General features: G+C 45.4%; 1 protein-coding gene across 1 annotated transcript; it reads left to right on the forward strand.

Moving 5' to 3' along the window:
* The first annotated feature begins 32,161 nt into the window (after nt 1–32,161).
* Nucleotides 32,162–46,176, forward strand: LOC140132813 (vomeronasal type-2 receptor 26-like). The gene is made up of 4 exons (XM_072152106.1): nt 32,162–32,209; nt 32,401–32,524; nt 45,312–46,030; nt 46,171–46,176. The coding sequence occupies exons 1-4, from the start codon at nt 32,162–32,164 to the stop codon at nt 46,174–46,176; spliced, it is 897 nt and encodes a 298-aa protein (XP_072008207.1).
* The last annotated feature ends 25,913 nt before the right edge of the window (nt 46,177–72,089 follow it).

The following is a 72,089-nucleotide window of genomic DNA, read 5'->3' on the forward strand; positions in this document are numbered from 1 at the left end:
CTCCATTTATGACTGTGTACTGTGGCCGTAGCTCTATGTATGGCTGTGTACTATCGCTTTAGCTCCATGTATGGCTGTGTACTGTGGCTGTAGCTCCATGTATGGCTGTGTACTGTGGCTGTAGCTCCATGCATGGCTGTGTACCAGTGGCGTAACTAGTAGTGGCTGGGCCCCATAGCAGATTTCTGCATGGGGCCCCCTTCCCCTTTAAAAGATATATGCAAATTTATACAGACATATACACACATATAAAGTTCTACACTCATACATTCACTTTCCTATACTCGCATCCACATACATACATGTATACACTCATATGCATACATTTATGTACACAAATACATTTATACACATATATACAAACTCATACAGTATATAAACATCAAATTTGCACACTTACTGTATACTACATACACATTATATACATATAGTATGTATATGTATACTTATACATACAGTATAAACACAACATATACATACAGTGTTTACATACAGTACATACAGCATTTACACACATACATTTAGTATATATAGCATATACACACACGTATAGCATGTACACACATACAGCACATGCATACATTCACATACATTCACATTCGCACCATATACAAAAACACACATACAGCATTTATATATTATATATACACACACACACATACATAAGCATATATATATATATATATATATATATATATATATATACACACACACACACACAAGCATATATATATATATATATATACACACACACAAGCATATATATATATATATATATACACACACAAGCATATATATATATATATATATATACACACACAAGCATATATATATATATATATATATATATATATATATATACACACAAGCATATATATATATATATATATATATATATACACACACACACAAGCATATATATATATATATATATATATATATATATATATACACACACAAGCATATATATATATATATATATATATATATACACACACACAAGCATATATATATATATATATATATATACACACACAAGCATATATATATATACACACACACAAGCATATATATATATATATATATATATACACACACAAGCATATATATATATATATATATACACACACACACACAAGTATATATATATATATATATATATATATATATATACACACACACACACACAAGTATATATATATATATATGCATATATATACACACACACACACACATAAGCATATATATATATACACACACACGTATATATATATATATATACACACACAAAACACACACATTAGCATATATATATACAAAACACACACATTAGCATATATATACAAACACATGTAAATAATAGTACTTACTTTTTTGATGTCCAGCGTGGCGGCTGTGTAGGCCATCAGCTGGGTGGTTCGGCGTTCGGGCGGGCAGGTGGGTTCGCGTGCGGTTGGCAAGTGCGGGGGGGCGGGCGAATGGCAAGTGCGGGGGGCGGGCGGATGGCAAGTGCAGGGGGTGTGCGGTTGGCAAGTGCGCGGGGCGTGCGGTTGGCAAGTGCGGGGGGCCGGCGGATGGCAAGTGCGGGGGGTGTGCGGTTGGCAAGTGCGCGGGGCGTGCGGTTGGCAAGGGGGGGGGTGTGCGGTTGGCAAGTGCGCGGGGCGTGCGGTTGGCAAGTGCGGGGGGCGGGCAGATGGCAAGTGTGGGGGGCGGGCGGATGGCAAGTGTGGGGGGGCGCGCGCGCGCGGGGATAGTGCGGTGGGGGCGGGCAGTGTGGTCGGAGGTTTCTTGTGCCGGCGGCTGGGAGGGAAGTTCAGTATTCGGGGTGGGTGGTCGGTCCCCTTTGTCGGCCGGCGTATGGGAGGCTGTTTGGGAGGGAGTAAGCGGGTTAGGCACATGCGGCCGTGCGTCCCCGGGCCCCTTAAGTTCACGGGCCCCGTAGCAATCGCTACGGCTGCTACGGTGGTAGTTACGCCACTGCTGTGTACTGTGGCTGTAGCTTCATGAATGGCTGTGTACTGCTGCTGTAGTTGCATGTATGGCTGTGTACTGTGGCTGTAGCTCCATGTATGGCTGTGTACTGTGGCTGTAGCTCCATGTATGGCTGTGCACTGTGGCTGTAGCTCCATGTATGGCTGTGTACTGTGGCTGTAGCTCCATCTATGGCTGTGTTCTTTGGCTTTAGCTCCATGTATGGCTGTGTACTGTGGCTGTAGCTCCATGTATGGCTGTGTACTGCGGCTGTAGCTCCATATATGGCTGTGTACTGTGGCTGTAGCTCTATGTATGGCTGTGTACTGTGGCTGTAACTCCATATATGGCTGTGTACTGTGGCTGTAACTCCATATATGGCTGTGTACTGTGGCTGTAACTCCATATATGGCTGTGTACTGTGGCTGTAGCTCTATGTATGGTTGTGTACTGCGGATGTAGCTCCATGTATGAATGTGTACTACGGCTGTAGCTCCATGTATGAATGTGTACTGCTGCTGTAGCTCCATGTATGAATGTGTACTGCTGCTGTAGCTCCATGTATGGCTGTGTACTGTGGCTGTAGCTCCCTGTATGTCTATGTACTGTGGCTGTAGCTCCATTTATGACTGTGTACTGTGGCTGTAGCTCTATGTATGGCTGTGTACTATGGCTTTAGCTCCATGTATGGCTGTGTACTGTGGCTGTAGCTTCATGTATGGCTGTGTACTGTGGCTGTAGCTTCATGAATGGCTGTGTACTGCTGCTGTAGTTGCATGTATGGCTGTGTACTGTGGCTGTAGCTCCATGTATGGCTGTGTACTGTGGCTGTAGCTCCATGTATGGCTGTGCCCTGTGGCTGTAGCTCCATGTATGGCTGTGTTCTTTGGCTTTAGCTCCATGTATGGCTGTGTACTGTAGCTGTAGCTCCATGTATGGCTGTGTAATGCGGCTGTAGCTCCATATATGGCTGTATACAGTGATTGTATCTCCATGTATGCCTGTAAACTGTGACTATATCTTCATGTATGTCTGTGTACTGTGTCTGTTGATCCATTTATGGCTGTGACCTGTGGCTGTTGCTCCATGTATGGCTGTGTACTGTGGCTGTAGCTCCATGTATAGCTGTGTACTGTAGCTGTAGCTCCATGTATGGCTGTGTACTGTGGCTGTAACTCCATATATGGCTGTGTACTTTGATTGTATCTCCATGTATGGCTGTATTCTGTGGCTATATCTTCATGTATGTCTGTGTACTGTGTCTGTTGATCCATTTATGGCTGTGTACTGTGGCAGTGGCTCCATGTATGGCTGTGTACTGTGGCTGTAGCTCCATGTAGGGCTGTGTACGGTGATTGTAGCTTCATGTGTGGCGGTGCGGGAACAGTAATGCCCAGCGCTACGGTATTCGGGCCCGAAAAAAAAAAGAAAGGAAACCAGAATTTATGATTTTCTTTCCCTACGAACATTTTTTGAAAAACATCTTTATTTAGCCAAAAACTTTCAATTTCAAAATTGCACCCGATTTTGTAATAACCCCTGTAAACTATGAAAGAGTTAACAAACTTCATAAAAGTTGTTTTACATACGTTATGGGGTGTAGTTTATATAATGGAGTACTTTATGGGGTTTTACTATTATTGAGGCCTCTCAAAGTGACTTGAAATCTGATAAAATCACACCTAAAGTTCTAAGCCCCATAACATTTTACAAAAGTGAGAGGACGCATAAAAAACCATGGAGGCATAAAGTAGACATTCAGTAAATGTTACCTATCAGGTTTTTTTGCTATGTGGAAAAAATAGAACATTTAGAATTTCAAAAATTCAGAATTTTTCAAAATTTTTTACCAAATAAACGTTTTTTTTTCATAAATAAACGCAAAACAGACCACCAAAATTTTGGTCCAAAGTTATAACCACTTGTAGGGACAAAGGGAAGATTGGAAAAAAAATGGGCCGAGTCAGGAAAGTGAAAAGGGGCTTCAGCGGCCGAGGGGTTTAAACAGAAAAAACTTATAATAGCTTAACCATATAAATTATAATAATATGGGGCTGTTCAAAATTAACCCCCCCCCCCTTCCCGCAGTGATAGGTCAGTGATCATACAGTGTAAGGACACTTATGATGTATGTGATGGAGGAGCGGTGACTGCGGTCACACCATGTACAGGACACACAGGGACAGGACATCTGTATTTACTAAGCTAAAGCATTTTATTATAATTTAAACATAAAATTATATCTAATTTTTTATTTTATATTAACCCCCCCCCAAAAAAAACAAAAAAAAAACAAACAAACAACACTATTAGTCTGAAGAATGTTCCTAAATGGTAAATGATTGGATGCTGTCAGCAGAATGTCGTCACTTGAAGCTGAGTTATAGGATTTTTTCTTATTGAGACTTTTTACAATAAGTCACAAAATATGAAACAGTCTCAAAAACAAACCATAGAGAATGAGCACATCTATATGAGCAAATTTTTACATTAGACAAGTATGGTGCAAAATAGACATTTTGGGGCATATTTATAATACACTGGCGCTCGTGCCCCACCGCTGCATGTTCGCAGCCAGATACATCAAGAGGGGGATTGCAGGCTATATACTACAGGGGGCTGGCAGGCTATATACTACAGGGGGCTGGCAGGCTATAAACTACAGGCGGCTGGCAGGCTATATACTAGATGGGGCTGGCAGGCTATATACTACAGGGGGCTGGCAGGCTATCTACTACAGGGGGCTGGTAGGCTATATACTAGAGGGGGCTAATAGGCTATATACTACAGGGGGCTGGGAGGCTATACACTACAGAGAGCTGGCAGGCTATATACTACAGGGAACTAACAGGCTTTATACTACAGGGGTCTGGCAGGCTATATACTACAGGGAGCTGGCAGGCTATATACTACAGGGAGCTGGCTGGCTATATACTAGAGGGGCTGGCAGGCTATTTATTCTATAGGGAGTGGCAGGCTATATAATACAGAGGTTGGCAGGCTATATACTACAGTGGCTGGCAGGCTATATACTACAGTGGCTGGTAGGCTATATGCTACAGGGGCTGGCAGGCTATACACTAGAGGGGAATGGCTATCTATATACTAGAGGAAGCTGGCTGGCTAAACATTAGACAGGGCTATATACTACAGGCGGCTGGCAGGCTTTGTACTACAGGGGTCTGGGAGGCTATAAACTAGAGGGGTCTAGCAGGCTATCTACTACAGGGGGCTGGTAGGCTATATACTAGAGGGGGCTGGCAGGCTATATACAAGAAGGGGCTGGCAGGCTATATACTAGAGGGGGCTAACAGGCCATATACTACAGGGGGCTGGGAGGCTATATACTACAGGGAGCTGGCAGGCTATATACTACAGGTAGCTAACAGGCTATATACTACAGGGGTCAGGCAGGCTATATACTACAGGGAGCTGGCAGGCAATATACTACAGGGAGCTGGCAGGCTATATACTACAGGGAGCTGGCAAGCTATATACTACAGGGGTTGGAAGGCTATATATACTACAGTGGATGGCAGGCTATATACTACAGGGGCTGGTAGGCTATATACTACAAGGGCTGGCAGGCTATACACTAGAGGGGAATGGCTTGCTATATACTAGAGGAAGCTGGCTAGCTAAATATTAGACAGGGCTATATACTACAGGGGGCTGGCAGGCTATGTACTACAGGGGTTTGGTAGGCTACATACTAGAGGGGGCTAGCAGGCTATCTACTACAGGGGTCTGGTAGGCTATATACTAGAGGGGGCTAGCAGGCTTTCTACTACAGGGGGCTGGTAGACTATATACTAGAGGGGGCTGGCAGGCTATATACAAGAGGGGACTGGCAGGCTATATACTACAGGGAGCTAACAGGCTATATACTACAGGGGTCTGGCAGGCTATATACTACAGGGAGCTAGCAGGCTATATACTATAGGGAGCTGGCAGGCTATATACTACAGGGGCTAGCAGGCTATATATACTATAGGGACTGGCAGGCTATATACTACAAGGGCTGGCAGACTATATACTACAGTGGCTAACAGGCTATATACTAAAGGGGCTGGTAGGCTATATACTACAGGGGCTGGTAGGCTATATACTACAGGGGCTGGCAGGCTATATACTAGAGGAAGCTGGCTGGCCAAATACTTGACAGGGCTGGCAGGCAATATACTACAGGGGCTGGTAGGCTGTATACTACAGAGGGGGTGGCAGGCTATATACTACAGGGGCTGGCAGGCTAAATACTAGAGGGGGATGGCAGGCTATATACTACAGGGGGATGGCAGGCTATATACTACAGAGAGCTAACAGGCTATATACTTTAGGGGCTGGCAGACTATATACTACAGGGAGCTGGCAGGCTATATACTACAGGGGTCTGGCAGGCTATATACTACAGGGAGCTGGTAGGTTATGAACTATAGGGGGCTGGCAAGCTATATACTACAGGTGGCTGGCAGGCTATATACTACAGAGGGCTAACAGGCTATATACTACAGGGTGCAGACAGGCTATATACTACAGGGGCAGGCAAGTTATATACTACGAGGCTGGCAGTCTATATACTACAGGGGCTGGCAGGCTATATACTACAGGGGCTGGCAGGCTATATACTACAGGGGCTGGCAGGCTATCTACTACAGGGGCTGGCAGGCTATACACTAGAGGGGGCTGGCTGGATATATACTACAGGGGGCTGGCAGGCTATATAATAGACGGGGCTGGCTATATACTACAGGGGATGCAGGCTGTATACTACAGGGTCTGGCAGGCTATATACTACAGGGGTTGACAGGCTATATACTACAGAGGCTGGCAGGCTATATACTACAGGGGCTGGCAGACTATATACTACAGGGGCGGCTGGCTATATACTACAGGGGCTGGCAGGCTATATACTACAGGGGCTGGCGAGCTATATACTAGAGGGGCTGGCTATATACTACAAGGGGCTGGCAGGCTATATACTACAGGGGTCTGGCTGGCTATATACTATAGGGCAGTGATGGCGAACCTTTTAGAGGCTGAGTGCCCAAAATGCAACTCAAACCCAACTTACTTATAGCAAAGTGCCAAGACAAAATTTTTAAAAAAAAACACATAGGTGTTTAATAAGGGACTTCTAGATAGATAGATAGATACATAGATAGATAGATACATAGATAGATACATAGATAGATATGAGAGAGACAGAGAGATAGATAGATATGAGGGTGCTGGAAAGATATGAAATAGCTGCATGATGTAGTTTATATTTACAGGATAGCAGGGGAGAATGAGCTGATCTTATACTTTGTGTATGTCATTTATTACCTTTCTATACTGCAGCTGCTACATGCAGCCCGGGCTCTGGTGATTCCTCTTCCCTCCACTCCTATTGGCTGGTCGGGTCAGGTGACCAGCCCTCTATGTGAGTCCCGGCTTTAGCAGGGGGGAAGGCAGAGCAATGACTGCCTTCTTGCCGACATTACTGTGCTCAGTGGTCCCAAAAGAGCACATTGAACAGTGACAGCCGCTGGACCCCTGTATCTAAGGGCCAGATCCTTATGCCCATGCCCAATTCTATTATGTGGAAGCAGCTGTATCATGCTGCTCTCTTCTCCCCGCAGTGGTTTCTATGGGAACCACAATAACATTCAGCGCTCCGACAGAGGTGCGTGCCCACAGGAACAGCTCTGCGTTCCGCATGTGGCACGCGTGCCATAGGTTCGCCATCGCTGCTATAGGGGGATTACTGGCTATATATTACAGGGGCTTACTGGCTATACACTACAGGGGGCTTGTTGGCTATATACTACAGGGGACTGTCTGGCTATACACCATAGGGGCATGTTGGCTATATACTTGGGGGCTGGGAGGCTGTATACTACTGGGGGCTGGCTATATACTACAGGGGGCTGGCTGGCTATATATGCTGGGGGCTGTTACCAATGCATTTTCCACCCTCAGCTTACACTCGAGTCAATAGGTTTTTCCAGTTTTTTGTGTTAAAATGAGGGGTTTTGGCTCATACTCGGGCCGGCTTATACTCGGTCAGAAGTTGGCAGTATAGAACCTAACAAAACAGGAAGAGAACACACTGAGTGTATTGCCATCCAAGCTAGATTAACAGTCAGGAGACTCTCCTAGTAAGAGTGCCCAGCACCAATATTAGGCAGCACAGCACCTGGGACGTGGTATTAGGACTCTGCAATTTCATATTCTTTCCTTGCTTTCCTACTGGTGTTATATTAATATGATGCTGGGATATGTATGGGAAATCAGGAGGGGCAACAAACTTAACTGGTTAGTTTAAGGTAAAGCTAATAAGAGAATGATAGGAATATCTAAGGTCAAGGAGTAAGAGTTCCCCTGGTGGAGAGTTTGTCAATTAAGGCCACCTTGCAGACTTATAGCCATTGATGCTCCACCAGGGGAACATATGGAAATTTGTCTCTTCTGCTACCGTGTAATGCCGCCCCCTCACCATCAAGCAGGAGTTTAAAGGAAAATAACCACTTTGTTTAATAAAAAGCAAACTACACCTGCGCTCCTCTTCATTACGATCCCGATAGTCTTCTTCTTTAATGTTGACACGCCGGGATCACCTAGGAAAGAGACTTATAGTCAACAGCCCCAAGCACGGGGACAGGATGACAGGTAGGTGACATCATAGGTGATAGGTGCAAGAGCGTACATGATCAGCAGCCGGGAGCACCGAACATCTTGTCCCAACGCTCCGTGCTGCTATTTGTAAGTGTCTTTGATCCTGATGAGCCAAGATTAGAGAACACCACAGGGATCGGGATGAATAGGAGCGCAGGTGAGTATTTTTAGTTAGTTTTTTGTTAAAGTTTTTTCCTTTATGGAAGCCCAATGACATGATGTGGATTTAAAGCCAAGCCAGAATATCTATTCCAGAAGGAACATCTACTTACTATCTACTTACTATCTTACTAACTGTCTTACATAGAATGAAGAAATGGAGACCAGGGGTCAGATGTATCACTAGTTTTTTCAGTTGTTCCGCATTTTCATAGTTGCACTGTTTTTGCGCTAGTTTTGCCACTAAACACCAAAATAGCCACACAGCAAAAATAACCATGTTTCCCTCATTTATCCTACCCATCCAGATGTTCTGCTGTGCCTAATAAACATTCAACATTAGCAACTTTTTAATTTAGATGCAATTTAGGCGCAAGAACACTCCAGTCTGAAGGTGGCATAGAATGGGAAGCAACACTGAGCCCCTGTGCAGAGCAACTTATCACTAGCAGCAGAGCTCAGCAGACACTACAGACACTACTACAGCCTCTGTTTACAGTTCATGACCTTCTATTTACAAACAATCTGCAAAAGTAGCAGCTCAGAGCAGGGGAGGAGAGAGGAGAAGTGAGGAGGATTTTGCAGACTGGACAGAGAAGTGTCCCAGTTTGGCAGGATAGAAGAGAGGTGAGTGGAACTGTGGCAGGATAGAAAACCAGTAAGAGGTGGAGAGACAGGACAGAGAAGTTTTCCCAGTAGCTTCCCCGGTAGCAGGATGACTACACTGTGTGATGGGGGATGCTGGCCAGAATGACAGGGGGACAGCAGAAAATCAACACTTAAGGATCCCCTCAAGGAGAAGCCACTGCTGAGGAGGTCACTGGGTGCAGAGTGTGACACACCTGGGTGCTGCTGTGAGGGTTATTCTCATGCTGGGGTACAGGAATGAACCATAGAGGAGCTTAAAGAAGGATCACATGCAAGAGCCGAATCTAACATTGCGCCTAAACTGCACCTAAACTGCGCCTAAAGTAAAGTGATTCATAAGAGGCAGGAACTCAACTCATCACAGATGGTTGTAGCTTGTGATAATTCTTGTGCAACAATGCACCAGAATTATGAGGCAACAACAAGACATGAGCTCTGAACAGTGATACATCTGGCCCCAGATTTACAGTTTAACTCTCTCTGTATATTTATCTATTTACAGCATACAAACTAAGGGGATAATTAATAGCCTTGTTTTCCTCTTTGCCATTGATAATATAAACCGGAATCCTGACATCTTACCCAATATTACACTGGGACACCATGTCTATGACTCGTGTCTAGATGGACGAGTGGCGGTCAGCCGTGTGTTACATCTTCTGTCTGGTCCAGATAAGGTGATACCTAATTACTCCTGTCCGGGACGTGGCCAGCTGGCTGGTGTCATTGGAGATCACTACTCATCTACCACTATTCCTGCAGCACAGATCCTGGGACTATACGGATATCCTCAGGTACTGGATACTCTAGACATAGCAAGGAATTTGCCAGATTTTGAGAGTGGAAACGTCACAAAATTAAAGTGTTGTGTCTTTTTGAGCTTATTTGTACAATCTTATTTGCAGCATTTATGCACCCTATTTAATTTTAGCCTTTTGAAAAGTAAAAATACTCGAATGTGATAACCCCTTGTATCAGCCATAATCTTTATAAAAAAAGTTGGTGACTAGAGATGAGCGAGCACTAAAATGCTCGAGTGCTCATTACTCGAGTCAAACTTTTCCCGATGCTCGAGTGCTCGTCTCGAATAACGAGCCCCATTGAAGTCAATGGGAGACTCGAGCATTTTTCAAAGGGACCAAGGCTCTGCACAGGGAAGCTTGGCCAAAAACCTGGAAACCTCAGAAAATGATGGAAACACCACGGAAATGGACAGGAAACAGCAGGGGCAGCATGCATGGATGCCTCTGAGGCTGCTTGATCGCACCATTATAGCGCAACAGCATGGTGATGACAGAGTGACTGAGTGAGGCGAGATAACATCTAAAACATGCAATAATTGACCCTGACACTATAGGGGACGACATGCAGAGGCAGCGGCAGCAGCGGCAGGCTAGAGAGTGGCATGGCGACATACCCCAAATGGACTCATGCTTCAAACCAATTTAAAAAATTCCTTTTGGCGAGGTTAACGTGTAGCACTGTACGTATCAGTAATTGGTCTGGTTATGGCGGCAGAGAGGAACCAAAGCGGGTGAGCAAGAAGCGCTGAAATTATTTCCTGGCAACAAAAGGTTGACGGTATAATTATTTGATAACACAGCATGGTGGCGACATAGTGACCAAGTTCCATAACGTATCTGGTGAAACACCCGAAAAATGAGCCTGACACAGCTCATTTGTCAAGGGGACGACATGTGGAGACAGCTATGGAGACGACTTTTGGAGGCAGCTATGGAGACGACATGTGGAGGCTGCTATGGAGACAACGTGTGGAGGCAGCTATGGAGACGGCGTGTGGATGCCGCTATGGAGACGACGTGTGGAGGCAATGGGGATGGTTATGGCACCCGAGGTGAACATAAGGAGGTGAGAAAAGAGGAGTAAAAAGATAGACTTTAGAGGTAAAAGGTTATAGTAGTAGATTAAAGTTGTTGCAGTTAAAACGATGTTAGTTGGATCTTGGGATGGAACTGGCAGTCCGCAGCCAGGCGAGCTTTCGCCTGTCCAAGCCTCTGCCTCTCGGCTCCTCCCCGCCCAAAATGGACCTGGGGCCCGAAGCGTTTACTTTGAAAAAATATAAGTATTATAAGTATTTGGCCTGGTTATGGCGGGGGAGGGGAAAGTAAAGAGATGCGCAAGTAAAGCTAAAAAAATATCGGTCAAAGATAAAAGTTTGGCAGTATATTTTGTGGATAACACAGCAGGGTGGCGACAACGTTAACAAGTTTGATGTGGAAGCCGTGAAAACAACCCAAAATTCATTTGCTAAGTGGACGATGTATGGAGGCAGCTATGTGGACGACTTTTGGAGGCAGCTATGGAGACAACGTGTGGAGGCAGCTATAAAGACAATGGGGCAGATTTACTTACCCGGCCCATTCGCAATCCAGCGGCGCGTTCTCTGCGTTGGATTCGAGTCCGGCAGGGATTTATGAAGGTAGTTCCTCCGCCATCCACCAGGTGGCGCTGCTGCGCTGAAAAGCATCTGAACGCGCTGGAATTCACTGAGCTGGACCAAGTGAAGGTAAGTGTGTCCCAAGCGACACATTTTCCATTTTAACACGTCGGGAAAATGCGAATCGGGCCCTTATTAAATGACCCCCAATGTGTGGAGGCTGCTATGGAGACAATTAAATTTGGATAGTGCCTGTATGTGGTAGTCCAAAAAAGTTTTCAAAACAGAGGAGCGGGTAGGTGGCCATCCAAAAAAATAGAAAAAGGATAGAATGCCTGTATGTGGCACTCCCAAAAATAGTTTAAAACAGAGGAGCGGGTAGGTGGCCCTCCAGAAAAATTAAATAGATATAGTAGTGTAGCTAGAGCCAGTTAGCCCTGGCAAAAAATAGCCAGTTGCCTCTGCTTCAGTGTACAAAGAGGAGGAGAAGGAGGAAAATGAGGAGGAGGAGTGCATACATTATTCAGGTTGAGCTTCCTTCACCTGGTGGAGAATGGAAATCTTGAGAAATCCAGGCTTTATTCATCTTGATAACTGTCAGCCTGTCAGCGCTGTCAGTCGACAGGCGTGTACGCTTATCGGTGATGATGCCACCAGCTGCACTGAAAACCTGCTCTGACAACATGCTAGCGGCAGGGCAGGCAAGAACATCCAAGGCGTACAGTGCCAGTTCGGGCCAGATGTCCAGCTTTGAAACCCAGTAGTTGTAGGGAGCTGTGTGATCATTTAGGACGATGGTATGGTCAGCTACGTACTCCCTCACCATCTTTCTGTAAAGATCAGCCCTACTCTGCCGAGACTGGGGACAGGTGACAGTGTCTTGCTGGGGTGACATAAAACTGGCAAAGGCCTTGTAAAGCGTACCCCTGCCAGTGCTGGACAAGCGGCCTGCTCGCCTACTCTCCCTCGCTACTTGTCCCGCAGAAGTACGCACTCTGCCGCTAGCGCTGTCAGAAGGGAAATACTGTTTCAGCTTGTGCACCAGGGCCTGCTGGTATTCATGCATTCTCACACTCCTTTCCTCTCCAGGGATGAGAGTGGAAAGATTTTGCTTGTACCATGGGCCCAGGAGAGTGAATGCCCAGTAATCGGTGCTGGAAAAAATTCTTTGAACGCGAGGGTCACGGGATAGGCAGCCTAGCATGAAATCTGCCATATGCGCCAAAGTCCCAACGCGCAAGAATTCACTCCCCTCACTGGCCTGACTCTCCATTTCCTCCTCCTCCAACTCATCTTCATCTGCCCATACACGCTGAACAGTTAATAAGGACCGAGCAATGGTCCACTCTTCTGTCTCGCCTACATTCTCCTCCTCTTCCTCCTCATCCTCCTCCACCTCCTCCGATATGCGCTGAGAAACAGACCTGAGGGTGCTTTGGCTTTCAACAAGGGAATCTTCTTCCCCCGTCTCTTGTGACGAGCGCAAAGCTTCTGACTTTATGCTGACCAGAGAGTTTTTCAACAGGCCAAGCAGCGGGATGGTGAGGCTGATGATGGCGGCATCGCCACTGACCATCTGTGTTGACTCCTCAAAGTTACTCAGCACCTGACAGATATCAGACATCCACGTCCACTCCTCATTGTAGACTTGAGGAAGCTGACTGACCTGACTAGCAGTTCTGGTGGAAGTTGACATCTGGCAGTCTACAATCGCTCTGCGCTGCTGGTAAACTCTGGGTAACATGGTTAATGTGGAATTCCACCTCGTGGGCACGTCGCACAACAGTCGGTGAGCGGGCAGTTGGAGGTGGCGCTGCGAGTGGCAGCATCTGTGCTGGACTTCCTGAAATGTGCACAGATGCGGCGCACCTTCGTGAGCAAATCAGACAGATTGGGGTATGTCTTGAGGAACTGCTGAACTATGAGATTTAACATGCATGGCCCATGTGTCAGTCTGCCGAGTTGCTGAGCCGCCACCAGGTTACGGCCATTGTCACACACAACCATGCCTGGCTTCAGGTTCAGCGGTGCCAGCCACAGATCAGTCTGCGCCGTGATGCCCTGTAATAGCTCTTGGACGGTGTGCCTTTTATCGCCTAGGCTCAGCAGTTTGAGCACCGTCTGCTGTCGCTTAGCGACACCACTGCTGCTGTACCTAGAGTTACAGACTGCTGGCGCCATGCCCACGGATGGTAATTCGGAGGAGGTGGTGGAGGAGGGGTGGGAGGAGGCATAGTAGGCCTGAGAGACCTGGACCGAGGTAGGCACCGCAATCCTTGGCGTCGGCAGTATATGAGCGGCCCCAGGGTCAGACTCGGTCCCAGCCTCCACCAAGTTAACCCAATGTGCCGTCAGCGATATATAGTGGCCCTGCCTGGCACTCGTCCACAGGTCCGTGGTCAGGTGGGCCTTGTCAGAAACGGCGTTGGTCAGGGCACAGATGATGTTGTCTGACACGTGCTGGTGCAGGGCTGGGACTGCACATCGGGAAAAGTAGTGGCGGCTGGAGACCGAATACCGTGGGGCGGCCACCGCCGTGAGGTTGCGAAATGCCTTGGTCTCTACCAGACTATAGGGCAGCATCTCCAGGCTCAGTAATTTGGAGATGTGGACGTTGAGGGCTTGGGCGTGTGGGTGGAACTGTATTTCCTCTTGCGCTCCAGCGTCTTGGGTATGGAGAGCTGAACGCTGCGCATGGAGACATTGGTGGATGCTGTGGAGGAACGTGGAGGCGAAGGTGTGATTTTCGAGCGGGAGGTGTTTGTGCCGGGGTCCTGGGCAGGGAACTGACTAGCAGAGGCAGCAAATGACACAGGGGAAGGAAGAGTGGTGGGAGGTGAACGGCCTTGGTTCCATTGAGTGGGGTGTTTAGCATTCATATGCCTGTGCATACTGGTGGTGGTTAAGCTAGTAGTGGTGGAACCCCTGCTGATCCTGGTGTGGCACAGGTTGCACACCACAGTCTGTCGATCATCCGTTGTTTCTTTAAAGAACCTCCAGACTTCAGAAAATCTAGCCTTCGCCACTGGAGCTTCACTACGTGAAAAATTTGGCACTGATGCACCAACTCTGGCCCTGCCTCTCCTTCTGGCCCCACCACTGCCTCTTCCAACCTGTTCTCGTATAGGACTCGCCTCCGTCTCAGAAGCACTGTCTTCACCCGGCCTATCAACCCAGCTTGGGTCTGTCACCTCTTCATCCTCCGATCCCTCAGTCTGCTCCCCCCTCGGACTTCCTGCCCTGACAACAACTTCACCACTGTCTGACAACCATGTCTCCTCATCGTCCGACACCTCTTTACACACTTCTTCCACTACGTCAACAATGTCATCATCACCCACATACTGCGACCGGTGGAAAACCTGGGCATCGGGAAAGAGCTCAGCAGCAACCGGACAAGTGGTTTGTGACTGTGGGAAGGGTCCAGAAAACAGTTCCTCAGAGTATGTCGGCTCAAATGCCAAATTGTCCTGGGAGGGGGCAGATTGGGGGGAAGGAGGTTGAGGTGGAGGAGCTGGAGGAGTGCTCACTTGGGTAACATGGTTGGACTGCATGGAAGACTGACTGGTGGACAAATTACTTGAAGCATTGTCCGCAATCCACGATATCACCTGTTCGCACTGTTCTGGCCTCAATAGTGCTCTACCACGTGTCCCAGTAACTTGAGACATGAAGCTAGGGAGTGTAGCTCTGCGGCGTTTCCCTGCTCCCTCATCAGCAGGTGGTGTCTCACCCCGCCCAGGACCTCGGCCTCTGACCCCTGCAGTAATTAGATGCCCATGCCCTCGGCCTCTACCCTTAGCCCTCGGGTTCAATGTTTTTAAAATTAAAGTCTATTTTATAGACAAAACAGAAATATAAACTTTACAATTCCAAAAATTTTAAAATGAACTAAACTCTTCCTTCTCATTACAACAGTGGGAAGAAGCTAATCATTGGTTACATAAAGCCTCTAAAATGTACCAACCTCTCCGAAAGGCATCCCCACTAAGTGGTATTACACCTCGTACACCTAGTACACATGCCTGTTCCAGGAAGCATCAGATAAATGCTGGAGAAAATGTTGACATATCACTACAATCCTGCACATTTTTTGGACCTGTCCAGTGACAAAACTATTATGGAAAGATCTATCAAAAATAACAAATAGTATCACGAAATCCGACATCCCATTACCCCCTACACAGGCTCTTCTAGGGATAGGAATTGACCAATTCAATTTAGAGCATTAATTGGCCATGGCCTCCAAACAACTAAATTATTATTAGCCAGATCTTGGAGATCCATCCTACCATCCTTCAATCTCTGACTTTTATGTTACTATGATTTGCCACTGTCTATTGGACAAAATGTTTGCACTAAGAGTCTAAGACTAAGTCTCTTAACGAATTTCAACAAATTTGGGACCTATGGATCAGGAAGTCAGCAAATGCGAATTTAACCCACATCATGAACCCATTAGTACTGGACTAATCCATCCTGTCCACTTCATTTGATACTGGAGCTTTCACCCCTCTAATTTTATCCGCTTCCTGGTAAATGGCATATTTGCCTTTCCACTTGTTTTTTACTCTTTGTTAGAGTTTATCAGTAATGTTCTTTACCAAAATTCTTTGCTTAGTGTACGCTAAATATTCATAAATGTCCCCAAATCTTTTCCCAACTCTTATTTTGTCTTGTAGATCAGCTATGGATCCACCGACCCCTCGTTATCTGATAGACTCCTATATCCACATGTTTTCCGAACAGTCCAAAGTAGCCACACCCACAATATGGTGATCATTGAGCTGTTGAAGTATTTTGGTTGGACCTGGGTCGGGATTTTAGTATCAGATGATGATGATGGAGAGAAGGAACTTCAAATACTTACAAAATACATGAGAGAGAACGGGATCTGTGCCGCCTTCACCATAAAACTTACAGAGGATGATCCTAAATATGATCCCAATAATGCGATAACCAATCCTCAAGTCAGAATCATTATAATGTGTGGGACGTCTACTATGAATGCAATGGTATTTCTATTTGTCTATACATCTGAAATATTAAACAAAACTCTAATTTTCCCCCCGTCCTGGGCTTCAGGTTCTATCATTGTAGGTAATCAGTATTCAATATTTAATGGAAGTCTAGGAGTGGATTTTTCATCACCTCCTTTTCCAGGAATAGATGATTTAATAAAAAACTACAAGAAACTCCCCAATATTTACCTGGATGACTTATTCTGGACATTTCCTGTTGAAAGAGAAGCAAATCAGGATTTAGTTTCAGTAAGGCATGGATCTCTATGGGCTAACAGCAGTTATATGGTTACTCAGCCCAGTATGAGATATTATATCAAATCCGGAGTCTCTCCACGATTGTATGACGCAGTAGAAATCCTGGCAAAGTCTCTACATGAAATGTTCTTACATATAAAAGACAAATATAAAGAAAACCCAATAACTGGACTTGTACAATACACACGAAAGTTACAGCGCTACATACAGAGGATGAAGAATTCCCGGGACCCAATGTCTCCTTCATATTACTTTACTGACCAGGGGGAAGCCGTACATCCATATAAGATCATCAACTGGATATTTATAGAGGAGCCCAGATATAGGGACATGAAAATCGCTGAAGTAGGAAATTTTACCCCATGGCCTGTCAGTGGTGAGAAGCTTTACATAAATCCCCAGGCTATAATGTGGGGTGGCACAAAGGAGGTAAGTAACTTCTATTATACATGGGATTATATAACACTAAAGCTGCCCTTATATATAACTATTATGTTAAATAAATACATTAAGATCACATGTAGTAAAAATGCATACATCATGTCTCCATATAGTATAAAATGCATACAGCATGCCGCCATGTAGTACAAAATGCATAGAAAATGCAAAGAAAACAAGCCCTCATACAGTTGTGTAAGAGAGAACCGCCATGTAGTATAAAATGCATACAGTATACCGCCATGTAATATAAAATGCATACAGCGTGCCGACATTTAGTATAAAATGCATACAGAGTACCACCATGTAGTATAAAATAACTATAACTATCACAAATACTGCATATACATACAGCATATATACACATGTACAAACTGTATACACAGTATCAAATACACACACACACATATATACACACACCATATACAGAATATACATAAACACTCAAAATAAAGCAAATGCATATATATATATAGTTTCAGGAAAGGCAGCAGCACTCCCACGTAGAATCAAAGCAGGGTGATCTTTATTTCAAAAAGTGCAACGTTTCGGTGAGCATTTTCACATTTTTCAAGCATAAAACATAGTGACCAGCATGTGATATAAATAGACCAAACCACATTCTGATTGGTCAAAGCAAATTGGTGCAATGCAAGTAAATATACAACATAACATGAAAAGACTGCTGTGATACATTTTCCAAAGATATATTTAGCCAGAGTTGCAAAAATAAGTGTAATATAAACAGTGCAATTGTGGATTGAAACAATAGTAGAGCCTCCAGGTGAAGGACCGCCCCATCGTCAATTGGCAGTCATTCATAAAAAAGGTTAACCCATTAGATCTGCTACAAAAAAAACATACCATGCTGACGTAGGCTTCCGGGAGAGAGTGGTGTCACACACTAAGTAACCCGGATAAACCGGAAGTGAAGCGTGTACCAGATAAGTGGGGCCGATTGCTGACAAGAGAGGCATCCAAGCGCATGTGCGCTGAGCCGCCCAGAGTTGCGGCGGCCATATGGGAGTTGGGAGCCGGGACATCAACGGAGTACGGAGGGATGGCAAACAAGGTAAGATAACTGAGTATATGTCCAGGCTGGACGTCAGTGTCACACTATATTCACCCAATTGGGTGCGTGTGAACAGAAGGGACTAGCGTGGCACTGAGGGGCCGCTAATTAGCAGTCCCTCGTGCATCCGCTAATCGTCCCAGACGTTCATCATTTAGGACATTAAAAAGGAGAAGAATATATGGAAGACCCCATGGAGGGGTATCTTCAATTGTAGCAGACACGATTGTTGGATGACGAATGGGGTAAGCAGTCCCACCACAGAGGAATCTGAAAAAATGGAAAAAATGATAAACATTAGAAATATAGCTGGGAGGGGGATCTCCCCGAGATGAAAATATGCTTATTACTTTGAAAGATCAGAGAAACGGCAGAACAGAGTAAACATTTAGAGCAACAACTTTGGCACATCATATTAATTCATTCAAGTTGAACCCAATATTGAGCCCATGGGGCTGTAGTGCTCGGAGGCGATGAATCCATTATAGTTCTCTCTTTCTCAGCATAAGTTCTCTGTTCCCTCCTCTCCTGGGTACAGGAATGTAGTCAATAAGCTGAAATTTAAGCTGAGATTCCTTATGTCCCGTTTCTGTAAAGTGTCTGCTGACAGGCAGATCTAGTCTACGTTTGCGTATGGTGTATCTATGTTGCGTGAACCTGGTCTTGAAATCAAGCGTAGTTTCGCCAACATAGAGTAAATCACAAGGACAGGATAATTTGTAAATTACAAAGTTGCTGGTGCAGTCAAGATAATGTTTAATACGGTATAACCATATTGGCGTAGCTGGGAGCCATATTAGCTCCTATAGCGCTCCCTTTCAGCTGTACAAAAATCTTTGCCAAAGAGAAAATAATTGTTGTACAACACTAATTCCAATAGCTTCATGATGAGGATGAGTTCCTGTTCTTTGAAATCAGACTGTCGCAAGGATTTCTCAACAACCTGCATGCCGAATTGATGTCTAATGGAAGTGTAGAGTAATGTAACATCAAAAGAGGCTAAGATAAGGGTAGACATGTCATTAATCTTAGTATTGTGAAGTTTAATGAAAAAATCAGAGGTGTCTTGTATATATGATTGACCTTGTGTGGCATATTGTCGGAGTACACAATCAAGAAAAATGGCAATATGTGAAAAGATGGAGTCATTACCGGAGACAATTGGTCGTCCGGGGGGCTGTTGGAGATTTTTATGGATTTTGGGTAGGATGTATATTACTGGAGTAACAGGATTGTTGACAAATAAATATTTATACATATCCTCAATAATAGTCCCAGATTGTAATGCCATGTCAAGAATAAATTTAATTCTGCGCCCCAACTCAAATTTGGGGTCTTGTGCAACATGTTTGTAAGTGGATTCGTCGCTTAATTGGCGACGGATCTCGGACACATAATATGACTTGTCCATGACGACGACAGCACCACCCTTATCCGCGGGTTTGATGACGATGTCGTCGTCATGGGCAAGTCGGTCAAGTGCCATCACCTCTGCAGGAGTCATGTTATGATGCGATAGAACATTGTTATGTTGTTCCCACAAATATTGGATGTCATGTCTAACAGCCATAGCAAATGCCTCAATAGCAGGTACGTCTGCAGGTGGAGTAAAGTTACTTTTGTTGTACAGATAAAATTGTTTGGGGTCTAGACTACTAACAGCAGAAGGACCAACCAGGACCCTGTTATGAAACCAATGCTTACGTTTCAAATTGGGTACAAGTCTACAGATATCGACATCTAACTGAAACCAATTGGTGTGAGTCCAAGGACTGAAGGATAAACCTTTCTGTAATACACTAATTTCATGATCGCTTAAAGTCTTAGAAGATATATTTACCACAACCAACTCTGTCATTTCTTCTTGTTGGACGTGGCTCTCTGTGGAAGGATCCGACCTTTCGTGGGTCTGTCTTTTTCGATATCTGAAATGGCGTTTACCGCCCCGTCTGGTTCTCTTTCGGTGCTTGGGGACATTCCTAAAAAAGAATTATCTTGTGATTTGGGTAAAGATTCCTGACTTCCTGTATTGGTAGACGGTTTCTTGTTTGGGGTGCGCTTCTTCTTTTACTGTTGTCCTTGTTAAAGGTGCTGGTTGACTGATTGTATGTTCCTTGCCAGGAGTACATTTTTCCTGTGCGGTAATCTTCTTGGTCACGAGCCCATTTAATCCGTTTTGTTTCTTCCTGTTCAGACTTAGTTTGGGAAATCTTCAGAGCGATAGAGTCCATGAATGTTTTATAGTCATCACTTGTGAGGTCTCCTTTAAGGGATAGGTCCATCTGTGCCAGGTTGTCCTGTAGTTTACAAATCTCCTGTTGTAGAAATTCTATATTCAACATTATCAGGTCCAATGAATATTTGTTTGAAATCTGCATGAATTTCATGCAAAATGCATGATTGGGACATATATTGGATCGCACTCCTCTGGGAATTCTTTAGATTTTTAAATATTCCCCAAGAGTGGCTAAGTGTAGTTGTAGAGAGATGATTCATTTAGACAATAGTTCATAATTGCGTTTGAGTTCGGAGATAGATGGTGTGCTTGTAGGCTGTAGGCTCTGTAGTATCCATTCATGATCTTCCTCCGGGTAAGCAAAGGAATGAAAAAGATCGCCCGTAGTGAAATCCATGATGTGAAGGCAGGAGAATAGGGATCAGCAGGTGTGCACAGTCCTGAAAGCCGAACTATAGACAAGGAAAACCAAGGCAGCACAACCTGTATTTCTTTTGGGTGCAAAATCTGTATAATCCGTGGCAAAGGATCCAAATGTAGTTTCAGGAAAGGCAGCAGCACTCCCATGTAGAATCAAAGCAGGGTGATCTTTATTTCAAAAAGTGCGACGTTTCAGCATTCTCACCTTTTTCAAGCATAAAACATAGTGACCAGCATGTGATATAAATAGACCAAACCACATTCTGATTGGTCAAAGCAAATTGGTGCAATGCAAGTAAATATACAACATAACATGAAAAGACTGCTGTGATACATTTTCCAAAGATATATTTAGCCAGAGTTGCAAAAATAAGTGTAATATAAACAGTGCGATTGTGGACTAAAACAATAGTAGAGCCTCCAGGTGAAGGACCGCCCCATCGTCAATTGGCAGTCATTCATTATCTTGACTGCACCAGCGACTTTGTCGACAAATTATCCTGTCCTTGTGATTTACTCTATGTTGGCGAAACTACGCTTGATTTCAAGACCAGGTTCACGCAACATAGATACACCATACGCAAACGTAGACTAGATCTGCCTGTCAGCAGACACTTTACAGAAACGGGACATAAGGAATCTCAGCTTAAATTTCAGCTTATTGACTACATTCCTGTACCCAGGAGAGGAGGGAACAGAGAACTTATGCTGAGAAAGAGAGAACTATAATGGATTCATCGCCTCCGAGCACTACAGCCCCATGGGCTCAATATTGGGTTCAACTTGAATGAATTAATATGATGTGCCAAAGTTGCTGCTCTAAATGTTTACTCTGTTCTGCCGTTTCTCTGATCTTTCAAAGTAATAAGCATATTTTCATCTCGGGGAGATCCCCCTCCCAGCTATATTTCTAATGTTTATCATTTTTTCCATTTTTTCAGATTCCTCTGTGGTGGGACTGCTTACCCCATTCGTCATCCAACAATCGTACCTGCTACAATTGAAGATACCCCTCCATGGTCCGATGGCCTTCCATATATTCTTCTCCTTTTTAATGTCCTAAATGCTGAACGTTTGGGACGATTAACGGATGCACGAGGGACTGCTAATTAGCGGCCCCTCAGTGCCACGCTAGTCCCTTCTGTTCACACGCACCCAATTGGGTGAATATAGTGTGACACTGACGTCCAGCCTGGACATATATTCAGTTATCTTACCTTGTTTGCCATCCCTCCATGTTCCGTTAATGTCCCGGCTCCCAACTCCCATATGGCCGCCGCAACTCTGGACGGCTCAGTGCGCATGCGCTTGGATGCCTCTCTTGTCAGCAATCGGCCCCACTTATCTGGTACACGCTTCACTTCCGGTTTATCCGGGTTACTTAGTGTGTGACACCACTCTCTCCCGGAAGCCTACGTCAGCATGGTATGTTATTTTGTAGCAGATCTAATGGGTTAACCTTTTTTTATGAATGACTGCCAATTGACGATGGGGCGGTCCTTCACCTGGAGGCTTTACTATTGTTTTAATCCACAATCGCACTGTTTATATTACACTTATTTTTGCAACTCTGGCTAAATATATCTTTGGAAAATGTATCACAGCAGTCTTTTCATGTTATGTTGTATATTTACTTGAATTGCACCAATTTGCTTTGACCAATCAGAATGTGGTTTGGTCTATTTATATCACATGCTGGTCACTATGTTTTATGCTTAAAAAAGGTTAAAATGCTCACCGAAATGTCAAATTTTTTGAAATAAAGATCACCCTGCTTTGATTCTACATGGGAGTGCTGCTGCCTTTCCTGAAACTACATTTGGATCCTTTGCCACAAATTATACAGATTTTGCACCCAAAAGAAATACAGGTTGTGCTGCCTTGGTTTACCTTGTCTATATATATATATATATATATATATATATATATATATACACATATATGGGGGGGAGCTTGATGCCGGTCAGCATAGTGCACAGTGGGGTGGGGGGGCAGGAGCATGATGCTGTCCGGCAAGCCAGGTGCTGAGGGGGGGAGACACCTCGATGCCGACCGGAGTGTGGGTACTTGATGCCAACCGGTGGCAGAAGCATGGTGCCTCCCCCTCGTCCAGCAGGAGGCATGCCGCCTGAGGCGAGATTCTCAACTCGCCTCATGGCAGGTGCACCCCTGGGTAGGATAGTATAATGTTACAGTGGAGGATAGTGAAAGATTACAGAGGAGAATAGTATCATAATTTAGGGGAGGATTGTAAGGGTAGGACACGGACAAGGACATTGAGCCCTAATTTTGAGCCTCCTGTCACAAGACAGACAAACAAATATCACAAAGGGGAGGTCAACAATCCAAGTCACAACAAGATAGCAAGTAAAGTACAAAATTGAAAAGATGTGAGAATATTAAAATCAATTAATCAATCAAGAATAGCAAGAAATACAGAAAGACAGTTAGTAGACAATGGGGCACATTTACTCACCCGGTCCTGTTGCGATCCCCGAGATGCATTGTCCGACGTTCATGGACTCCGCCACGATTCACTAAGATCGTGTGCCCGATTTCCTGCTTGTGTCGCTTCCCCGCTCAGGTCCCCGGAGTTCACTTTCTTCTTCCTGGTGCATGTAAGTGCATTGTCTGTATATAATAAGCTGTGCGGGGAGTCACTAAGATCGTGCGCCCGATATCCTCCATGTGTCACTTCCCCGCTCAGGTCCCCGGAGTTCACCTTCTTCTTCCTGGTGCATGTAAGTGCATTGTCCGTGTATAATGCGCTGTGCAGGGAGTCACTAAGATCCTGCCCTGATATCCTGCATGTGTCGCTTCCCCGCTCAGGTCCCTGGAGTTCACCTTCTTCTTCCTGGTACATGTAAGTGCATTGTCCGTGTATAATGCGCTGTGCAGGGAGTCACTAAGATCCTGCCCTGATATCCTCCATGTGTCACTTCCCCGCTCAGGTCCCCGGAGTTCACCTTCTTCTTCCTGGTACATGTAAGTGCATTGTCCGTGTATAATGCGCTGTGCGGGGAGTCACTAAGATCCTGCGCCCGATATCCTGCATGTGTCGCTTCCCCGCTCAGGTCCCTGGAGTTCACCTTCTTCTTCCTGGTGCATGTAAGTGCATTGTCTGTGTATAATGCGCTGTGCGGGGAGTCACTAAGATCGTGCGCCCGATATCCTCCATGTGTCACTTCCCCGCTCAGGTCCCCGGAGTTCACCTTCTTCTTCCTGGTGCATGTAAGTGCTTTGTCCGTGTATAATGTGCGGTGCGGGGAGTCACTAAGATCCTGTGTCCAATATCCTGCATGTGTCGCTTCCCCACTCAGGTCCCCGGAGTTCACTTTCTTCTTCCCGGTGCATGTAAGTGCATTGTCCATGTATAATGTGCTGTAGGGGGAGTCACTAAGATCGCGTGCCCGATTTCCTGCATGTGTCACTTCCCCGCTCAGGTCCCCGGAGGTCACCTTCTTCTTCCTGGTGCATGTAAGTGCATTGTCCGTGTATAATGCGCTGTGCGGGGAGTCAGTTAGATTGTTCCTCCGAAACCCTCATGTGTCGCTTCCCCGCTCAGGTCCCCGGAATTCACCTTCTTCTTCCCGGTGCATGTAAGTGCATTGTCCGTGTATAATGCGCTGTGCGGGGAGTCACTAAGATCCTGCACCCGATATCCTGCATGTGTCGCTTCCCTGCTCAGGTCCCCAGAATTCACCTTCTTCTTCCTGGTGCATGCAAGTGCATTGTCTTGCAACACAATTTAAATGTTTAATCCTGCGCTCAGTCCGACGCCCGCCCCCCAATTTGTGTCGCATGAAAGTCAGTGCAATTGTACCAAAATCTGATCGCGTGCGCCACAATACCCTTTTAAATGCAACGTAAAATGTTAATTGTCGGAATAGCCGGTGTTTGTGCGCTCCTCGGACCCTTAGTAAATGAGCGCCGATCTGTTTGACCAGAAAAGAATGATGGTGCACATGGAGATTAGATCAGAGAGCTCCAGATGTAATTAAGGTAGAATTCAGCCGGTGCAAGTCTTAACCATTGCTGGACAGAGGAGGATAGTATGATATCACAGAGGAGGATAGTATGATATCACAGAGGAGAATAGTATGATATTACAGAGGAGGATAGTATGATATCACAGAGGAGGATAGTATGATATCACAGAGGAGGATAGTATGATATCACAGAGGAGGATAGTATGATATCACAGAGGAGGATAGTATGATATTACAGAGGAGGATAGTATGATATCACAGAGGAGGATAGTATGATATCACAGAGGAGGATAGTATGATATCACAGAGGAGGATAGTATGATATCACAGAGGAGGATAGTATGATATTACAGAGGAGGATAGTATGATATCACAGAGGAGGATAGTATGATATCACAGAAAAGGATAGTATGATATCACAGAGGAGAATAGTATAATATCACAGAGGAGGATAGTATGATATCACAGAGGAGGATAGTATGATATCACAGAGGAGGATAGTATGATATCACAGAGGAGAATAGTATAATATCACAGAGGAGGATAGTATGATATCACAGAGGAGGATAGTATAATATCACAGAGGAGGATAGGATGATATCACAGAGGAGAATAGTATAATATCACAGAGGAGGATAGTATGATATTACAGAGGAGGATAGTATGATATCACAGAGGAGGATAGTACGATATCACAGAGGAGGATAGTATAATATCACAGAGGAGAATAGTATGATATCACAGAGGAGGATAGTATGATATCACAGAGGAGGATAGTATAATATCACGGAGGAGGATAGTATGATATCACAGAGGAGAATAGTATGATATCACAGAGGAGAAAAGTATGATATCACAGAGGAGGATAGTATTATATCACAGAGGAGGATAGTATGATATCACAGAGGAGGATAGTATGATATCACAGAGGAGAATAGTAGGATATCACAGAGGAGGATAGTATGATATCACAGAGGAGGATAGTATGATATCACAGAGGAGGATAGTATGATATCACAGAGGAGGATAGTATGATATCACAGAGGAGGATAGTATGATATCACAGAGGAGAATAGTATGATATCACAGAGGAGGATAGTATGATATCACAGAGGAGGATAGTATGATATCACAGAGGAGAATAGTATGATATCACAGAGGAGAATAGTATGATATCACAGAGTAGAATAGTATGATATCAGAGGAGAAAAGTATGATATCACAGAGGAGGATAGTACGATATCAGAGAGGAGAATATTATGATATCACAGAGGAGGATAGTATGATATCACAGAGGAGGATAGTACGATATCAGAGAGGAGAATAGTAGGATATCACAGAGGAGGATAGTATGATATCACAGAGGAGGATAGTATGATATCACAGAGGAGAATAGTATGATATCACAGAGGAGGATAGTATAGTATCACAGAGGAGGATAGTATGATATCACAGAGGAGGATAGTATGATATCACAAAGGAGAATAGTATGATATCACAGAGGAGGATAGTATAATATCACAGAGGAGGATAGTATGATATCACAGAGGAGGATAGTATAATATCACAGAGGAGAATAGTATAATATCACAGAGGAGAATAGTAAGATATCACAGAGGAGAAAAGTATGATATCACCGAGGAGGATAGTACGATATCAGAGAGGAGAAAAGTATGATATCACAGAGGAGGATAGTACGATATCAGAGAGGAGAATATTATGATTTCACAGAGGAGGATATTATGATATCACAGAGGAAGATAGTATGATATCACAGAGGAGGATAGTATGATATCACAGAGGAGAATAGTAGGATATCACAGAGGAGGATAGTATGATATCACAGAGGAGGATAGTATGATATCACAGAGGAGGATAGTATGATATCACAGAGGAGGATAGTATAGTATCACAGAGGAGGATAGTATGATATCACAGAGGAGGATAGTATGATATCACAGAGGAGAATAGTATGATATCACAGAGGAGGATAGTATAATATCACAGAGGAGGATAGTATAATATCACAGAGGAGAATAGTATGATATCACAGAGGAGGATAGTATGATATTACAGAGGAGGATAGTATGATATCACAGAGGAGGATAGTATGATATCACAGAGGAGGATAGTATGATATCACAGAGGAGGATAGTATGATATTACAGAGGAGGATAGTATGATATCACAGAGGAGGATAGTATGATATCACAGAGGAGGATAGTATGATATCACAGAGGAGGATAGTATGATATCACAGAGGAGAATAGTATGATATCAAAGATGAGATTATTATGATTTCACAGAGGAGGATAGTATGATATCACAGAGGAGGATAGTATGATATCACAGAGGAGAATAGTAGGATATCACAGAGGAGGATAGTATGATATCACAGAGGAGGATAGTATGATATCACAGAGGAGGATAGTATGATATCACAGAGGAGAATAGTATGATATCACAGATGAGAATATTATGATTTCACAGAGGAGGATAGTATGATATCACAGAGGAGGATAGTATGATATCACAGAGGAGAATAGTAGGATATCACAGAGGAGGATAGTATGATATCACAGAGGAGGATAGTATGATATCACAGAGGAGGATAGTATGATATCACAGAGGAGGATAGTATGATATCACAGAGGAGGATAGTATGATATCACAGAGGAGAATAGTATGATATCACAGAGGAGGATAGTATAATATCACAGAGGAGAATAGTATGATATCACAGAGGAGGATAGTATGATATCGCAAAGGAGGATAGGATGATATCACAGAGGAGGATAGGATGATATTACAGAGGAGGATAGTATGATATCACAGAGGAGGATATGATGATATCACAGAGGGGGATAGGATGATATCACAGAGGAGGATAGTATAATATCAGAGAGGAGGATATTATGATATTACAGAGGAGGATAGTATGATATCACAGAGGAGGATAGTATGATATCACAGAGGAGGATAGTATGATATCACAGAGGAGAATAGTATGATATCACAGATGAGAATATTATGATTTCACAGAGGAGGATAGTATGATATCACAGAGGAGGATAGTATGATATCACAGAGGAGAATAGTAGGATATCACAGAGGAGGATAGTATGATATCACAGAGGAGGATAGTATGATATCACAGAGGAGGATAGTATGATATCACAGAGGAGGATAGTATGATATCACAGAGGAGAATAGTATGATATCACAGAGGAGGATAGTATGATATCACAGATGAGGATAGTATGATATCACAGAGGAGGATAGTATGATATCACAGAAGAGGATAGGATGATATCACAGATGAGGATAGGATGATATTACAGAGGAGGATAGTATGATATCACAGAGGAGGATATGATGATATCACAGAGGGGGATAGGATGATATCACAGAGGAGGATAGTATAATATCAGAGAGGAGGATATTATGATATTACAGAGGAGGATAGTATGATATCACAGAGGAGGATAGGATGATATCACAGAGGAGGATAGTATGATATCACAGAGGAGGATAGTATAATATCACAGAGGAGGATAGTATAATATCACAGAGGAGGCTATTATGATATCACAGAGGAGGATAGTATAATATCACAGAGGAGGATAGTATGATATGACAGAGGAGGATAGTATGATATCACAGAGGAGGATAGTATAATATCACAGAGGAGGATAGTATGATATCACAGAGGAGGATAGGATGATATCACAGAGGCGGATAGGATGATAACACAGAGGAGGATAGGATGATATCACAGAGGAGGATAGTATGATATCACAGAGGAGGATAGTATAATATCACAGAGGAGGATAGGATGATATCACAGAGGAGGATAGTATGATATCAAAGAGGAGGATAGTATGATATCACAGAGGAGGATAGTATGATATCACAGAGGAGGATATTATGATATTACAGAGGAGGATAGGATGATATCACAGAGGAGGATAGGATGATAACACAGAGGAGAATAGTATGATATCACAGAGGAGGATAGTATGATATCACAGAGGAGGATAGTATAATATCACAGAGGAGGATAGTATGATATCACAGAGGAGGATAATATGATATCACAGAGGAGAATAGTATAATATCACAGAGGAGAATAGTATGATATCACAGAGGAGGATAGTATGATATCACAGAGGAGGATAGTATAATATCACAGAGGAGGATAGTATGATATCACAGAGGAGGATAGTATGATATCACAGAGGAGGATAGTATGATATCACAGAGGAGGATAGTATAATATCACAGAGGAGAATAGTATGATATCACAGAGGAGGATAGTATAATATCACAGAGGAGGATAGTATGATATCACAGAGGAGAATAGTATAATATCACAGAGGAGTATAGTATGATATCACAGAGGAGGATAGTATGATATCACAGAGGAGGATAGTATAATATCACAGAGGAGGATAGTATGATATCACAGAGTAGGATAGTATGATATCACAGAGGAGGATAGTATGATATCACAGAGGAGAATAGTATGATATCACAGAGGAAAATAGTATGATATCACAGAGGAGGATAGTATAATATCCCAGAGGAGGATAGTATAATATCACAGAGGAGAATAGTATGATATCACAGAGGAGAATAGTATGATATCACAGAGGAGAATAGTATGATATCACAGAGGAGGATAGTATGATATCACAGAGGAGGATAGTATGATATCACAGAGGAGGATAGTATGATATCACAGAGGAGAATAGTATAATATCACAGAGGAGGATAGTATGATATCACAGAGGAGGATAGTATGATATCACAGAGGAGAATAGTATGATATCACAGAGGAGGATAGTATGATATCACAGAGGAGAATAGTATGATATCACAGAGGAGGATAGTATGATATCACAGAGGAGGATAGTATGATATCACAGAGGAGGATAGAACAATGTTAAGAAGGAAAGTTTAATATAAAATAGCAGGATAGTATGAGATTACAGAGGAAGATAGTATTAAATATAGAGAATAATAGTAGAATTGATTGAATGAAACTTGCCAAACCCGGATTCTTTCTGAACATCATCTTTTTTTTTTTTTTTTAATTGAAGTTTTAGTAAAAATACATAAACAAAAGTATGTTAATATACTTTACAGTCCAGTTCTAAGTACATTGAAAAGAAAGAACTAAAGTTATTTCCTCTTATAGTATTATATCACAATGTAGAAATAATACAGTAATTTATCTTAGTTCCCAAAGGATATTGGTGACGGGACTGATATGTAGTAAGAACTGAGTAACCGTAAACAACAGTTAGTAACAATTCAACAGTTAAACAAGGTTAACCTTGACCTGTACAATTCTTCACCAATGAATTTTGTGATATTAACCAATTGAAAGCTAACAAAACTCAGGAAGCAATACATGACAAACAGAAAGCCAATCAGCAGCTTTCCTCACCCTATGATGTCACAGATAACCCTTTGCCTTCCTGGCTGCCTGATGTAAGGACAGACTGTGAGCAGGGAATGAGAAGGCTGGGGGGACTGCAGAGATAGACGCCTGCAGAGAGGGGAAGTGAACAATGAAATCCATAAAATCAAAACCCAAATGAAAATGGGGGAATTTGGATGCATTTTTCCAGCTTCCAGGAGATTGGACTGGATCCTACCTACTGGAACTAGGAAGTACTATTTGTTACAAAGAAAACAAGCCCTCATACAGCTGTGTGGATGGATTTTAATAGAAGGGGAGCAAAATAATGGAAATAGAAAAATGGAAAACGGGGTTCATTACCAGCCCCCCAAGTTTGGTAGGAAGTGCCCCCTCTAGAAAGACCTCTTTTATGTGAAATCCTTCCTTCATATTAAGAGAAGCAAGTCCTTAGTTTTTTCTGCAAAGAAAAGATCTCATGTAACATTTGAGAATAAATGGATGCAGGGGTGCATCACCCATGAGGTAACTCGAATAAAACACCCAGTCCTGGGCCACGGCCAATAAATTTACATGTTAAATTAAAAAAACATGATATCCTCACCTTTGGCTTCTTCTTCCAGTGGCTCCGTCTTCTTTCTTGCCTCGGCACACTAATTATGATGTCACACAGTGTCTTGACGTGGTGATGTCATAGTTGCGCATTTGCGGCCCAGGAAGAAGATGCAGTCGCAGCTACGGGATAAGCATTAGAGAACAGACAGGAATCGGAGACTGAGGGGTTACAAAACACTTTACTGAAATACAGCGATAAACAGACCACTATGTCCCACAAAATCAATCACTTCCGGGGGCGCCACCCGGTAATCCAACGCCAGTCCGAATTCAGATCGCTTAAGTAATCTATTGACAATGGGAGTCCTGGATAGAACCTTCTTTCTGTGTTAGTCCCAAATAATCCTTAGTGGTACCGGGATCTGGCCCAGCATCAGATCCCAGCCCCTTCCATGCTGCAAGTCCACACACAACAACCCCCGGCCTGCATGGACTTCACCTATTGTCCTCCTCTGCGGCCCATCCTGTGGGCAGGTGGGGGAGTGAATAATTACCTCCCCTCCTCCTGGGAAATGAGCTGAATATCCACCCCTCCTCCGGCCCCTCCACAGAGGAGCGGCTCCATGTCTGTAGTTTGTTTATTCTCCAGCCCCTTAACAGAGAACAAGTCCAACTTTATAATCTCCTTCCCTCCTCCAATGTGTGAACAGGATGCAAACCCTTTACAGAGACACATCACATATCCATTGTTACAGGACCCTGCTACAGACATTACATTAAAGGGGGCTCTGCATGGGACATTACATTAAAGGGGGGCTCTGCATGGGACATTACATTAAAGGGGGGCTCTGGTGATGGGGTGATGTCTTTCTATAATTTGCCTCAGGCAGCAGAGAGGCTGGATACACCCCTAAATGGATGCGCGACCTGTTTCTCCACCAATTATGGTGAATGAGACCTCAGTAATGATTGCACAACTTATGTCTACAGACTGATTATCTGTCCACCCATCAGGGTTCTGTTTCCTCCATCCAGCTACTTCTTGTGAGGTCGGGAGAAAACTTCTTATAAATGGACACTTCTGTAGTCCATCCTCCTAGGTCTCCGCATTACTTTTATCATACTGTATGTTATATTTTGTCTTCTCCTTCAGGACCCAGTCTCCCGCTGCTCAGATCCGTGTTTACCTGGAAGCAGGAAAAAGCCAAGAGAAACCATTCACACCTGCTGCTATGACTGTGTCCCGTGTTCAGAGGGAGAGATCTCCAATATCACAGGTACATGGTGGTATGCTAGTAGTGTCTGACCTGCGCTGAGGAGGACAATGATGTCCTAGAGCAGTGGTGGCGAACCTATGGCACGGGTGCCAGAGGTGGCACTCGGAGCCATTTCTGTGGGCACTCAGACCATCACCCCAGGACAGAGCTCACTAAATAGGACCAAATCCACCAAGTCCCAGGCAACTTAAGAGATGCTGCTCTCAGCACTATTTTAAAGCACTTCATTGGCTGTTAGGAACTGCGGGAAAAATGAGAAGTGGTGACAGAACTGCAATATATATTGGTGGTGCTCCTGCTGGACCAACCAGTTTTCCTCTACAGAGAGACCCTGGAGAGAATCTACAGCGAGAGTCTGAATTTGCTAACCTTCTTTCAACTGTATTGGTGGCTTCAGGGGGCCGATACAATTGAAAGATTGGAAGAACAGGTAGCAATAAGTTACTGCTTAAAATGCCATGTTGGCACTTCACAGGAAAATAAGTGGATTTTGGTTGTAGTTTGAGCACTCTGTCTCCAAAAGGTTCGCCATCACTGTCCTAGAGTAGCTGCCATTAGGAATGCCCCAAACAGGAAACTTTTGGACCTCCTTACATCCAAACAAGCACAGAACAGATCATCATCATGAACTATGTTACATACACATCAATGTCAAGAATACTAGAAGGTTTATCCGTGGCCACAGTACTGATCTGACACAGGTAGCAGTGGCATCAACCAACCTACAGGGGATGTTGTTCTCTTTGAGGTAAAAAATGCATAGTCAGGACAAGGCATCTTGGTGCCCTATGTAGACTAAAAAATATTTCCCCTCTGTAAAATTGTAGCAAAAAAATATGGCAGAATCAAGTCCTGACGGGAAACATGAAATCACACAGCACATGCCCCCAGTATATATGTATCTCATCTCAGCACATGCCCCCAGTATATATGTATCCCAGCACATGCCCCCAGTATATATGTATCCCAGCACATGCCCCCAGTATATATGTATCTCATCTCAGCACATGCCCCCAGTATATATGTATCCCAGCACATGCCCCCAGTATATATGTATCCCAGCACATGCCCCCAGTATATATGTATCCCAGCACATGCCCCCAGTATATATGTATCTCAGCACATGCCCCCAGTATATATGTATCTCAGCACATGCCCCCAGTATATATGTATCCCAGCACATGCCCCCAGTATACCGTATATGTATCCCAGCACATGTCCCCAGAATATATGTATCCCAGCACATGCCCCCAGTATACATGTATCCCAGCACATGCCCCCAGTATATATGTATCCCAGCACATGCCCCCAGTATATATGTATCTCAGCACATGCCCCCAGTATATATGTATCTCAGCACATGCCCCCAGAATATATGTATCCCAGCACATGCCCCCAGTATATATGTATCCCAGCACATGCCCCCAGTATATATGTATCCCAGCACATGTCCCCAGAATATATGTATCCCAGCACATGCCCCCAGTATACATGTATCCCAGCACATGCCCCCAGTATATATGTATCCCAGCACATGCCCCCAGTATATATGTATCCCAGCACATGCCCCCAGTATATATGTATCTCAGCACATGCCCCCAGAATATATGTATCCCAGCACATGCCCCCAGTATATATGTATCCCAGCACATGCCCCCAGTATACCGTATATGTATCCCAGCACATGTCCCCAGAATATATGTATCCCAGCACATGCCCCCAGTATATATGTATCCCAGCACATGTCCCCAGTATATATGTATCCCAGCACATGTCCCCAGTATACATGTATCCCAGCACATGCCCCCAGTATATATGTATCCCAGCACATGCCCCCAGTATATATGTATCCCAGCACATGCCCCCAGTATATATGTATCCCAGCACATGCCCCCAGTATATATGTATCTCAGCACATGCCCCCAGTATATATGTATCCCAGCACATGCCCCCAGTATATATGTATCCCAGCACATGCCCCCAGTATATATGTATCCCAGCATATGTCCCCAGTATATATGTATCCCAACACATGTCCCCAGTATATATGTAGCTCAGCACGTGCACAAAGAATATATGTAACTCAGTAAATGCCCCCAGTATATATGTAGCTCAGCACATTCCCCCAGTATATGGGTAGCTCAGCACATTCCTCCAGTATACATGTAGCTCAGCACACACCCCCAGTATATATGTAGCCTAGAAAGTCCCAGCACATGCCTATATGTAGCCCAGTAGCCAGCACATGCCCCCAGCATATATGTAGCCTAGCATATGCCCCTAGTATGTATGGAGTACAGCACATGCCTCCAGTATATCGGTAACCTTGCACATGCTTTCAGTATTTATGTATAGCAGCACATGTCCCCGGAATATAGGTAGAAAAAAAATGTATAGTCACCTACCTGTGTTCCTGAACTCCTTCAGCATGATAATACTTCAACCTGCATCCTCCCTAATGACACAGACCGTGCCGATAAGGTCATTACTTAGTCAATGGTGTCACATCGAGGATGCAGGCAGCAGTAACATCATGCTGCCTGCATCCAGTTTTCAGCTGAATGTTTGTCTTAAAAATGCACATAACATTGATTGCTTTCCCTACAATCCCCTACCGTCAACTACCCCTTGTCCCAACCCTGCACAAGGCTACCATTTCTTAGCACTGCTGTAGCTGTCCACACATGTCTTCAGCTCTGTGCATTAATCTCCAACCTGCACCCCAAAAATTCAACAGTCACTTAAAGTTTATAAGCTACCTCTGGACAATAATAGACGCAGTGTAGGAGAAATAGTCAGCTCCAAACTTCAATAAAATGTTGACTTGCTTTATTGGACAGGTGGCGGCAGAGATACAAGTCTGCAAAGGATCTCCCGACAATTCCCACACTATGCTCCCGAATTAATATATTTATTACACCTAAATTGACTACACTGTGCCCCCACATATATAAAAAATATACTCGAAACAACTGCCCACATTCTGCCTCGACATATATGATATATACCCCTTACACCACAACTGACCACACTGTGCTCCCACATACATCATATATACCCCTGACACAACAACTGATGACACTGTACCCCTAATACATATTATATATACCTCTTACACCACAACTGACCACACTGTGCCCTCACATATATCATATATACCCCTCACACCTCAACTGACCACACTGTGCCCCCACATATATCATATATACCCCTCATACCACAACTGACCACACTGTGCCCTCACATATATCATATATACCCCTTACACCACAACTGACCACACTGTACCCCCATATTATTCATATATACCCCTCACACCACAACTGACCACACTGTACCCCCACATATATCATATATACCCCTCACACCACAACTGACCACACTGTGCTCCCACATACATCATATATACCCCTGACACAACAACTGATGACACTGTACCCCTAATATATATTATATATACCTCTTACACCACAACTGACCACACTGTGCCCTCACATATATCATATATACCCCTCACACCTCAACTGACCACACTGTGCCCCCACATATATGATATATACCCTTCACACCTCAACTGACCACACTGTGCCCTCACATATATCATATATACCCCTCACACCACAACTGACCACACTGTACCCCCATATATATTATATATAGCCCTCACACTACAACTGACCACACTGTGCCACCACATATATCATATATACCCCTCATACCACAACTAACCATGCTGTACCCCCACATATATCATATATACCCCTCATACCACAACTAACCATGCTGTACCCCCACATATATCATATATACCCCTCACACCACAACTGACCACACTGTACCCCCACATATATCATATATACCCCTCACACCACAACTGACCACACTGTACCCCCACATATATCATATATACCCCTCACACCACAACTGACCACACTGTACCCCCATATATATCATATATAACCCTCACACCACAACTGACTACACTGTGTCCCCCCCACATATATCATATATACCCCTCATACCACAACTGACCATACTGTGCCCCCACATATATCATATATTCCCCTCACACTACAACTGACCACACTGTGACCTCACGTATATCATATATACCCCTCACACCACAGCTGACCACACTGTGCTCCCCACATATATCATATATACCCTCACACCACAACTGTCCACACAGTGCCCCCACATATATCATATATACCCCTCATACCACAACTGACCACACTGTGCCCCCACATATATCATATATTCCCCTTACACTACAACTGACCACACTGTGCCCTCACGTATATCATGTATACCCCTCACACCACAACTGACTACACTGTGTCCCCCCCACATATATCATATATACCCCTCACACTACAACTGACCACACTGTGCCCTCACATATATCATATATACCCCTCATACCACAACTGACCACACTGTGCCCCCACATATATCATATATACCCCTCACACCACAACTGACCACACTGTGCCCTCACATATATCATAAATACCCCTCACACCTCAACTGACCACACTGTGCCCCCACATATATCATATATACCCCTTACACTACAACTGACCACACTGTGCCCTCACATATATCATATATACCCCTCACACCTCAACTGACCACACTGTGCCCTCACATATATCATATATACCCCTCACACCACAACTGACTACACTGTGCCCCCACATATATCATATATACCCCTTACACCACAATTAAACATAGTGTGCTCCCTACATATATAATAATTTCCTCACATCAAAATTGACCAAACTTTGACCCGCATAGTAGCCCCACATATGGCATACATACCTCAAAGACTGTTTTAAGTGCCATGTTCCCCTCTTTCTCACATGATGAGCACCTTGGCGTCTCTTCTCAAATCCAGCACCCATGTCACCCTTCACCTTCCTAAACAGCTAGCACCCATATCTCCTTCTCTTCAAAAACCAGCACTCACATTCCCCTTCTTCTCCTCCTCACACTACCTGGTGGCCCATGTGATAATCTGTACATGTAAGATCTTCCTCTAACTGTGGGACCTGGCTGGATGGTGGAGAAGGTGTTAAAGAAGCATTTGTGTAACAATGCCCCAGGCTGGTGGGAAATGTGTGAGGGTAGAGCGACTGCTGCCGTCTGCCACCGGGTAATGCACTGTAGAGACCGGCATTTAAACCATTAGAGATGCCCAGTGGGCTGGAATGAGAGTGCAGTGTGTAAACTTCGCTCCTATGTGGATTCCTGTACATGTGTAGAGGGGCTGGGGAGAAGACGTGTCTCGGGTCACATGAGGGAGCAGCTGCAGGTATTGAGGTGCATGCATAGAAGGGTTCGGGAGCCGCCACATCCATAGTATATGGGGAGATGTGCACCGGCTAGATAGAGGTTGTGCTGGCGTAGGGTAAAGCAAAAGGATGGTAAGTGATCCTGATATGTGCCTATGGAAGTATTTATTACCATGTATAAAGCGAGGGAGAAGGGAGTAATGGAGTGGAGCATTCTGCATGAGGAAGAGAATAGGCAGACATTATAACGGGGAAGGGTAAAGTAATAGTCGTTATCTATATTCCTGCTTATTCATAAAAAATGGAGAAAAAGATATTTAAAAAAAAAGAGATGATGATAATAAGGGATACAATAAGCCTTTAGTATGAAGTCCATCAGGAAGAAAGATGTGTAATGGAAGGATCTCCTGTGGGATGAATACACAACATAGGAACTTATTTACTAAGTATCCCACGGTTGCATTTCTGTCGGGTTTTCCGACTTTTCGGGGATTGTGCCATCAGAAAAGGGATTTAAAAGGGCATTGTGTTGGTGCTTTCAAATCGGGGGGCGGGCTCTCGGACAATCCAATTGATTCAGACAAACCGCGGCAAGATCAAGCACTTACATGCACCGAGAAGAAGAAGGAGAACTCCGGCAAACCTGATCGGGGAAGCGACACATGCAGGATATCGGATGCATGATCTACGTGAATTCTCGTTGGACACTCCGGATCGTGGATCGCACAGGACCAGGTAAGTAAATGTGCCGCATAGAGTCAAATTACAAAAGACTCTCGTCAGATGACATTAGTACATAGGAATAGTCATCATGTGAAAGACGCCATTTTTACAATATTTTGCATACATTTAGCAAAACGCTTTAGTGACAAACTCTAACAAAGAGTAAAAAAAAGAGCAAGGGGGGGGGGTGGATATGGTATTTACCAGGAACATACACTCACCGGCCACTTTATTAGGTACACCTGTCCAACTGCTCGTTAACACTTCATTTCTAATCAGCCAATCACATGGCGGCAACTCAGTGCATTTAGGCATGTAGACATGGTCAAGACAATCTCCTGCAGTTCAACCCGAGCATCAGTATGGGGAAGAAAGGTGATTTGAGGCCTTTGTTGGTGCCAGAAGGGCTGGTCTGAGTATTTCAGAAACTGCTGATCTACTGGGATTTTCACGCACAACCATCTCTAGGGTTTACAGAGAATGGTCCGAAAAAGAAAAATCATCCAGTGAGCGGCAGTTCTGTGGGCGGAAATGCCTTGTTGATGCCAGAGGTCAGAGGAGAATGGGCAGACTGGTTCGAGCTGATAGAAAGGCAACAGTGACTCAAATCGCCACCCGTTACAACCAAGGTAGGCAGAAGAGCATCTCTGAACGCACAGTACGTCACACTTTGAGGCAGATGGGCTACAGCAGCAGAAGACCACACCGGGTGCCACTCCTTTCAGCTAAGAACAGGAAACTGAGGCTACAATTTGCACAAGCTCATCGAAATTGGACAGTAGAAGATTGGAAAAATGTTGCCTGGTCTGATGAGTCTCGATTTCTGCTGCGACATTCGGATGGTAGGGTCAGAATTTGGCGTCGACAGCATGAAAGCATGGATCCATCCTGCCTTGTATCAACGGTTCAGGCTGGTGGTGGTGGTGTCATGGTGTGGGGAATATTTTCTTGGCACTCTTTGGGCCCCTTGGTACAACGCCACAGCCTACCTGAGTATTGTTGCTGACCATGTCCATCCCTTTATGAGCACAATGTACCCTGTAACATCTGATGGCTACTTTCAGCAGGATAATGCGACATGTCATAAAGCTGGAAGCATCTCAGACTGGTTTCTTGAACATGACAATGAGGTCACTGGACTCAAATGGCCTCCATAGTCACCAGATCTCAATCCAATAGAGCATCTTTGGGATGTGGTGGAACGGGAGATTCGCATCATGGATGTGCAGCCGACAAATCTGCGGCAACTGTGTGATGCCATCATGTCAATATGGACCAAAATCTCTGAGGAATGCTTCCAGCACCTTGTTGAATCTATGCCACGAATAATTGAGGCAGTTCTTAAGGCAAAAGGGGGTCCAACCCGTTACTAGCATGGTGGCCGGTGAGTGTATAGTATTTTAGGGGTGAAGTTTCGAGTATGGAATGAGGTGGACAGGATGGGTTAATGATGTGGGTACAGTCACATTTGCTGACCCATGGGTCCCACATCTTATGAAATCGCTTGAGAGAGACTTTTGTCTCGGTGCAAACATTTTCGCCAATAGACAGTAGCGATTCATAGTAACAAAAACTTCATGGAGGAAGTGAAGTTGATCTCCAAGATCTGGCTAATTATTTAGTAAGTTAAGTTTGATTTAATTTAGTTTAGGAGGCCATGGACAGTTAATACTGAAATTCGAATTGGCCAATTCCTATCCCTAGAAGGGCAGGGGTTATGGGATGTCGGCTTTCGTGATTCTATTTGTATTCTTTATATTTCTCTCCATAATAGTTTTGATACTGGACAGGCCCAAAAATTGGTCCACATTGTCTCGAGCATCTATGTGATTCTTCTGGGAACATGCGTGAAAGATGGGTGATTTTCAGGGAGGTTGCCACATTTTAGAGGCTTTATGTGACCAATGATTAGGAAAAGAAAGAGTGCAGATCATTTTCCCATCATCTTGGATGATCTCCACTCAATAACATGTCGTACAGAGCTGTAGTCAAACGTAATTCACATTTTCTTAGATTAAATATGGGGTTGAATAGAGGAGTAGGGTGGCTGAAATGTAACACATTTGGGGAGGAAAGGAAATCTTGCCGGTGAGACTTGTGGGTCTAAAGAGTCAGGAAGGGGAAATGATTCTTCAATTCTGGAAGCTAGTAGTGTCACAGGTGCCCCTGCGACCCGTGTACCTCCGTGTGCCCCAGCTAGGAACTTACCTTTCCCGGCTCCAGCGACGGTCTCCATGATGCCTGCGCTCCGGCGCGCGCGTCTCTGTCTTCCCTGTTGTGTAGTAATGATTGGATATGACAGGTTCTACTGAAGATCTTGAGGAAAATCGGGATTAATAACATCCGGGATTTGAAGGGGTTTTTGTTTGATGGGTTTGCAATTAAGGCCATTAGAGGCAGAGAGTGGTGACTTCCAAGCCGAAATAGAAGCGCGGAGGGATGGATGGACAGGTGGTAAGAGGAGGTTTAGTCAGATAGAAGAATAGCCATAGAAGTAGGCTTTTAAACAATTATTAGGCATGAAATGTGTCTCTTGGAGAAGAAATTCTCGTAAAGGGTGAGACCTTTGGTATTGCGAGAAATAATATAACAGGCAGGTTGACTGGAGGTTTACTTTAGTCTTGTTCCAGGTGAGGTTAGGAGAAAAAACAAAATTACAAAGAAGGCAAAGCAGTAAGTGACACCGAGGGGTAACTGGTTGAAACCATGGGATATAGGCGAAGGGCTATAACTTGAACATATCCATATCCAGATTTTTTTCTCGTCACACATTGTGATGATATCCTTTGTGTTTAGTTATGAAAAAATTGGAATTTGGAAAAAATTTTCTAAGAATTATTCATTTTCAAAGTCCTAAACTTTCTGTTTTCAGGCAGATAGTGATAGCACCCAAGTAACTTCATTACTAACATTTCCCAAATCTCTGCTTTATATCAGCACAGGGTTTTATGCCTCCTCTCTCTTTTTTAAGTTGTTAGGAGGTTCCGAATTTTGGGTGTAAATTTTCTCATATTTATGAAAATCGACAAAACTCTTATTTAGAGGCACCTGCTTAGCTTTAAGTGACTTTGAGAGGCCTAAACAACAGTAAAACTACACCCCTCATATCTGAAAACTACAACTTTAAGAAGTGTATTAACTCTTTGTATGTTATACAGGGGTTAAAACAAAATGGAGGTGTAATTAACAAGCTGTAATTTTTTTTAGACAATACATTAATTTTTGCCAAAAATTAAACAGTCACAAAGTACTAAATGATGGGAGCTCACTTAAAGCTTGTTTTATGAAATTTTGCTTCTAAACCAAGTTGGAATTTCTGTAAAATACAAGCTTGTCTTGTAATACACCTGCAGAGCCGGCGACTTGTAATCTAAGGACTGTGTAAATTTATATATAACTAGCTGTAGCTATCCTTTCCTAATTGCCCTACCTACCCTAGCTGGTAAGTGACCAGTGGTCAACATTCAGTGACTGGCTGAAAGGAAGAGAGTGAACAGGGTGAAGTAGCAGATGGAAGGGAATAAATGGAGTTAGTGGATTGTGAAATTATTTCCTGGCGAATGCAGTCAATTTTACTGTATCTTTTAACCCCTTCCCGAAGTGTGCCGTACTATTACGGGTCCCGGTCCCGGTGCATGGACCCTCTCCATAGCCGGTAAGTCTTTGTTGCATATTTGGTGATAGCATCAGTAACAGGTGCTTGCACCGATCTTACAGTACTATGGCAGTATATGGTAGGATCAATCAGACAACCCAGGGTTAAGTACTCTAGGTGGTCTGAAAATAGAAGAACCAAACTGTTAAATCAACATGATAAAAATGTAGATAACATAGGGTAAACAATCAATTAATGAATTTAATCGGGGTAAGGGTATGACTGAGGTGGGAGAGGGGGTGGGGGAAAAAAGGAGAGGATTGGAGAGGGCAGGAGAGGACAGGAGCGAGTTACGAGTCGGTCAGGAATGCGATCCCAGATTATTGAGTGAGTCGCGGCTTTATTATGAGACATTGCTGAGGCTTCTTCAAGCCGGTGCAGAAATGAGATTTCTCCAAACCAATCTGTTAGTTGGGGTGTCCTTGTGGTTTTCCACAACCTGGGTATTAGGGTATGCGCTGCTATCAGCATAGAACCCTTAGAGATCTTTTTGCTTTCGATGCCGAGATAGGTAATAAGGACAGCAATCGTACTGCAGGCTCGTTTTCCAGATCGTGCCCTGTCAGAGCTAGTATCAGTTTGCGTACCTGTTGCCAGAACGGCTGTAGCTTCTGACATCCCCACCAAATATGACTCATGGTGCCCGGAGCACCTAGGCATCGCCAGCATCTATCTGAACAAGATGGAATATCATGTGGAGTCTAGTAGGGACCCAATACCACCTTGAAAGCGACATAAAATTGGTTTCTTGTGCCTTAGACTGAGAATTTATGACACAATTCGAAGGCTTTAAGCCAATCGTCTGTGGTGAAGGTCTTATTCCATTCGCTCTCCCAGATTGCTTTGTATGGGGGGGGGTCTGAAAAGCCCCACTTATTTAGCAAGAGACTGTATATTGCTGATATGGCATGAGGAGTTGCCGTGTCAGAGAGGCATAGGGATTCAAATTGAGTCATACTACGGTGTAAATCTGCCCTGGCTTTGATCGTATGATAAAAATGTGCTAGTAAATTATACTCCCAGTGTAGTCTAGGTGTGCGGTCGGGCACTGGAAGGTTGTCTTCGAGAGATATGAGGGTTTTGGGTTCGAGTAGGGTCTGAAAGCGGAGTGAAGCTAGCCTTCTAAGGGGGAGCAGGAAGTCATTGGAGATTCCTGGAGGGAAATCGGGATTCCCTGTTTTAGGGACGAGTGGACCGTCAGGGGAGAAGAGTTGTGTATGGCTGGAGAATAGCCGCATTGTTTTAATTAAAACATACTTTATAAAAATATTTTAATGAGCCGGAGGGGCTCCGGTCTATGTAACCGAAACGCCTCCCTTCCTTCACTTCCTGCTAATATATGCCACCACCTTAACCCCTTAAGGACCAGGCCCTTTTTCGTTTTTGCATTTTTATTTTTCACTCCCCACCTTCAAAAATCTATAACTTTTTTAATTTTCCATGTACAGAGCTGTGTGATGTCTTATTTTCTGCGTAACAAATTGTACTTCGTAGTGATGGTATTAAATATTCCATGCCGTGTACTGGGAAGTGGGAAAAAAATTCTAAATGCAGTGAAAATTATGAAAAAACACATTTGCGCCATTTCTTGTGGGCTTGGTTTTTACAGCTTTCAATGTGTGCCCCAAATGACAGATCTACTTCATTCATTGGGTCAATGCGATCACAGGGATACCAAATTTGTATAGGTTTTATAATCTTTTCATACATTTACAAAAATTAAAACCTCCTGTACAGAAAAAAAATTCTTCATTTTACAGTGTTCTTGCGCTAATAACTTTTTCATACTTTAGTGTGCAGAGCTGTGGGTGGTGTCATTTTTTGTGACTTCTGATGACGTTTTCAAAACTTATATATTTAGTGACCTTTTGATCACTTTTTATAGAATTTTTTCTATTTTTCAAAATGGCTAAAAAATGCAATTTGCGACTTCGGGCGCTATTTTCCGCTACGGGGTAAAACGCAGTGAAAAACGCTTATTATATTTTAATAGATCGGGCATTTTCAGACACGGCGATACCTAATGTGTTTAGGATTTTTACTGTTTATTTATATTTATATCAGTTCTAGGGAAAGGGGGGTGATTTGAATTTTTATGTTTTTTTAATATAATTTTTTTTTTTTACTTTTTTTTTTTTTTTTACTATTTTTCAGACACCCTAGGGTACTTTAACCCTAGGTTGTCTTATTGATCCTACCATACACTGCCATACTACAGTATGGCAGTATATGGGGATTTTGCATACCATCTATTACAATGTGCAGATCGCACATTGTAATAGATAGCCTCGATCATGACAGCCTCGGATCTTTGTGTGTTCCGAGGCTGTCATGACAACGGATCGCCCTCATGGGGAGTGACGATCGGAGCCAAGATGGCACTAATCACGGGTGTTAGCGGCGGGCGTTTGCTTCATTATAAAGCAAATGCCCGGTGAGTATGAAGAGGGCTCAGCCCGTTAGCCCTCTTCGTACTCCCCCATGCGCAGCAAGATGTAAGGGTACGTCTTATTGCGCTATGGGGTTAATATTCATGGCAGTCTGGTCCCATCTATGAAGTCAGAGAATCCAATCATATGAATATACCAGCTAAGCTGAGATGGACAGATGACTCGCAGCGTTCAAGCAGTAGAAAATGGCTCCTTTTCTGGCTCTATCTTATTAATCGACCTAAAGGTAAAGATCACAACATAGAATAGCATGGGATAATATGAACATCTAGGGACCCTACGCCTCAGCTCCATGATCTGTAGATAGGAGCAGAGTCTACATAAATCCATGGCGTATCCTGATCTGATATACAACTAGACCAGATGTTATTTATAAGTAATGCTACATCAGAAATTTAATAAAGCAAGTGCTGTATCCAAAACCATAGCTCAAAAATTCACGATATTGGTGAATATACTGCCAGTAAAAGGGGAAGCATCACAATTTCACTGAATAGTTGATAACTATTCATAATTCTATATAGAACATGCAGAGGCAATAAGAGCCATAAGGAAGCCTAGAGGGATAATGTACTGCAAAACCTGGCCTGACCCGGCCTATCAGTGCATATCGCAAGGAAATAAAGTAACATGTAATATATTATTTCATATTTCTGCAGATGCTGACAACTGTATACAATGTGAAAGTGATGAATGGCCGAATGAGGGGAGAGACCGATGTCTACCCAAAGCGATAGAATTCATCTCTTACCAGAATGACCCATTGGCTTCTGTCTTCTCCGGTCTCTCGCTCTTCGGATGTCTTGTGACCGGCTCCATATTCACAATATTTATTTTCTACCAGGACACTCCTATTGTTAAAGCTAATAACCGGAACCTGAGTTACCTCCTCCTGGTCTCCATCTTCCTCAGCTTCCTCTCTGTCTTCTTGTTTCTTGGTCGTCCCAGTGATGTCACTTGTAGATTACGTGAAACCAGTTTTGGAGTTTTCTTCTCAGTTGCCGTCTCTTCACTTCTCGCCAAGACTGTGATGGTTTGTGTTGCTTTTAAGTCCACCAAGCCTGGAAGCCCCTGGAGAAGATGGCTGAGTGTGAAGGTGCCCTACACCATAGTGTTGTTGTGTTCTTCCATACAAGTTGTCATCTGTGTCATCTGGTTGTCTATTTCTCCCCCATTCCAGGACCTGGACACTCAGTCTTCTCCTGGGAAGATCATCATTCAGTGTAATGAGGGGTCAGATATCTGCTTCTACTCCATGTTGGGTTATATGGGGCTCCTGGCAGCGGGCAGCTTTCTTCTGGCTTTTATGGTGAGGACATTACCGGACAGTTTTAATGAGGCCAAGTACATCACCTTCAGCATGCTGCTGTTCTGCAGTGTCTGGATCTCCATGATCCCGGCTTATCTGAGCACCAGAGGGAAATACATGGTGGCTGTGGAGATATTTGCAGTAATGGCTTCCAGTGCTGGACTCTTAGGTTGTGTGTTTTTCCCAAAATGTTTTGTAATTTTATTTAGACCTGAAATGAATAGAAAAACGGATCTTCTCGGAAGAAGAAAGGAATAAATAGAAACCATTATAACCTCCATGAATGCTAAAAAAAACAACTATTGAACTATAGATGATGGGTGGCTCTCACATACAACTCAGGCCACTGGCCCATAAGTCCCATCAACGAAAATGTCTCTGTGCACAGGAGGGATTTCCCAGACAGAGCCTTGTGTCACCGGATTGAATTGATGTGTTGAGTTCAGTCTAGTGATACAATGGACCATCTGAGGAATCCCTCCAGCGTCATCAGAGGGTTCTTTATAATCCTTTATCAGTTTATAGACCCTGCACAATCGTATAACCAAGCTCTAAATGAACTGATAATCACTGATCAATATATAATCCAGGTATCTGTGGACCGTGACAAATAGCATGGTGGTGCAGGTATAGTAAGGATTCCCAGAGGTGTAAATCCATTTATTGAAGAAAACTAAATATACAGAACAGACACCACGTTCACAAAGAGGAAACTGTGTTTCTATTCATCCCTTTTCCCACTGTGCCCTTTTTTCTTCCTACCAATGATCCATGAAGATAACAAAAACCCATCTGGTAGACCCATCACCTCAGGGATTGGTTTACCTACTTTTCATATCTCTTTCAAGATTTGTATTTGCAAAGCTATGTAACCAACCTACTAAGCTATGTCACCAACCTACTAAGCTATGTCACCAACCTACTAAGCTACGTCACCAACCTACTAAGCTACGTCACCAACCTACTAAGCTATTTCACCAACCTACTAAGCTTTGTCTCCAACCTACTTGGCTATGTCACCAACCTACTAAGCTATGTCACCAACCTACTAAGCTATGTCACCAGCCTACTAACCTATATCACCAACCTACTAAGCCATGTCACCAACCTACTAAGACATGTCACCAACCTACTAAGCTATGTCACCAACCTACTAGGCTATGTCACCAACCTAATAAGCCATGTCACCAACCTACTAAGCCATGTCACCAACCTACTAAGCTATGTCACCAACCTACTAAGCCATGTCACCAACCTACTAGGCTATGTCACCAACCTACGAGGCTATGTCACCAACCTACTAAGCCATTACACCAACCTACTAAGCCATGTCACCAACCTACTAGGCTATGCCACCAACCTACTAAGCCATGTCACCAACCTACTAGGCTATGTCAGCAACCTACTAAGCCATGTCACCAACCTACTAGGCTATGTCAGCAACCTACTAAGCCATGTCACCAACCTACTAAGCCATGTCACCAACCTACTAGGCTATGTCACCAACCTACTAAGCTATGTCACCAATCTACTCAGCTATGTCACCAACCTACTAAGCCATGTCACCATCTTACTATACTACGTATTTCGAGCATTAGCGTACTCGAAACTGCTCGTTGCTCGGACGAGTATTTCGCCAGCTCGAGAAAATTGCATCTCCCGCCGTTTTGCTTTTTGGCGGCCAGAAACAGAGCCAATCACAAGCCAGGAGACTCTGCACTCCACCCAGCATGACGTGGTACCCTTACACGTCGATAGCAGTGGTTGGCTGGCCTGATCAGGTGACCCTGGAATAGACTAGCCCATGCCCGCGCTGCTCGCGTCATTCTCTGTCTGGATGCCGCAAGGGAGAGAGCTGCTGCTGGTCAGGGAAAGCGTTAGGGTGTTCTATTAGAATAGTGTTAGGCAGAAGTGAGTCTACAAGAACCCAACAGCCCTTGTTAGGGCTAGAATAGCGTTATATATTTTATTTTTTTTTTGATTGCTTGTGGCTGGGCTTGCTGGCGCTAGTACTGCAGCTAGTACCATATTGTGAGTAATTTGCAGGGAGACTTGCGACCGTTCTGTTTAGCTCTTAGTGACACACATATCCACCTCAAACACCAAAGTGGGACAATTGATTAGGGGTTTGATTTGAATTAGGCAGAGTCTGCTGATTTATTTTTTTTACGTTTATTTTTTTATAACTCAACGTCAGCTGGCATAGCAGTGTGCTTTCAGTGTAGGCTAGAAAAGAGCCATAGCAATAGGATAGCATCGTTTTGTTTTAAAAGCAAAAAAAAAAACAAAAAAAACACAAAAAAAAAAACAAAAGAAATTTACAGTTTACACTTTAATTTTGAAAATGTTTAACCCAAGGGCTAGGGGTAGAGGACAAGGGCGTGGACGTGGGCGTCCAACTACTGCAGGGGTCAGAGGCCGTGGTCCTGGGCGGGGTGAGACACCACCTGCTGATGAGGGAGCAGGGGAACGCCGCAGAGCTACACTCCCTAGGTTCATGTCTCAAGTTACTGGGACTCGTGGTAGAGCAGTGTTGAGGCCAGAACAGTGCGAACAGGTGATGTCGTGGATTGCAGACAATGCTTCTAGCCATTTGTCCACCAGTCAGTCTTCCACGCAGTCCACCCATGTCACCGAAATCGGCACTCCTCCAGCTCCTCCACCTCAGCCTCCTCCCCCCCAGTCTGCCCCCTCCCAGGAAAATTTGGCATTTGAACCGGCATACTCTGAAGAACTTTTTTATGGACCCTTCCCAGAGTCACAAACCACTTGTCCGGCTGCTGCTGAGCTCTTTTCCGATGCCCAGGTTTTCCACCGGTCGCAGTCTGTGGGTGATGATGACATTGTTGACGTAGTGGAAGAAGTGTGTAAAGAGGTGTCGGGCGATGAGCAGACACGGTTGTCAGACAGTGGTGAAGTTGTTGTCAGGGCAGGAAGTCCGAGGGGGGAGCAGACTGAGGGATCGGAGGATGATGAGGTGACAGACCCAAGCTGGGTTGATAGGCCGGATGAACACAGTGCTTCTGAGACAGAGGCGAGTCCTATACCAGAACAGGTTGGAAGAGGCAGTGGTGGGGCCAGACGGAGAGGCAGGGCCAGAGCTGGTGCATCAGCGCCAAATGTTTCCCGTAGTCAAGCTCCTGTGGCGAGGGCTAGATTTTCAGAAGTCTGGAGGTTCTTTAAAGAAACACCGGATGACCGACGGACTGTGGTGTGCAACCTGTGCCAAACCAGGATCAGCAGGGGTTCCACCAGTACTAGCTTAACTACCACCAGTATGCGCAGGTATATGAGTGCTAAACACCCCACTCAATGGCACCAAGCCCCTTCACCTCTGGCCGGGCACACCACTGCTCCTTCCCCTGTGTCATCTGCTAGTCAGCCCCCTGCCCAGGACCCCGGCCCAAACACCTCCCGTGCGAAAACCCCATCTTCGCCTCCACGATCCTCCACAGCATCCACCAGCGTTCAGCTCTCCATACGCTGGAGCGCAAAAGGAAGTATAGTGCAACCCACCCACACGCCCAAGCCCTCAACGTCCACATCTCCAAACTTCTTATCCTGGAGATGCTGCCCTATAGGCTGGTAGAGACCAAGGCCTTTCGAAACCTCATGGCGGCGGCCGCCCCTTGGTATTCGGTCCCCAGCCGCCACTACTTTTCCCGATGTGCCGTCCCAGCCCTGCACCAGCACGTGTAAGACAACATCATCCGTGCCCTGACCAACGCCGTTTCTGACAAGGTCCACCTGACCACGGACACGTGGACGAGTGCTGCCGGGCAGGGCCACTATATATCGCTGACGGCACATTGGGTTAACTTGGTGGAGGCTGGGACTGAGTCTGACCCATGGGATGGTCATATACTGCCGACGCTGAGGATTGCGGGGCCTACCTCGGTCCAGGTTTCTCAGGCCTACTATGCCTCCTCCTCCGAATTACCATTCGTGGGCATGGCGCCATCAGTCGGTAGCTCTACGCACAGCAGCAGTACCGTCGCTAAGCGACAGCAGGCGGTGCTCAAACTGCTGAGCCTAGGCGATAAAAGGCACACCGCCCAAGAGCTATTACAGGGCATCATGCCGCAGACTGATCTGTGGCTGGCACCGATGAACCTGAAGCCAGGCATGGTTGTGTGTGACAACGGCCGTAACCTGGTGGCGGCTCTGCAACTCGGCAGACTGACACATGTGCCATGCCTGGCCCATGTGTTAAATCTGATAGTTCAGCGGTTCCTCAAGACATACCCCAATCTGTCTGATTTGCTCACGAAGGTGCGCCGCATCTGTGCGCATTTCAGAAAGTCCAGCACAGATGCTGCCACTTTCAGGGCAGCGCAGCACCGCCTCCAACTGCCCGCTCACCGACTGTTGTGCGACGTGCCCACGAGGTGGAATTCAACATTAACCATTGTGGGAGATTTGGCCCAGTAGAGACCGTGGTAGCGGGGTGCTGTGATGCAGTTCAAGACAGTGACACCAAAGTACAGTCCAAAACAGGTCTAGCCTGTGTTTATTTCAGCAGGAACTAAATAAAACAGCCTTCACATTCAGGCATCAAAACAAAATAATATCCTACCCGTCAGGGTGCTAACTAAACAATGGTTCTCTGACTCACCACTAACAAAAACACTTTTGCTGCTCCAGGCACAGAGGTCAGGGCTGCGTGCTCTCCAGCCTCCTTTCAGAGAGAGACAACACTCTGAGCTCTGCTGAGCGGCTTTATTAGGCTGATTGGGGCTGTTCCCACCACCTGTGTCCAAGGTGCTGGACAACACAACCTCAGCACTAAGGCCTTGCATAATAGCAAAACCTAGGGGAAACATACCGCCCATCGACAGTTAACCCCTTCAGTGTCTCACATAATGTTATCCAGAGTTTACCAGCAGCGCAGAGCGATTTTAGACTGCCAGATGTCAACTTCCACCAGAACTGGTAGTCAGGTCAGTCAGCTTCCTCAAGTCTACAATGAGGAGTGGACGTGGATGTCTGATATCTGTCAGGTGCTGAGTAACTTTGAGGAGTCAACACAGATGGTCAGTGGTCAGCCTCACCATCCCGCTGCTTGGCCTGTTGAAAAACTCTCTGGTCAGCATGAAGTCGGAAGCTTTGCGCTCGTCACAAGAGACGGGGGAAGAAGATTCCCTTGTTGAAAGCCAAAGCACCCTCAGGTCTGTTTCTCAGCGCATATCGTAGGAGGTGGAGGAGGAAGAGGAGGAGAATGTTGGCGAGACCATTGTTCAGTCCTTCACTGTTCAGCGTGTATGGGCAGAAGAAGAGGAGTTGGAGGAATTGGAGGAGGAGGAAATGGAGAGTCAGGCCAGTGAGGGGAGTGAATTCTTGCGCGTTGGTACTCTGGCGCATATGGCAGATTTCATGCTAGGCTGCCTATCCCGTGACCCTCGCATTCAAAGAATTTATTCCAGCACCGATTACTGGGTATTCACTCTCCTGGACCCGCGGTGCAAGCAAAATCTTTCCACTCTCATCCCTGGAGAGGAAAGGAATGTGAGAATGCATAAATACCAGCAGGCCCTGGTGCACAAGCTGAAACAGTATTTCCCTTCTGACAGCGCTAGAGGCAGAGGGCGTACTTCTGCGGGACAAGTAGCGAGGGAGAGTAGGCGAGCAGGCAGCTTTTCCAGCACTGGCAGGGGTGCGCTTTACAAGGCCTTTGCCAGTTTTATGTCACCCCAGCAAGACACTGTCACCTGTCCCCAGTCTCGGCAGAGTAGGGCTGATCTTTAAAGAAAGATGGTGAGGGAGTACGTAGCTGACCATACCATCGTCCTAAATGATCACACAGCTCCCTACAACTACTGGGTTTCAAAGCTGGACATGTGGCACGAACTGGTGCTGTACGCCTTGGAGGTTCTTGCCTGCCCTGCCGCTAGCGTGTTGTCCGAGCGGGTTTTTAGTGCAGCTGGTGGCATCATCACCGATAAGCGTACACGCCTGTCGACTGACAGCGCTGACAGGCTGACGCTTATTAAGATGAATAAAGCCTGGATTTCTCATAATTTCCAAGCTCAACCTGAATAATTTATGCACTCCTCCTCCTCATTTTCCTCCTTCTCCTCCTCTTTGTACACTAAAGCAGAGGAAACTGGCTATTTTTTGCCAGGGCTAACTGGCTCTAGCTATAGTACTCTATGTATTTAATTTTTCTGGAGGGCCACCTACCCGGTCCTCTGTTTTAAACAATTTTTGGGAGTGCCACATACAGGCACTCAATCTATTTAATTTTTCTGGAGGACCACCTACCTGCTCCTCTGGTTTGAAAACTTTTTTGCACTGCCACATACAGGCACTCAATCTATTTAATTTTTCTGGCGGACCACCTACCTGCTCCTCTGGTTTGAAAACTTTTTTGGACTGCCACATACAGGCACTCAATCTATTGAATTTTTCTGGAGGACCACCTACCTGCTCCTCTGATTTGAAAACTTTTTTGGACTGCCACATACAGGCACTATCCAAATTAAATTGTCTTCATAGCAGCCTCCACCCTGTCGCCACCCTGCTGTGTTATCCACAAAATATACTGGCAAACTTTTATCATTTACCGATATTATTTCAGCGCTTCTTGCGCATCTGTTTACATTTCCCTCACCCGCCATAACCCAAACTTATAAGAACACTACTACACTTGATCTTATAGAAAAGGTTCTTAGAAGTGCTGTTTGGGGAGTAGCCGAGAGACAGGGGCTTGGACAGGCGAAAGCTCGCCTGGCAGCGGACCGCCAGCTCCATCCCAAGATTAGGCAGCCTCAGAGGTATCCATGCATGCTGCCCCTGCTGTTTCCTGTCCATTTTGCCTCCACGATCCTCCACAGCGTCCACCAATGTCTCCATGCGCAACTTTCAACTCTCTATACCCCAGACGCTGGAGCACGAGAGGATATGCAGCACATCATCCCCTTATCAAACGAGCTGTGTCAGGCAGAATTTTCAGGTGTTCCACCAGATACATAGTGGAACTCGGCCCATCTGTCACCATGCTGGAGACCTGAAGTTGCAATCATAGCAGCGCAATATGGATGCCCCATACTGTCGCTCTTAATCATGGAAGTCGTCTCCATGGCTGACTCCACATGTCGTCCCCTTATCAAACGAGCTGTGTCATGCTCATTTTTCGGGTGTTTCACCAGATACGTTATGGAACTTGGTCACTATGTCGCCACCATACTGTGTTATTGACTAAATATACCGTCAACCTTTTGTTGACATAGGAAATCATTTCAGCGCTTCTTGCTCACCTCCTTTGGTTCCTTTCTGCCGCCTTAACCAGGCAAAATACTGATACATACAGTGCTACACGTTATCCTCGCCAAAAGGAATTTTTTTAATTGGTTTGAAGCCTGAGTCCATTTAGGGTATGTCGCCATGCCACTCTCTAGCCTGCCGCTGCTGTCGCTGCCTCTGCATGCCATCCCCTATAGTGTCAGGGTCAATTATTGGATGTCCCCCCCCCCAACCTACTCCTCCTACCTCACCCTCCCCTCTCTTACCTGGATATCTCTCCTCCCCCCCTATTCCCAGGTTTTATGTTTGACCCCTTCTTAATTTCTTGTATTTCACGGGACAAGCCCATATACCGGGCATTCATACAAGCTTCGGTTGGACACCATAAGCATGTATAAAGAGCGATCTGAAGAGAAGGTGGTGGACTCAGGTTGCTTATGATGTAATATGGCTCCTTCCACCATAAGAGCCTAGGTGGATAAGTGGCTCCAATTGGAGAGGTCCTCCCACAGAACACTGAGCTTCCGGTTCACTACCAAATTGTTACCTTTTATGTACAAAAGCATATGTCCTGTAATCTACTGTTTGTATTATTTGGAAAAGAAAAAAGTTTAATAAAAAAGTTTTAAAACAATTATTGGATGTTTTAGATGCTATCTAGCTATCTAGCCTCATTCGGTCACTCTGTCATGGCCGTGCTGTTGCCCATAATTTTGGCATAATGGCAGCCTCAGAGGCATCCATGCATGCTGCCCCTGCTGTTTCCTGTCCATTTCCATGGTGTTTCCATCTTTTTCTGAGGTTCCCAGGTGTTTGGCCAAGCTTCCCTGTGCAGAGCCTTGGTCCCCCTGAAAAATGCTCGAGTCTCCCATTGACTATAATGGGGCTCATTATTCGAGATGAGCACTCGAGCATTGGGAAAAGTTTGTCTCGAATAACGAGCACCAGAGCATTTTAGTGCTTGCTCATCTCTATATGTCACCAACCTACTAGGCTTTGTCACCAACCTACTAAGCCATGTCACCAACCTACTAAGCTATGTCACCAATCTACTAGGCTACGTCAACAACCTACTGGGCTATGTCACCAACCTACTAAGCCATGTCACTAACCTACTAAGCCATGTCACCAATCTACTAGGCCATGTCACCAACCTACTAGGCTATGTCACCAACCTACTAAGCCATGTCACCAACCTACTAAGCTATGTCACCAACCTACTAAGCCATGTCACCAATCTACTAGGCCATGTCACCAACCTACTAGGCTATGTCACCAACCTACTAAGCCATGTCACCAACCTATTAGGCTATGTCACCAACCTACTAAGCCATGTCACCAACCTACTAAGCCATGTCACCAACCTACTAGGCCATGTCACCAACCTACTAGGCTATGTCACCAACCTAATAAGCCATGTCACCAACCTACTAAGCTATGTCACCAACCTACTAAGCTATGTCACCAACCTACTAAGCCATGTCACCAATCTACTAGGCCATGTCACCAACCTACTAGGCTATGTCACCAACCTGCTAAGCCATGTCACCAACCTACTAGGCTATATCACCAACCTACTAAGCCATGTCACCAACCTACTAAGCCATGTCACCAACCTACTAAGCTATGTCACCAATCTACTAAACTATGTCACCAACCTACTAAGCCATGTCACCAACCTACTAGGCTATGTCACCAACCTACTAGGCTATGTCACCAACCTAATAGGCAATGTCACCAATCTACTAAACTATGTCACCAACCTACTAAGCCATGTCACCAACCTACTAGGCCATGTCACCAACCTACTAAGCTATGTCACCAACCTACTAAGCCATGTCACCAACCTACTAGGCTACGTCACCAACCTACTAAGCCATTTCACCAACCTACTAAGCTATGTCACAAACCTTCTAAGCTATGTCACCAACCTACTAAGCTATGTCACCAACCTACTAGGCCATGTCACCAACCTACTAAGACATGTCACCAACCTACTAAGCCATGTCACCAACCTACTAAGCCATTTCACCAACCTACTAGGCTTTGTCACCAACCTACTAAGCTATGTCACCAACCTTCTAAGCTATGTCACCAACCTACTAAGCTATGAAAACACGACGTGAGTGGCCGCCAGGCACTTCTTTATTTACTGTTCTCCCCTCATATCTGCTGTGGAGCAGGTCAACGAGGCAGAGGTCTGCAAATACATGTGTCACATGTAGGGGGACACAACTCTGGCAGCTACAAACCTCTCTTCTGCTGCCATGATCTGATGCCAAACTCCCTCCTCCCTGCAGCTCAACTACTAGGGAGAAACCAGTCTCCCCTATACCAGCTGCTCTCCTGGTTCTGTGCCCCGTAGTGATGTGTTGTTCGTAAATGATGGGAGCTCACTTAACCCACCCCTAACCGTCTCTCCATGCACCCTTTATCCCGATACAATCGGATAAAAAGTGGAGTGGTGTGGGGTGATTGACTGGCCTGCGGCTCCCTTTTATAAATTTATTAGGGAGCCATTCAGGAGCCAAAAGAGACAGCTCTTCTAAGTGAGCTGAGCCTAATGAGCCAGTTCACTAAGAAGACCCGGAATTCCCATCTCTAGTTCCCCGTGGTGATCTTCTCCTCTTCTGCCTGGGAAACACCACAGCATGTGAGCTGAGCCTAATGAGCCAGTTCACTAAGAAGACCTGGAATTCCCATCTCTAGTGACCCGTGGTGATCTTCTCCTCTTCTGCCTGGGAAACACCACAGCATGTGCTGGGGGCGTGGACAGTCACACACTGGGGGGCGGGCCCAGGAACACATTGGGTGGCAGGGCAAGGCTCGGGGAGGTGGGTCCTCTGCTAACTGCTGCCCTGTATGAGGAGACTGCAGCAGCCTTCTGTTCTCGACTCCTGGTTTCATAAAGGCCGGTCAGTGAGTGTGTCCCGGGAACAGGAGGCAGGAGAATACGTGCCAGAGCGAGACAATCTCCCAACCGCCTGGGACAGCGGGACAGAGGTAAAAAAACGGGACTGTCCCGCAGAATCCGGGAAGGTGGGTGCACTATTGCTCATTCCTGAAAAATTTCCACATTTTGGGGCATAATTATCATACGCTGGTGACTTTTCACATATGAAAAGTTGCTGACAGCAGCGAGTGCACCGGTGTGGGGACAGTAATGCCAGCCCACTCCCGGCCAGCCGTGCCCTCCACTCGACCAGCCTTAACCAAACCCATCACACCCTTTCTTGCCCCACTGGCGTGAAGGTGGCGGAGAGGGCAAAATAATCGCAAATGCTAGCAATAAGCTAGCACTTGCGATTATTTCAGTACCTCTGCATCACTGACGTGGTGCAGAGGTCCTCATAAATATGCCCCTGTGGCTCTATGTAGGATTCAGAAACCAGGCCACAAGCCGTTCAAAGTTTATTCCAATATACTCTGCTGATACATTGTGCGTCCATAGTGTACACTGATGCTTAGACTTGCCATACTGTGCACTATTCTGAGACCCCCCTGAGGTGACACAGCCTCAACTGACAACAGAACTAAGTGAATAGAACACAGCTCCATTTACCCGACTCTCAGTGTCTGTACAGAGACTAAGGGGCATATTTATCAGGACCTCTGCGCACCGCCAGTGGCGCAGAGGCCCTGAAATAATCGCAAATGCTAGCTTATTGCTAGCTTTTGCGATTATTTTCCCCAATCCGCCACCTTCACGCCAGTGGGGCGTGAAGGGGCGTGAAGGGGGGGCGCGGCCGGCCGAGCGGGGGGCGCGGCCGGACGGGAGTGGGCCGGCGCGGGGCGTTACTGTCCCCGCGCCTGCGCACTCGCTGCTGCCGGCGACTTTTCATACGTGAAAAGTCGCCGGTTGCGTTTTTTTCTACGCCAGGCCCTGCCTGGCGTAGGAAAAACGCTGCGCAGCTGGCAGCCCGATACATGAAGAGGCAGAAGCCTCATCATGAATTGGGCTGCGAATTTGCAGCGGCGGGGCTATCATACGCTGGCGCACGACCGCCAGCGTATGATAAATATCCCCCTAAGTGACTATTCACACCTTGTTGTTTACAAATGGACTATTTGAAGACACAAGAAGGTGCGGATTGTAATGGCTGAGAACAAATAATAGAGTTTAGAGATTACTCAGTTTTTCAAGGGTTATTCTCATCTTGGCATTCACTTCAATTTCATGAATCTTCCATATATACACATTTCTTCATTTAGCTGTTATTAAAAATTTTTCACCTGTGATAGGGTTATTGATAGGGTTAGGGCCAGTACAGGTTTGGGCTGAATATAGTCCTTAGACATAGATAAGGTTAGGACTAGAGATGAGCGAACACTAAAATGCTCGGGTACTCGTTATTCGAGACGAACTTTTCCCGATGCTCGAGTGCTCGTCTCGAATAACGAACCCCATTGAAGTCAATGGGAGACTCGAGCATTTTTCAAGGGGACCAAGGCTCTGCACAGGGAAGCTTGGCCAAACACCTGGGAACCTCAGAAAAGGATGGAAACACCACGGAAATGGACAGGAAACAGCAGGGGCAGCATGCATGGATGCCTCTGAGGCTGCCTAATCGCACCATTATGCCAAAATTATGGGCAACAGCATGGCCATGACAGAGTGACAGAATGAAGCTAGATAGCATCTAAAACATCCAATAATTGACCCTGACACTATAGGGGACGGCATGCAGAGGCAGCAGCAGCAGGCTAGAGAGTGGCATGGCGACATACCCTAATTGGACTCAGGCTTCAAACCAATGGGTGTCAGAGAGGAACCAAAGGAGGTGAGCAAGAAGCGCTCAAATAATATCGGTACATGATAAAAGTTTGCCAGTATATTTTGTGGATTACACAGCAGGGTGGCGACAAAGTTAACATGGAAGCCATGAAAACAACCCAAAATTCTGCCTGACACAGCTCGTTTGATAAGGGGACCATGTATGCTTACAGTTCATGCCAGTCGCTGCACTGGCTGCCAGTCTCCTTTCGAATACAGTTTAAAATAATAATAACCCTCATCCATAAAGCTCTGTATAATGCTGCACCCCCCTACCTCTCCTCTCTTATCTCAGTCTATCGCCCAACCCGTGCTCTTAGATCCGCCAGTGATCTTAGATTAACCTCTACCCTAGTGCGGACCTCCCACTCGCGTCTCCAAGACTTCTCTAGAGCTGCACCAATTCTATGGAATGCTCTGCCCCGGACTATCAGACTAATACCTAACCTCCAAAGTTTCAAACGTGCTCTTAAAACCCATTTCTTTAGGCAAGCCTATAACACTCATTAACTGCATGAAGTTTTAACTCTTCTACTAACCCGTCCTGTGTCGTCCTCCCATCTGTTATCCAGCAACCAACAGGCACCAGACTTCTCTGCAGTCCCATTCACCCTGGACCTGGTATATAAGATGACGGCTGAGTGGTTCAAGCGACAGCAATTCCATTTATTATATTTTTTTCTATTCCCTAAGAAGAATGGCTTGACCATTAAATATTCTTTTACCTCGTGTTACCCCATCATCTTCATAAACCGTAAGCTCTGGCGAGCAGGGACCTCACTCCTGTTGTTCCATACAAATGTTGTGCTCTGTTACATTACATTTGTATTTGTTTCCTATGATTTGTAAAGCGCTACAGAATATGATGACGCTATATAAATAAAGATTATTATTATTATTATTATGGAGGCAGTGAACTAGTAGTAGATTAAAGGTGCTGCAACTATGTTAGTTGGATCTTGGGATGGAGCTGGCGCTCTGCAGCCAGGCGAGCTTTCGCCAATCCAAGCCCCTGTCTCTAGGCTACTCCCCAAACAGCACTTCTAAGAACCTTTTGTATAAGATCAAGTGTAGTAGCGTTCTTATAAGTTTAGGATATGGCGGGTGAGGGGAATGTAAACAGATGCGCAAGAAGCGCTGAAATAATATCCCTAAATGGTAAAAGTTTGCAAGTATATTTTGTGGATTACACAGCAGGGTGGCGACAAAGTTAACAACTTTGATGTGGAATGCCCTGTAATAGCTCTTTTATGTGCCTTTTATCGCCTAGGCTCAGCAGTTTCAGCACCGCCTGCTGTCGCTTAGCGACGGCACTGCTGCTGTGCCTAGAGCTACCGACTGATGGCGCCATGCCCACGGATGGTAATTCGGAGGAGGAGGAGGTGGAGGAGGGGTGGGAGGAGGTATAGTAGGCCTTTGAGACCTGGACCGAGGTAGGCCCCGCAATTCTCTGCGTCGGCAGTATATGACCAGCCCCAGGGTCAGACTCGGTCCCAGCCTGCACCAAGTTAAGTGTAGTAGCGTTCTTATAAGTTTGGGATATGGCGGGTGAGGGGAATGTAAACAGATGCGCAAGAAGCGCATGATGCGCATGGAGCTGGCGCTCCGCTGCCAGGCGAGCTTTCGCCAATCCAAGCCCCTGTCTCTAGGCTACTCCCCAAAAAGCACTTCTAAGAACCTTTTGTATAAGATCAAGTGTAGTAGCGTTCTTATAAGTTTAGGATATGCCGGGTGAGGGGAATGTAAACAGATGCGCAAGAAGCGCTGAAATAATATCCCTAAATGGTAAAAGTTTGCCAGTATATTTTGTGGATAACACAGCAGGGTGGCGACAAAGTTAACAACTTTGATGTGGAATCCATGAAAACAACCCAAATTTCTGCCTGACACACCTCGTTTGATAAAGGGACGATGTATGGAGGCAGCTATATGGACGACTTTTGGAGGTAGCAATGGAGACAACGTGTGGAGGCTGCTATGGAGACAATTTAATTTGGATAGTGCCTGTATGTGGCAGTCCCAAACATTTTTCAAACCAGAGGAGCAGGTAGGTGGCCCTCCAGTAAAATGGAATAGATTGAGTGCCTGTATGTGGCAGTCCCAAAAATTTTTCAAACCAGAGGAGCAGGTAGGTGGCCCTCCAGTAAAATGGAATAGATTGAGTGCCTGTATGTGGCAGTCCCAAAAATTTTTTAAAACAGAGGACCGGGTAGGTGGCCCTCCAGAAAAATGGAATAGATTGAGTGCCTGTATGTGGCAGTCCCAAAAATTTTTCAAACCAGAGGAGCAGGTAGGTGGCCCTCCAGTAAAATGGAATAGATTGAGTGCCTGTATGTGGCAGTCCCAAAAATGTTTCAAACCAGAGGAGCAGGTAGGTGGCCCTGCAGTAAAATGGAATAGATTGAGTGCCTGTATGTGGCAGTCCCAAAAATTTTTCAAACCAGAGGAGCAGGTAGGTGGCCCTCCAGTAAAATGGAATAGATTGAGTGCCTGTATGTGGCAGTCCCAAAAATGTTTCAAACCAGAGGAGCAGGTAGGTGGCCCTGCAGTAAAATGGAATAGATTGAGTGCCTGTATGTGGCACTCACAAAAATTGTTTCAAACAGAGGACCGGGTAGGTGGCCCTCCAGAAAAATTAAATGCATGAAGTACTATAGCAAGAGCCAGTGGGCCCTGTCAAAAAATAGCCATTTTCCTCTGCTTTACTGTACAAAGAGGAGGAGAAGGAGGAAAATGAGGAGGAGGAGGAGTGGATCAATTATTCAGGTTGAGCTTCCTTCACCTGGTGGAGATTGGAAATTCTGAGAAATCCAGCCTTTATTCATTTTAATAAGCGTCAGCCTGTCAGCGCTGTCAGTCGACAGGCGTGTACGCTTATCGGTGATGATGCCACCAGCTGCACTGAAAACCCGCTCGGACAAGACGCTAGCGGCAGGGCAGGCAAGAACCTCCAAGGCGTACAGCGCCAGTTCGTGCCACATGTCCAGCTTTGAAACCCAGTAGTTGTAGGGAGCTGTGTGATCATTTAGGACGATGGTATGGTCAGCTACGTACTCCCTCACCATCTTTCTGTAAAGATCAGCCCTACTCTGCCGAGACTGGGGACAGGTGACAGTGTCTTGCTGGGGTGACATAAAGCTGGCAAAAGCCTTGTAAAGCGTACCCTTGCCAGTGCTGGACAAGCTGCCTGCTCGCCTACTCTCCCTCGCTACTTGTCCCGCAGAACTACGCACTCTGCCGCTAGCGCTGTCAGAAGGGAAATACTGTTTCAGCTTGTGCACCAGGGCCTGCTGGTATTCATGCATTCTCACACTCCTTTCCTCTGCAGGGATGAGAGTGGGAAGATTTTGCTTGTACCGTGGGTCCAGGAGAGTGAACACCCAGTAATCGGTGCTGGAATAAATTCTTTGAACGCGAGGGTCACGGGATAGGCAGCCTAGCATGAAATCTGCCATATGCGCCAGAGTACCAACGCGCAAGAATTCACTCCCCTCACTGGCCTGACTGTCCATTTCCTCCTCCTCCAACTCCTCCAACTCCTCTTCTTCTGCCCATACACGCTGAACAGTGAAGGACTCAACAATGGTCCCCTCTTGTGTCTCGCCAACATTCTCCTCCTCTTCCTCCTCATCCTCCTCCACCTCCACCTCCTCCGATATGCGCTGAGAAACAGACCTGAGGGTGCTTTGGCTATCAACAAGGGAATCTTCTTCCCCTGTCTCTTGTGACGAGCGCAAAGCTTCCGACTTCATGCTGACCAGAGAGTTTTTCAACAGGCCAAGCAGCGGGATGGTGAGGCTGATGATGGCGGCATCGCCACTGACCATCTGTGTTGACTACTCAAAGTTACTCAGCACCTGACAGATATCAGACATCCACGTCCACTCCTCATTGTAGACTTGAGGAAGCTGACTGACCTGACTACCAGTTCTGGTGGAAGTTGACATCTGGCAGTCTACAATCGCTCTGCGCTGCTGGTAAACTCTGGATAACATGGTCAGTGTTGAATTCCACCTCGTGGGCACGTCGCACAACAGTCGGTGAGCGGGCAGTTGGAGGCGGCGCTGCGCTGCCCTGAGAGTGGCAGCATCTGGGCTGGACTTCCTGAAATGCGCACAGATGCGGCGCACCTTCGTGAGCAAATCAGACAGATTGGGGTATGTCTTGAGGAAACGCTGAACTATCAGATTTAACACATGGGCCAGGCATGGCACATGTGTCAGTCTGCCGAGTTGCAGAGCCGCCACCAGGTTACGGCCGTTGTCACACACAACCATTCCCGGCTTGAGGTTCAGCGGTGCCAGCCACAGATCAGTCTGCGCCGTGATGCCCTGTAATAGCTCTTGGGCGGTGTGCCTTTTGTCGCCTAGGCTCAGCAGTTTGAGCACCGCCTGCTGTCGCTTAGCGACGGCACTGCTGCTGTGCCTAGGGCTACCGACTGATGGCGCCGTGCCCACGGATGGTAGTTCGGAGGAAGAGGTGGAGGAGGGGTGGGAGGAGGAGGAGGCATAGTAGGCCTGAAACACCTGGACCGAGGTAGGCCCCGCAATCCTCGGCGTCGGCAGTATATGAGCAGCCCCAGGGTCAGACTCGGTCCCAGCCTCCACCAAGTTAACCCAATGTGCCGTCAGCGATATATAGTGGCCCTGCCCGGCAGCACTCGTCCACGTGTCCGTGGTCAGGTGGACCTTGTCAGAAACGGCGTTGGTCAGGGCACGGATGATGCTGTCTGACACGTGCTGGTGCAGGGCTGGGACGGCACATCGGGAAAAGTAGTGGCGGCTGGGGACCGAATACCGAGGGGCGGCCGCCGCCATGAGGTTGCGAAAGGCCTCGGTCTCTACTAGCCTATAGGGCAGCATCTCCAGGCTAAGCAATCTGGAGATGTGCACATTAAGGGCTTGGGCGTGCGGGTGGGTTGCACTATATTTGCGTTTCCGCTCCAGCGTCTGGGGTATGGAGAGCTGAACGCTGGTGGATGCTGTGGAGGATCGTGGAGGCGACGATGGGGTTTTTGTGGCAGGGTCCTGGGCAGGGGGCTGACTATCAGCTGACACAGGGGAAGGAGCAGTGGTGTGCACGGCCAGAGGTGAACGGGCTTGTTGCCACTGAGTGGGGTGTTTAGCATTCATATGCCTGCGCATACTGGTGGTAGTTAAGCTAGTAGTGGTGGAACCCCTGCTGAGCCTGGTTTGGCAAATGTTGCACACCACAGTCCGTCGGTCATCCGGTGTTTCCTTAAAGAACCTCCAGACTTCTGAAGATCTAGCCCTCGCCGCAAGAGCCCTCGCCACGGGAGCTTCACTAGTTGACACATTTGGCGCTGATGCACCAGCTCTGGCCCTGCCTCTCCGTCTGGCCCCACCACTGCCTCTTCCAACCTGTTCTGGTCGAGGACTCTCCTCCGTCTCAGAAGCACTGTGTTCACCCGGCCTCTCAACCCAGCTTGGGTCTGTCACCTCATCATCCTCCGATCCCTCAGTCTGCTCCCCCCTCGGACTTCCTGCCCTGACAACAACTTCCCCACTGTCTGACAACCATGTCTCCTCATCGTCGGACACCTCTTTACACACTTCCACTACGTCAAGAAGGTCATCATCACCCACAGACTGTGACTGGTGGAAAACCTGGGCATCGGAAAATTGCTCAGCAGCAACCGGACAAGTGGTTTGTGACTGTGGGAAGGGTCCAGAAAACAGTTCCTCAGAGTATGCCGGTTCAAATGCCAAATTTTCCTGGGAGGGGGCAGACTGGGGGGGAGGAGGCTGAGGTGCAGGAGCTGGAGGAGTGGCGATTTCGGTGACATGGGTGGACTGCGTGGAAGACTGACTGGTGGTGGACAAATTGCTCGAAGCATTGTCAGCAATCCACGACATCACCTGTTCGCACTGTTCTGGCCTCAACAGTGCTCTACCACGAGTCCCAGTAACTTCAGACATGAACCTAGGGAGTGTAGCTCTGCGGCGTTCCCCTGCTCCCTCATCAGCAGGTGGTGTCTCACCCCGCCCAGGACCACGGCCTCTGACCCCTGCAGTAGTTGGACGCCCACGTCCCCGCCCTCGTCCTCTACCCCTAGCCCTCGGGTTAAACATTTTTAAAATGAGAGTTATAACTTTATTTTTTTTTTAACTTTTTTTTGTTTTTTTTTGTGTTTTTTGTTTTTTTTTGAGTTTTTAAAACCAAACAATGCTATCCTATTGCTATGGCTATTTTCTAGCCAAGTATCAAAGCACACTACTATGCTAGATGAGATGACACTGAGTTAGTGCCTAATTGAAATCCAACCCCTACTAAATTTTCCCACTTCGGTCTTTGCTATGGATATGTGCGTCACTAAGCGCAGAACACAGCGGTCGCAAGTCTCACTACAAATTGCTCAGAATTGGCTAGTACATGCACTGCAGAAAGTACAGCCACCAGCAGATCAACCAGAAATCAAATATATAGAACGCTACTGTAGGCGTAAGTAAGCTCTTTGTATTCTCCTATGGCTATTTTCTAGCCAAGTATCAAAGCACACTACTATGCCAGATGAGATGACACTGAGTTAGTGCCTAATTGAAATCCAACCCCTACTAAATTTTCCCACTTCGGTCTTTGCGATGGATATGTGCGTCACTAAGCGCAGAACACAGCGGTCGCAAGTCTCACTACAAATTGCTCAGAATTGGCTAGTACATGCACTGCAGAAAGTACAGCCACCAGCAGATCAACCAGAAATCAAATATATAGAACGCTACTGTAGGCGTAAGTAAGCTCTTTGTATTCTCCTATGGCTATTTTCTAGCCAAGTATCAAAGCACACTACTATGCCAGATGAGATGACACTGAGTTAGTGCCTAATTGAAATCCAACCCCTACTAAATTTTCCCACTTCGGTCTTTGCTATGGATATGTGTGTCACTAAGAGCTAAACACAACGGTAGCAAGTCCCCCTGCTAATTCCTCACAAAATGGTACTAGATGCAAATTAAAATAAAAAAAGTAGAACGTTATTGTAGCCCTAAGAAGGGCTGTTGGGTTCTTTGAGAATCACTCCTGCCTAACAGTAAGCTAATAGAACACCCTAACGCTTTCCCTGACCAGCAGCAGCTCTCTCCCTAGCGGCATCCAGACACAGAATGATCCGAGCAGCGCGGGCAGCGGCTAGTCTATCCCAGGGTCACCTGATCTGGCCAGCCAACCACTGCTATCGACGTGTAAGGGTACCACGTCATGCTGGGTGGAGTGCAGAGTCTCCTGGCTTGTGATTGGCTCTGTTTCTGGCCGCCAAAAAGCAAAACGGCGGGAGCTGCCATTTTCTCGAGCGGGCGAAGTATTCGTCCGAGCAACGAGCAGTTTCGAGTACCCTAATGCTCGACCGAGCATCAAGCTCGGACGAGCATGTTCGCTCATCTCTAGTTAGGACCTGTACAGGTTTGGGCTGAATATAGTCCTTAGTTTAGCTCAGTAACAGAGGGGATCAATATATGAAAGCCAACCAATGGGATGAGTAAAATATAGTTATTTTTTAGGACCCTTAGTAAATGAGTCTTAGACACAGGTCATAAAATGGTAGATATGAAAAATTGAGAAGTGTCTATACCCAGAACAGATAAATTATTAACTGGACTGATTGTCATGCCCTGCGGACAAAGGCACTCTGCTTAAATCCGTAATGGAGATGACATTCTGCAGGAGAAGTGTCACAGGTGCCCCTGCAGCCCACCGCCTCCAAGGGCACACATGCCCCACTCTGTGGAATTTAACCCCTTAAGGACGCAGCCATTTTACAGCTTAAGGCTCAGTCCCATTTTTTAGATTCTGACCTGCGTCTCTTTATATGGTTATAACTTTTGAACACTGTTACTTATTAAAGCGATTCTGAGATTGTTTTTTCCCCACATGTCGTACTTCATTTTAGTGGTAAATTTTGGCTGATAAGTTTTGTGTTTATTTACAAAAAAAAGAAAAAAATGATGAATTTTTAGAAAAATTTGCCATTTTCGCAATTCAAAATCACCGCGTTTTCAGGCCGATAGATTTACCACCTAAATAACTTGCAGAATAACATTTCCCATTTGTCTACTTTACATTTTCATAATTTTTGAAATGTTTGGATAATTTATTTTGACGTCACGCGGCCTATAAATCGAATAGCGATTTTCCGTATTTTCGGAATTGACTATTTTGGGGATAAATACTGTTTGAAATCAAATTTTACATATTTAGCAACAAAACCCCCTATATAACCAACCCATTTTGAAATCTGCACCCCTCAAGCTATCAGAAACAGCATTTACAAAGATTGTTAACCCCTTCATAGTAATTGAATCAAAATGGCGGTGAAATTTAGAATGGTCAAATTTTGTCGGGTATATGTTCATTTAGCCCTAAAATGTACACATTTCCAAAAGATAAAAAGAGAAAACTCACCATAAAATTTGTTCTACAATTTCTCCAGAGTGCAGCGACCCACCACATGTGGCCGTTACTTGTGTTATGGGGGCACAGCGAGGCACAGAAGGGAAGGAGCGCCCTGCAGCTGCCAGGATTTTAGTTTTCTCGTTGCCCCCTTTTGAAGGCTTTTCCGTTATTTGGGTCATGTGATGGCATTTTTTTTGCGGGACGAGATGCTTTTTCCAGTGTTACCATTTTGGGGTTGGTATCACCTATTGTTGAAAATTTAGGAACTTTTTTTGAGGTCATGAGTAGAAAAGCATCAATTCTGTACTGGATTTTTTACTTTTTTTTTTTTTTGTGTTCACCGTATAGACTAATAATCCTGTTATCTTTATTCTATGGGTCGATACGATTACGGGGATACCAGACATGAATATTTTTTCTTATGTTTTACTAAATTTGCCAAATAAAACCCTAATGTGGGGAAAAATCTATCATTTTTGCATCGCCGTCTTCCAAGTGGCATAACATTGTTACGTTTTTGGCTACAGAGCTGGTTGATGGCTTGTTTTTTGCGGGACATGTTGTACTTTGCAACAGTATAATTCTGGAGTACATATGTTTTGTTGATCACGTTTTATTGCATTTTTAGTGGGATATAATAGGTAAAAATCATAATTTTTGGCGGTTTTTTTTTTACGGCGTTCATCATATGGGTTCAATAGTTATTTAGTTTTATTCTACGGGTTGTTACGGACGCGGTGATACTATATATGTGGGGTTTGTGTTATGATTTAGCCTTTTTTGAGTGTTATATTTCTCTTTATATGTTTTGGGGCTTGTGGGCATTTTTAGTGATTTATAAAGTAATTTTTTATTGAAAAACATTATTTTTTACATTTTTTTTACATGATCCACCATGGGATATGAACAAGCAATCATCTGATTGCTTGTTCTTGATAATACTCTGTAATACTAATGTATTGCAGGGTATTAGCAGTGCCAGCCTATGCAGATGCATAGGCTGACACTTTGCCTTTAAGATGACGTCACAGACGCCATCTTAAAGGCAATGCCTTCAGGCTTCTCTGGGGTCCCGATCGGACCCCGGAGGAGCCAAAACAGTGATCGGCCCCCCCGAAAACGGTGCGGGGGGGGCCAATCGTTGGGTAAAGAACCCCAGAAGGCATGTTAAATGCCGCGGTCGCGTTGACCGCGGCATTTAACGGGTTAAACACCCGCGATCGGAGCCCACTCCGACCGCGGGTGTTCGCCGGGGATGTCAGCGGTAGATTACCGCTGAAATCCCGCGGCTAACGATGCCGGTTCGGCTGCTGTACAGCGCTGAACCGGCATCGTCTCTGCGCAGTAGCTGTACTGCGCTGAGCGCTATTCGCGGGACTCAGCGCAGTACAGCTACGGCGCAGAGCGGCAAGGGGTTAAAGGGCCAGCACACCGCTAATTGGCGATCGGAAGCTTCTGGCCATAAAACTTGCCTTAGAAGAGCGTACCTATCTTCTGGAAGGAGCTTGTCATCCGGTCTTTATCTATAATGATCTCTTGTATCTCCAGACCGTTCAACGCCTCAATCCACGACAGGCTCATTGGTCCCTTTTCTTCTCCCGCTTCAACTCGCAGATCCATTTCCATCCTGCAGAGAAGAATGTCAAATGTCTCTCATGCCTCCCATGTTATAAGGGACGAACTAGCTCCTTCACATATCATTCCTCCTGAAAGGTTTATTGTTAATGCTCCTGTGGATCTACGGCAAATTTCTCCTGGTAGGACCTATGTCTGACCTATGTCTGCCCGTGGACTCACGTGGCCATGGCCTTTATTACTGATCTTCCACTTTCTTTCTGTAATACTGTCATCTGGATGGTCATAGACTGTTTCTCTAAAATGTCCCACTTTGTTCCTCTGCATGGTTCCTCTATATTCAGCTCCTTGCCAGTATGTTCTTTCTCCATATGTTCTGACTTCATGGACTTCCTCTTCACATTGTTGTGGACTGAGGGATCTAGTGCAATCAACTTTAAGTAAAGATGGACTTTTCCTCTGTCTATCATCTGCAGTCTAACAGGCAAGTGGAGAGAGTCAATCAGACTCTGGGCTGTTATCTACGGCACTTTGTTTCCACTCGACAGGACAACTGGTCCACCCTATTACTGTCCTGTAACCACTAGAGGAAACATAACTCCATGATCAGGAGTGATAGGGCAGAGGATTACTGTCTGGTGACCACTAGAGGCGCCATATCACCATGATCAGGAGTAATAGTGCAGAGTATTACTGTCCTGTAACCACTAGAGGCACCATAACACCATGATCAGGAGTGATAGGGCAGAGTATTACTGTCCTGTAATTACTAGAGGTGCCATAACACCATGATCAGGAGTGATAGGGCAGAGTATTATTGTCCTGTGACCACTAGAGGCACCATAACACCATGATCAGGAGTGATAGGGCAGAGTATTACTGTCCTGTAACCACTAGAAGCGCCATAACACCATGATCAGGAGTAATAGTGCAGAGTATTACTGTCCTGTAACCACTAGAGGCGCCATAACACCATGATCAGGAGTAATAGTGCAGAGTATTACAGTCATGTAAACACTAGAGGCGCCATAACACCAAGATCAGGAGTGAAAGGGCAGAGTATTACTGTCCTGTAACCACTAGAGACGCCATAACACCATGATCAGGAGTGATAGGGCAGAGTATTACTGTCCTGTAACCACTAGAGGCGCCATAACACCAAGATCAGGAGTGATAGGGCAGAGTACAACAGTCTGGTGACCACTAGAGGTGCCATAACACCATGATCAGCAGTGACAGGGCAGAGTATTACAGTCCTGTAACCACTAGAGGCGCCATAACACCATGATCAGGAGTGATAGGGCAGAGTATTACTGTCTGGTGACCACTAGAGGCGCAATAACACCATGATCAGGAGTGATAGGGCAGAGTATTACTGTCCTGTAACCACCAGAGGCGCCATAACACCATGATCAGGAGTGATAATGCAGAGTATTACTGTCCTGTAACCACTAGAGGCGCCATAACACCATGATCAGGAGGGATAAGGCAGAGTATTACTGTCCTGTAACCACTAGAGGCGCCAAAAAACCAAGATCAGGAGGTATAGAGCAGAGTATTAGTGTCCTTTAACCACTAGAGGCGCCATAACACCATGATCAGGAGTGATAGGGCAGAGTATTACAGTCTGATGACCACTAGAGGTGCCATAACACCATGATCACGAGTGATAGGGCAGAGTATTACTGTCCTGTTACCACTAGAGGCACCATAACACCATGATCAGGAGTGATAGGGCAGAGTATTACTGTCTTGTAACCACTAGAGGCGCCATAACACCATGATCAGGAGTGATAGGGCAGAGTATTACTGTCTTGTAACCACTAGAGGCACCATAACACCATGATCAGGAGTGATAGGGCAGAGTATTACTGTCCTGGAACCACTAGAGGCGCCATAACACCATGATCAGGAGTGATAGGGCAGAGTATTACTGTCCTGTAACCACTAGAGGCGCCATAACACCATGATCAGGAGGGATAAGGCAGAGTATTACTGTCCTGTAACCACTAGAGGCGCCAAAAAACCAAGATCAGGAGGTATAGGGCAGAGTATTACTGTCCTTTAACCACTAGAGGCGCCATAACACCATGATCAGGAGTGATAGGGCAGAGTATTACTGTCTTGTAACCACTAGAGGCGCCATAACACCATGATCAGGAGTGATAGGGCAGAGTATTACTGTCCTGTTACCACTAGAGGCACCATAACACCATGATCAGGAGTGATAGGGGAGAGTATTACTGTCTTGTAACCACTAGAGGCGCCATAACACCATGATCAGGAGTGATAGGGCAGAGTATTACTGTCTTGTAACCACTAGAGGCGCCATAACACCATGATCAGGAGTGATAGGGCAGAGTATTACTGTCTGGTGACCACTAGAGGCGCCATAACACCATGATCAGGAGGGATAAGGCAGAGTATTACTGTCCTGTAACCACTAGAGGCGCCAAAAAACCAAGATCAGGAGGTATAGGGCAGAGTATTACTGTCCTTTAACCACTAGAGGCGCCATAACACCATGATCAGGAGTGATAGGGCAGAGTATTACTGTCTTGTAACCACTAGAGGCGCCATAACACCATGATCAGGAGTGATAGGGCAGAGTATTACTGTCCTGTTACCACTAGAGGCACCATAACACCATGATCAGGAGTGATAGGGCAGAGTATTACTGTCCTGTAACCACTAGAGGAGCCATAACACCATGATCAGGAGTGAAAGGGCAGAGTATTACTGTTTGGTGACCACTAGAGGCGCCATAACACCATGATCAGGAGAGAAAGAGCAGAGTATTACTGTCTGGTGACCACTAGAGGCGCCATAACACCATGATCAGGAGTGATAGGGCAGAGTATTACTGTCTGGTGACCACTAGAGGCGCCATAACACCATGATCAGGAGTGATAGGGCAGAGTATTACTGTCCTGTAACCACTAGAGGCGCCATAACACCATGATCAGGAGTGATAGGGCAGAGTATTACTGTCCTGTAACCAATAGAGGCGCCATAACACCATGATCAGGAGAGATAGGGCAGAGTATTACTGTCTGATGACCACTAGAGGCACCATACCACCATCATCAGGAGCAATAGGCCAGAGTATCACTCTCCTTTAACCAAGAGAGGCGCCATAACACCATGATAAGGAGTGATAGGGCAGAGGATTGCTGTCTGGTAACCACTAAAGGCGCCATAACACCATGATCAGGAGTGATAGGGCAGAGTATTACTGTCTGGTGACCACTAGAGGCGCAATAACACCATGATCAGGAGTGATAGGGCAGAGTATTACTGTCCTGTAACCACCAGAGGCGCCATAACACCATGATCAGGAGTGATAATGCAGAGTATTACTGTCCTGTAACCACTAGAGGCGCCATAACACCATGATCAGGAGGGATAAGGCAGAGTATTACTGTCCTGTAACCACTAGAGGCGCCAAAAAACCAAGATCAGGAGGTATAGAGCAGAGTATTAGTGTCCTTTAACCACTAGAGGCGCCATAACACCATGATCAGGAGTGATAGGGCAGAGTATTACAGTCTGATGACCACTAGAGGTGCCATAACACCATGATCACGAGTGATAGGGCAGAGTATTACTGTCCTGTTACCACTAGAGGCACCATAACACCATGATCAGGAGTGATAGGGCAGAGTATTACTGTCTTGTAACCACTAGAGGCGCCATAACACCATGATCAGGAGTGATAGGGCAGAGTATTACTGTCTTGTAACCACTAGAGGCACCATAACACCATGATCAGGAGTGATAGGGCAGAGTATTACTGTCCTGGAACCACTAGAGGCCCCATAACACCATGATCAGGAGTGATAGGGCAGAGTATTACTGTCCTGTAACCACTAGAGGCGCCATAACACCATGATCAGGAGGGATAAGGCAGAGTATTACTGTCCTGTAACCACTAGAGGCGCCAAAAAACCAAGATCAGGAGGTATAGGGCAGAGTATTACTGTCCTTTAACCACTAGAGGCGCCATAACACCATGATCAGGAGTGATAGGGCAGAGTATTACTGTCTTGTAACCACTAGAGGCGCCATAACACCATGATCAGGAGTGATAGGGCAGAGTATTACTGTCCTGTTACCACTAGAGGCACCATA

The sequence above is a fragment of the Engystomops pustulosus genome, chromosome 1 (assembly GCF_040894005.1).
Source record: "Engystomops pustulosus chromosome 1, aEngPut4.maternal, whole genome shotgun sequence".
Lineage (NCBI taxonomy): Eukaryota > Metazoa > Chordata > Amphibia > Anura > Leptodactylidae > Engystomops > Engystomops pustulosus.

Bases quoted from the DNA above. Each gene is read 5' to 3' on its own strand.
- LOC140132813 (XM_072152106.1), top strand. From the start codon at position 32,162: ATGGATGCGCGACCTGTTTCTCCACCAATTATGGTGAATGAGACCTCA. The intron at 32,210-32,400 runs GTAATGATTGCA...CTTCTCCTTCAG, and splicing joins TTATGGTGAATGAGACCTCA to GACCCAGTCTCCCGCTGCTC. The intron at 32,525-45,311 runs GTACATGGTGGT...ATATTTCTGCAG, and splicing joins AGAGATCTCCAATATCACAG to ATGCTGACAACTGTATACAA.